The sequence below is a fragment of the Papaver somniferum genome, chromosome 8 (assembly GCF_003573695.1).
Source record: "Papaver somniferum cultivar HN1 chromosome 8, ASM357369v1, whole genome shotgun sequence".
In the NCBI taxonomy this organism is placed as follows: domain Eukaryota; kingdom Viridiplantae; phylum Streptophyta; class Magnoliopsida; order Ranunculales; family Papaveraceae; genus Papaver; species Papaver somniferum.
The window spans coordinates 50,993,315-51,065,403 of record NC_039365.1 but is presented as its reverse complement, the minus strand read 5'-3'; the positions used below and the strand labels follow the sequence as shown (position 1 = coordinate 51,065,403).

General features: G+C 34.8%; 2 protein-coding genes, 1 long non-coding RNA gene and 1 pseudogene across 5 annotated transcripts; 3 read left to right on the top strand and 1 right to left on the bottom strand.

Moving 5' to 3' along the window:
• The first annotated feature begins 15,611 nt into the window (after positions 1 to 15,611).
• Positions 15,612 to 17,097, top strand: LOC113306654. Its single transcript, XR_003338764.1, has 3 exons — positions 15,612 to 15,894; positions 16,446 to 16,654; positions 16,776 to 17,097. It is a non-coding gene; the product is annotated as an uncharacterized LOC113306654 (long non-coding RNA).
• A 15,411-nt stretch (positions 17,098 to 32,508) lies between these two features.
• Positions 32,509 to 41,730, bottom strand: LOC113306973 (transcription initiation factor TFIID subunit 5-like). The gene is made up of 19 exons (XM_026555894.1): positions 41,458 to 41,730; positions 40,392 to 40,473; positions 40,098 to 40,176; positions 39,908 to 40,005; positions 39,759 to 39,815; positions 39,103 to 39,190; positions 38,874 to 38,983; positions 37,736 to 37,843; positions 37,284 to 37,435; positions 35,937 to 36,047; positions 35,776 to 35,845; positions 35,644 to 35,683; positions 35,072 to 35,236; positions 34,878 to 34,954; positions 34,255 to 34,371; positions 33,604 to 33,869; positions 33,094 to 33,189; positions 32,926 to 33,001; positions 32,509 to 32,780 (listed from the first exon to the last, which is right to left on the bottom strand). Exons 1-19 carry the CDS (start codon positions 41,616 to 41,618, stop codon positions 32,724 to 32,726), a joined length of 2,010 nt encoding a protein of 669 aa, XP_026411679.1. The 5' UTR covers positions 41,619 to 41,730; the 3' UTR covers positions 32,509 to 32,723.
• A 3,392-nt stretch (positions 41,731 to 45,122) lies between these two features.
• Positions 45,123 to 48,345, top strand: LOC113301128 (annotated as a pseudogene).
• Positions 48,346 to 58,714: 10,369 nt separating this feature from the next.
• Positions 58,715 to 63,404, top strand: LOC113301380 (RNA polymerase II C-terminal domain phosphatase-like 4). 3 transcript variants are annotated; one of them, XM_026550154.1, is made up of 9 exons: positions 58,715 to 58,991; positions 59,106 to 59,324; positions 59,849 to 59,934; positions 60,503 to 60,618; positions 60,734 to 60,914; positions 61,758 to 62,047; positions 62,252 to 62,440; positions 62,542 to 62,580; positions 62,964 to 63,404. In XM_026550154.1, the coding sequence occupies exons 2-9, from the start codon at positions 59,122 to 59,124 to the stop codon at positions 63,276 to 63,278; spliced, it is 1,419 nt and encodes a 472-aa protein (XP_026405939.1). In that variant the 5' UTR covers positions 58,715 to 58,991; positions 59,106 to 59,121; the 3' UTR covers positions 63,279 to 63,404. The 3 variants fall into 3 exon arrangements, with proteins under 3 accessions (XP_026405939.1, XP_026405938.1, XP_026405937.1); XM_026550153.1 differs by having other exon boundaries at positions 58,715 to 58,995; XM_026550152.1 differs by having other exon boundaries at positions 58,715 to 59,019.
• Positions 63,405 to 72,089: the final 8,685 nt, after the last annotated feature.

Here is a 72,089-nt window from a genome sequence, read left to right as displayed (position 1 = left end):
CTAGGCCGAGTGATGAATGACCATCACATGAAGACATTTCTCTTGATCTTTGTAGTAAGAAGGTTTCTTGGAATCAAGGGAAGTTTCCTACTAATGTTCTTAGTGTTGATTTTGATAGCTTTCAGAAAACTTGGTATCTCTAATCTTTGTCCCTCCACAATTGAGAATTCTCGGTGGAGTCGCGAGTTTGCGGAATTGGTCTATTTCCTTGAATTGGGTGTTCCGAGTCTCGATATTTGTGGTTTCATCATTTTTCAAATGACTTCGATGACTTCATCCATCAAGAATTTAGGTTACCCTTGCTTGATTAGTCAAATTTTCCGTGATCGTGGTTTTGATTCAATTGGAAACTCTCTCGGGGTTCCCAAACATGTTCGTCCATGTACTTTCAGGCGTATAAGGGAGAATGTGTGCAAAAGACAAAGAGATGATTCCCTTGACGATTGTGAGCCTACCATCTTGATTCTTCTTTAAAAAGTTCACAAGGGTGTGTGTAAGGTCAATGAAAGGGTAAACTGTGTGCAAGAACGATTGTCGTTAGTTGCAACTAAGTTTCCCGAGCTCAAGGAAGAATTGAACATGATTCAAGCATCTTGGAGTGTTTCCAATGACGAAGATGATAAGTGAATTATGATTTTATTTTGTCTAGTAAATCTTCTTATGAGAATTTTATTTTTTTGTTTTTAGGAAGAATAACTAGAGTTTGGAATAATCATTATTGTGATTACACATAGCTATGTCCAACGTTTTCATCTTCATGCTTTTAGGTTTATTTGATTAAATTCTAAAACGTTGTTTGGAAGATGATATTTGCAGTATTAATCTTTATGGTTTTATATATTGCAAACTTGTTATGAGACATGTGTGTTTGCGTCCGCGAACTATGATTGTCTCATACTTTGTCAAAAGTTAAGTCTTTCTTATGTCGATATGCATGTATTGATAAAAGAATGAATGAGCTTTTGACATTACAAAAGTTGGAAGCCTATTATGTCATCATTGATGGAAGATAGGATGAACTTTGGTTACGAGGATTATGTCCATTATATGTCATTGTGCAAATAGTGATGGAAAATAGAATGAGTCCTTGTCTATTCCGCAGTATTGATCTTCCCTGATCCATATTTTATGTATATACTGTGAGGCTCCATAAGTTCTCTTATGTTGAGCATGACCAATTGAATTGATCACACTCTTGTGGTAATTTAGTTGTGTATTCCGATTGAATTAATCATGGGTTTTCTTGTGGTTAATTTAATTGAGTATTATTTGGATTCAAATTCATATTCGTATGTGATTTGTTATGTCCAAAGAAATCCTTCTTTTCCCTTGAAATTAAGGTCGCTCTTGTTGTTCTTTCGGGAATGACATTTTATGGGGGAGAGTTCTTAATTGAACTTGTGCTTAATTGCCAAATCTTTGTGGGGAGTGCGGCTGTGGAATATTATAGGGGTTATCTTGCATCTTTATAAACTCTTTGATGAAAGAATTTAGCTTCGGCATTATGATTGCATCTAAATAAGTTATATGTGCTCACTTTTGGTCATGAAATGTCTCTATGGAAATTTTCATTAGGATCCCGTTTTCGTACCTTTCCAATTTTATTGACAAAAAGGAGGAGAATTAATGTGTAGTTCATACTACAAATACATATGGTTTTCAGATCATTATGTAAGGGGGAGTGGTTTCCATGTGATATGGAGTATTGACTAAGGGGGAGTGACACATATCACCATAGTATTGTTGTCGAAGTTGTGATACAATTGAACTTTGATGTTGTATAATAATACTATGACACTGTGTATCAATGATTGAGAATTCTTGTTTTCTCATTGTTATAGCTACGGATTTTCAACAACGATGATGCTAAAGGTACAACCTTTGGAATCATTGGAGTACCTGGAAGTGACGAAGATGTCGAGTAATGTTGAAGATTAGGCATGTGGAATAGGAGCTACAAAAGTTTATTTATCTATTTTTTGTATTCCATATGTATTGATAGTTTTTTCACTAAAATTGACAAAGGGGGAGATTGTTAGAACACTGATCGGTCGAACTCGCATGCGTTGCTATCCCAAGCATGTTTGTCATTGTTGGTGATCAAAACTATAAGTCTTGATTTCTAGTCTACTATAGCTAAGTCTCAGACTAGGATAGAAAGTGTAGTTGAGCTCAAGAACTTCATGGCGATCATCATACAAGACGAAGAACTACTCAAGGAACTGGTGGAACTTCATCGACTAAAAGGTATGTGGAGACTTGAACTTATCTATCACTCAAAAGTCTATCTACTTTATCTCTTATCTTGAGACAAAAGTCGTTTTACTATATATACTTTGATTACACAAATTTGCTATTTCGAGCCGAGTTTATCTCGCTTATATATTTCTCGAAATATGTGTTGGTAAGCTTTCGCTTTGGCCAAGTTCATCTTTACCTAGTGACGAAAGTCATATTATGTTTCAATTACTTGAAAATGGCTTTGACGAAAAATAGTTTGTGAACAACAACTATATAACGCCCTCTAAGAATGTTTCAATGATTGAAATGAGAGTTTAGATTATATAACCATTGTTGGATATAAGCATTGTGTGGTAACACATATATGTATAAGTCCTTATTCCTTGAACCAAAGTATGCGTACTTTGTTGATCAGGAAAACCGGAAAAGAGTCCGTGAACTGTCGGAGGTTCTCGCCCCGAGAAAATCTGATGGAGTTTGTAAACCATTTACAAACTTATTATGGGTACTTAAGTCCGCATACCTAGTCCGCGTACTTAGGTTGGTTATTTTCTAAAAACGATTATACGTGAACTTATACTTATATAAACTAAGGAATGCAAGTTTTTAAACCGTGGCTATAAAGTTCATGAATCGAATTGAGTGAATCGAATCGTTTTTTCTTCGATTGTGGCTTGTATGCTTCTATAAGATCTAAGCAATTGAACAACTCTCTAACTAGTTTATTTGAGTCATTTGAACTAGTTATGGTAAAGAAGAATATGGTTGATATGAAAGTGCTCATATGGCTAACCATTTGGTTAACTACTGTTGAACCAACGAATATACATGTTTGGGTACGGTTACACAAACCTAAAATCGTGCATTTCATTTATGTGTAACAATCTAAGTTTTTGATCTAACAGTTGAAAGATATTAGCTTGAATCTAATCAGGTTTTCATCTAACGGTGAATATTGAATGCTTTGTTACTAAGCTAATATTGATTGCAAACCCTGATTTGAAAGACTATATAAAGGAGAACTCTAGCAACTGGGAAACCTGATCCCCACACCTCCTGTGTGATACTAGTTGTATAATCTAGAGTCGATTCTCCTTTAACCTTAGGTTTCTACCGAGACCCAGTAGGTTAACGACTTGAAGACTTCATTGGGATTGTGAAGCCAGACCGATACTACTTTCTCGTAGTTGTGTGATCTGATCTTGCTGATTTTATCGTATTGAGTACAATCGTAACGATTGGCTTGAGATTGATATCTCCGATAGGCAAGATATAAAAGTAATCACAAACATCTTCGTCTCATCGTTTGTGATTCCACGATAACTCATTTCGTTGCGTGATTAAGATTATTGTGAGGTGATTGATAATACTGAGTTGTTCTTCGGGAATATAAGTCTGGTTTATCAATTGGTTCCCGTTCACCTTGATTTATCAAAATATGGAACAAAACTCGTAGGTATTTCTGTGGGAGACATATTTATATATTATCGTATACTTTTCTGTGTGATACAGATTTGTTTATTAAAGTCTTCGACTTTGGGTGGTACCAACTCTTAGTTGTGGGTGAGATCAGCTAAGGGAATCAAGTGCGTAGTATCCTGCTGGGATCAGAGACGTATGAACGCAACTGTACCTTGGATCAATGTGAGATTGATTGGGGTTCAACTACAGTACAGACCGAATTTAGTTTGTGGTAGGATAGTGTCTGTAGCGGCTTAATACAGTGTGTGTCCAATCTAGACTAGGTCCCAGGGTTTTTATGCATTTGCGGTTTCCTCGTTAACGAAACTTCTGGTGTCGATGTTATTTCTTTTCCGCATTATATTTTGTTATATAATTGAAATATCATAGGTTGTGCATTTGAATCAATCAATTAAAATATCCAACCTTTGGTTGTTGATTTACATTGAGTGATACTTGAACATTGGTCTTTGGTACTGTTCAAGTGATTTCTTTTGTATTAAATTAGACTCGCAGATTTCTATTTGCTTGAGTAAGAATTGAATCGAGAAAGAGGGATATAACTCTTTGATATACTTTATTAAGATTGAGTCTAGTTGATTCTCTTGAAAGTATATTGGAGTTAGTCCATACAGATTGCTAATCGAAATATTGGTTGTGGTTGTTGTATCCCCGCTTTTTCAGTCTCACCTATACGAAGTTGGTTTAGATTTTGTATAGCGGTTTAATCCTGAGAGTATTAAATTTTGGACAAGGTCCCCACGTTTTTTCTGCATTTGCGGATTCCTCGTTAACAAAATCTTGCTGTGTCTTTTACTTTTCTATTTCCGCAATTATAATTGTTTTATTATAATTAGAAGTAAAATACACAAACGTTAATTTTTATTTACTTGATAGTAATCCTATTGTGTTTGGTTAAGTCCGAATATTTTATCAAGTAAATATACTTCGATGTTGTATTATCTCGATCTTGTATCCATAGTCAATCACACAAGTTATCTTGTTGTCGTATTGTCTCGATCTCGTATCCATAGACGATCACACGAAGTGTGAACCGATTAGTTGTATTGTCTCGACTCAGTCCATAGACAATCACTTTCGGAGAAAATACTTATAGGTGGAAAAGTTTTAGATTGAGGTATATTTGGGTACCCTCGTCTTTTCAATTGGTATCAGAGAAGGCAAACACGAAAATATCTAACAATATGTGTTCGATGCACTCCAACCTATAAGACATGAGTCAAAGTAGAGTTAAGCAAGAGTGAAAATTAAATAAAGACTCAGTTAAAGTGTCACAAGATATGTGCTCAAAAGGACATAGTTATTCAATTTCAGGTTGCTCAATTGATGATGTGTCTAACGAGATATCTTTGAGTTCCATACTTGAGATTTCTAATGAAAGATCAAGTGTAAAAACATCTGAACTAAAGGAATTGAGCAAAAAATTTCTTATTTGTTCTAATGATCTTCTTTCAGCATTTGAAAGAGAACGAGATTTAACTTTAAAGTTTGAAAATCTTGATGAAGAGCATAACTTGCTGAAACAAAAATTCTCACAACAAATACAGAGTCTTAAAGACAAAATATGTGCTAGTCTTTCTCAAGCTGAGAAAGATCGTAATGCGACTCTTAAAAATGTACATTTGTTGGAAGAGAAACTTGTTGAATATTATGCAAGGATTAACTCTCAACAAAAGAACTTTGAAGAGAAAGAAGGAGAATATATTACACAGGAAAGACGCCTTGAGGCTGATCTAGCTAGTGCTCTTGATAAAATCAAGACGTTGGAAGAAGAAAATTTGGACCTTAAGAAGTTCAATGTTAGCTCAAACAATTTAAACTCAATATTAGAAGCAAGTAAAATCATCGTGATACACGAGGATTGCGCTATAAGGGAATAGATGCTTCACGTATTATCAAAGAGGTAAAATTAGTTAAAGCTACAAATTCTTCTAAACCAGAGGCTTCCAAAAGATGCTCGTAAAGAAGGAAAACCAGTCAAGCCTAAGAATCTTGTTCAACCATACTCTTCAAGAACGACAATCAAAGAGAGCACTTCTGCTAATGTCAAGAAAGCAACAAAGTTGAAAAAAGATAAGAAGAAGAATAAGAAGAAAAATCGTCAAGCTCCAATGCAAGAGGATCCACAAAAAGGCAACATTAAAACTCGGACTTCGTAAATTACTAAGCATTGTTGTTATTGTGGTAATAAAGGGCATGTGGAATGGAGATTCAATATTCGTAAGATAAAAGATACACTTTATTTTGTATCAAACAAATTGGCTAAGATTGCTCCCCAAAGGAACTCGGATCGATATTGTCCAAAGTTTAGGAAAAAGAATTATTACAATGATAGTTCAAATTTTTCCTATCGCTCGACAAGGTCATCTTACAAAAGACCCGAATATAGAAAGAGGGATGACTTCATAAATATTAAGACAAGATCTGATGTTTCAAATTGGAGAAAAGTTGTTTCGTAAATTATTCAAAAGGACAATCATCCTAATGGTATGAAGGAGAAAGCTGCTCCTAAGAAACATAACTCTAAATGGGTCCTGAAATCCTCTATAGCCAAGAAGGGATCAAAATTTAGTTACAAGAATGACTCTCAACTGTTAATTGTTGGTGACAATAATTACAAGAGTTTCCTTGAAAGACTAAAGAAAGACATCATGTCTGAAATCTCTTGTACTAGTGAACGTTCGGATTATGACACTCTTTATCACAAGTCAAAGAAGAAAAACAAGAGATGGAACAAGAGAAAACAAACCAAGCAAGAGGTCAAGAATGATGATACGGTCTAAGTCACTCGTGACGAACAATACAAGGATCAACTCAACACAACCTAGTTGTGTTGGAATGTGCATGCTCACCTTTGTGCTCAATCTTATGAAAGGTGAGGAAGCATGTAAAACTGAGCACATGATCTCTCGGTTATTATATGACTAATTAACATCTTTAGGGAGATTTCTTTTCTTCTATTCTCATACCCTCTCTATCTATATTTTAACTTTTGATATAAACGGTAATTTTAACTTTATGATGTTGACATCTATTGATCATATATGTGTAGCTCTTGTTTATACGGTTAAAACGAGCCAAAAATCACTGAACTCGGACATCGTATGCAAAAGTTATGCCAAAAAACAGTTTAGTATTGTGATCCTTCACTAGTAACATATGGTAACAGATCCTAGTGAGAGGTGAAACATATGGTAACCGATCCTAGTGTGAGGTACAACAGATCCTAGTGATTTGTGTAACCGATCCTAATGGTTGGTCAATACGAAGGAGTGTAAAACTGTTTTGCCTATAACTTCTTCGTCCGAACTCGGAATTACCTCATTCTTTTTGCATTGGTTTCGTAATTCAGTTACCTACAAGACTGAGGTAATTGAAATACTTGATTATTTGTTTAATAATTATGGTATATTTCATTTGGATTTATAAGATGTCTGATTTCAGTTTTCATGACCTTAATATTCGATCTCATATGGTGTGAACCCTTATGGTTTGGGTGACTTTTTGGTTTAGCAGGATTAAGTTCTATCCCATGATGGTAGGCTTTATCGAAGGATCATAAGGGGTTCTGATTGAAACAATATCTGAAAAAGTCACAATATGTTGCATCATTTGGTTTAGCATAAAAGCATATGTGTTTCGGGGTTTCAACTTTTGCATTGCAATAGTTAAAACCATTTTTCAACCTTTCTCTGGTAAAGGTTGCTCTTTGTTGTTGTTCTTTTGTTTTGCGAGAGGATGACAAACATAACGGGGGAGAGTTCTATGTGAACTTGCGCTTAATGACATATTTTTCGGAGGAGAAGAGGATGCAGAGCTTGAGGTAACGAATTTGTTAGTTAATTGTTACTTTTTAACAAAAGACTGATTTTATTGCATATATTTATTGGTTTTGCTTAACAAAATTTGGGTACAATTGATGTTTAATTCCGTTGCTTGTGAATGTATGTGTGTGATTCGATTGTTCCTGGTTAAGAAAAACTATTTTTATCTTGCTTTATGGTTTGGTATCAATTGTTTAGGCTTGCGAAATTACGGTGCAATTGCAGTACTTTAATGTCCATGTTGTTTCAATTGCTTCTGGTTGAGGTAAATAATTATGCAAGTTGATTTATTTGGTTTGTATGAATTGTTTATGGCTTAACAAAAGAAAAAAAGTTTTTGGGATGAATTGTTTAGTCCAATTCGATTTCGGATAAGAGAAAAAAATTTAATTCTGATCTTAGTTAGACTTATCAAAGTGGAGGTTTCGGCTATTCAAGTCTATTTGAATTCCTTAACAAGAAATGCTAGTTAACTAACCTAGTACTTGTCTTGTTTAAAAGTGAAAGGTCTAAGTTATTTATGAGAATAACTAGAGCCTGATGAGAAAAATAGAGTTAATTCTAATCTTTATTTTGATCTTATCGAACAAGCGATTGTATTTGTACAATCGGTTTAGCAAAGGAACTAAGGTTCTTAGTCGATTTTTGGTTTGCTAAACTATTAGGGAAAATTCTTCGGGCAGTTGTTTCCTTGGTAACATATCAAAACAAAATTACTTTGTAGTTTCGGTTTTGATATTGGTTATAAAAAATGGTGTGTGGAACCCTCGTACTTAACTATTATAGGTTTTGTAAGTCTCTTTGTAAGATTTGTAAGATCCTTTCAGTTTGTCTTTTATTTGCTCGTACCTTTGTCGTTTTGTGACAAAAAGGGGGAGAAATATATGGAGTAAACAAGTGATATTGATATTGATTTGTATTGATTTGGTATCACTAAGGAAAGGACAATGGTGCTTAAACGTTATATCTAACGAAAAGAGTAAAGCATAGACTAAGGGGGAGTAACATATCATATGATGATGGAAATAACAAAGACGTACGAATTGAAAATCTACCTATCTTACCATTAAGGGGAGTATTAGTTTTGTTATTTTAATGTCAACAACGGAATTTATGAATTGAATATATACAGGTTATTGTGTTGTTGAATTTGGGAATCAAGCGTATGTGTAATGAATTCTTGTAATTTTTTTATCCATATGATGTAAGAGTTTTGTCACAAAAATTGGCAAAGGGGGAGATTGTTAGAGCATTGCTCGGTTGAACTCACCAAGCGTTGGTATGTCAAGTTTGGTTGTCATATTTTACTGAACCAAAACTAATTTAAAGAGTCGCTTGATTATTTACTAGAGTCAACTTCGTATAGGTTAGCTTGAAAGTATTAGGATATGAGACATTACAAGTATTACGTGAAGAATTGAAGAATGCGAAGAAGTAAGGAGCTACAACGACGACACCATCCTTCCACTTGAGGTTAGTAACATTTTACTTAAACTGTTTCATTCCCCAACGTATCTTTCAAGTCGTGCATATTGAAAACATAACTGCGAAGCTGTGAATGATTATACTCTAGTTACGTAGTATTAAGGAATACAATACGAAGTATAACGCTTATCTTTTGAACTTCGTATATAAGACAACGATATAGTCTTATGAACGCTATTGTGATTATGTAGGGGTATGGGTGAAGATTTCGTCCTAGGAAACAATGTTTTACATTCGTTTAAAGGAAGTAAATTCATAAACTGGTTTTGCAAATCGAAAGGGAAATCGCTAGGTTTATTGGTATTGTTATTCATTGCAAATCTTTTGAATTACCAATATGTTTGTTTAGTATACCGTTCATAACTTGTTTATGCATCTTGGTAAAACTATTCACAAGGATTGACTTTTGTATTGGTATTACTTTTATTAGTGAAACCGATCTTAAGTAATTACCTGAGATGGTAAGATCGATATCTTGAATTTGGTGTGACTAAATACTAGCCATTGGGTAACCGATCCTAGTAAGAGGTGTGACCGACCACAAGAGAGAGCGTAATCGATCCTTGTAAGAGGTTTAACAAGTTTTAGTAAGTTGGTGTAATCAATCATATAACTTGTTCAACCGATCACAAGTTTTACCATAAGAAGTGGTAACCTATCCTAGTACTTAGTTAGCCACTTTATGGTAACTTATGTAACTGATCATAGTATCCACTTGGAGGTAGAACCGGAACTTTATGTTGAGGTAGAACCGTGAAACCCATTAATGGTGATTTTATAGGATAATCAATCACATAGTTCTTGGAAGTCAGATGAACCAATTCTAAACTTGTTCGGAAGTGTGGAAAATCGGTTCCAAAATTGTAAATATGAAAAAGGATTTACAAAGTAAAGATGTCGATATACTTTGAACATGTGCAGTAACTCTTATCATTTATTGTTCAAAGATATTCCTTAATAGATAAAAGAGAATCCCGGATCGAAATAAATTGAGAATCTTTTAATTAAGGTTTTTAGTTTTTATATGCTTTTAATTTCCAGCAATTAAAATGCATATATTTAGAAAATAAAAATTAGTGATGTGCATTTACTAATTGGAGATTTTCTACTGAGATTTCGTTCATTAATTGGACAGAGCATTTCCAGGAACTATGAAAACCGATTTTGTGTTTATTGCATATCTTTGAGAATATTCGGTTTTGGAAATTCCTTGGTGTCCAAACTTCCTTGGTCTATAAACATTGAAGTTTGCATTTCAAGCAAACTAATCCTCAGAGCCAGCAAAACTACCTAGTTGTGTTGTTACTGGTAGATCCGCCTATTCGGAGAGGAAAGTAACCTAATTAGGAGAAATCTCTTACGGCCGCTCAGTTTAATGACTTCTTTGGAATTGAGAAGCTTTATTAGTACCGTTGGTGGGAAACTAGATAATTGCAGTTTATTATTAGCTTTCGATTGATTTGATTGACTAACGGTGGTTGAAATTTGATTGCACCTAGTTTGTTTATGCTTGAGAATCTTCTCTTCTGATATAAGATTCACTCAAACTAGATCAAAGTTTCGATGGGGATCTTTAGACTGTTTGTAGTTTTAAAGATGTCTTGTGATAATCCATTGTTAACAGACTCCGTTCTGTGTGTGATTTATCACAAGAGATTCAAGTTGATTGTGTGCTGGTGTTTATTGAAGATCAAAGAACATTTGAATACAAAGAAGATATTTGGGTTCATAATCTTTGGTGTGCACAATACTTGTTCCGTCTGGAAAAGGATCCAACTATAATCGGTTTATCTTTATGATAGATTTGATTGATTAGTTGAGTAGATCGCCATCAATAAAATTCTTTGTGATTCAAAGTATTGATTGCAAAATCTTAACAATTAATTTGGTAATTGTTATTGGATAGATCTAAGGACCTGAAAAAGGATTTTCTTGGGATAAACGAAATAGTCTTTTGTCGAACTCATATCATTTGGTTGAAAAGAGTTGTTACCGAACAGATTTGTTGTTCCTTTACTGTTTGGAATACGAACCAAAGGAATTGTTCCAAGTGTGTGATTTATTGCAAGTTGGAGGCGCAGGGATACATACGGAACTAGGTGAACTATAGGTTTAGTTGCTTGGTCTCAACTATACGAAGTTGGTTTATATTTTGTATAGCGGCTTAATCCCGAGAGTATTCAATTTTGTACAAGATCCCGGGGTTTTTTCTGCATTTGCGGTTTCCTCGTTAACAAAATCTTGTTGCATCTTTTACTTTTCTATTTCCGCAATTATAATTTTTTTATTATAATTAGAAGCAAAATACACAAACGTTAATTCCTATTTACTTGATAGCAATCCTATTGTGTTTGGTTAAGTCCGAACCTTTTATCAAGTAAACATTCTTCGTTGTTGTATTGTCTCGATCTTGTATCCATAGTCAATCACACAATTTATCTTGTTGTCATATTGTCTCGATCTCGTCTCCATAGACAATCACATGAAGTGTGAACCGATTAGTTTTATTGTCTCGACTCAGTCCATAGACAATCACTTTCGGAGAAAGGACTTATAAGTGGAAAAGTTTTAGATTGAGGTATATTTGGGTACCCTCTTCTTTTCAAAGAGATCTTAATTGAACTTGTGCTTAATTGCCATATCTTTGTGGGGAGTGCGGCTATGGAATATTGTAGGAGTTATCTTGTATCTTTATAAACTCCTTGACGAATACACTAAGTTTCGACTATGTGAAATCATCGAAACAAAGTTGATATGTTCTCTTTTAGTCATGAAGTATCTTTTTAAAAATTTCATTATGATCCCGTAGTTTTCGTATCTTTTCCAATTTATATTGACAAAATGGGGGAGAATTATTTGGTAGTTCACACTACATACATATGGTTTACAGGTCATTATGTATGGTTTACGGATCATTATGTAAGGGGGGAGTGGTTTTCATTGTAATATGGAAGTATTGACTAAGGGGGAGTGATACATATCACCATAGTATTATTGCAAAGTTGTGATACAATTGAACTTTGATTATCTATAATGATACCATGAAACTGTATAACAATGATCGAGAACATATGTTTTCTTATTGTTATGGCTATGGATCTTCAACAATCATACTGAGTTGAACACGTTCAAAATCGCTGGAGTACTTGGAGTAACGAAGAATTCAAGGAATGTTGAAGAGCCAAGGAAATCAAGTATGATGAGTGAGAAGCTACAAAGTTTATTTATTTTGTAATCCATATGTATTGATAGTTCTGTAACTGAAATTGACAAAGGGGGAGTTGTTAGAGCACTGCTCGGTCGAACTCTCAAGCGTTGCTATCTCAAGCTTGTTTGTCAAGTTTAGTTGATCAAAACTATATACTTGATTTCTAGTCTACTTATAGATATGTCTTGGATTAGGATAGAATGTGTAGTTGAGCTTTAGACTTCACGGCGTTCACCAATTGGAGAAGAAGATCTGCTGAGGACCTTGGAGGAACTTCATCAACAAAAGGTATGTGGAGACTAAAACTTATCTATCACTCAGAAGTATTACTACAACATTTTTCGGGATTAGCAACGGCTGCATGCAATTGCAAAATGAACTTGCAACAACATCCAGCCGTTGCGTAACGTGGCGTTGCATTTTTTTTTGCAACAGCTCTTAAGCCATAGCGAAAAATTTTCCGCAACGGTTTTCGGTTCAGCCAACTGTTTTTTCCTTGACTTTGCAACGGTTTATCCCGTTGTGAACAGGTTTAGCAACATTGTTTTGCTGATATATGCAAGAAAGAAGAAAGATAATGCAAAAAATCATCATCCTTGTCACTTTGATATATCCCTGTGTTGGACCAAATAGGGTAACAAAAAATCAAGCCAACGCGTGTACTGTATTTTATGTGATTATCACTAGACAAGTAAACTCCTATCTTGGCCATAGTGTATCAGTAAAAAAGTTAAACTTCTCATAAAGTGTGTTCATACCACCTAAGAAATGTAGGCACTTCCAATGCTTAGACACTACTCACAGAATTTGATTGAACCCTTAATCTATCAGAATCCACCTAACTATTTATTCCAAACTACCTGATACTGCAAGAATTTCTGCCATGTAATTTCTGTCGATGCCTAAGACAATTACCTTGCGCCTCCAATGTAACTGCAGTCTGCTCCTCTAGCCACATTACTAGCACCAACGAAGCTGGGTTCCTTCTTACATTACAACTGGCCATCTTCAGGTTGCCTCTAGTCATAGGAAATAGGTATATCATATGTTGGACTCTTCTCATTGCAATATGAAGGTATTTTCACAAGAATTACGCGTACTTAATCACATGATTAAGTGAGCAGGAAGATAAATGTCATAATTTTTAACAACAGAGACAAACGATCAGTAAATAAAGACTTACCGGAATGTGTTTCTTCTGAACGACATCACTTGATGCATTTCCTGTAAACAGAATTAGCCAGCATTAAGCACACCAATTAATCTTCCAAAACTAGGGGAAAACGCATGACGTTAATGTAATGAAGTAAGATAAATGGATAAGGCATCTTACCAAATAGGAATGCTTTCGCAAAGGATGAATGTTGATTGAGTGTACAATCCCATATGTACATCTCAAACACTAGTCGCCAAGCACACAAATCAGCCCTTGAGCTATCCTTGCAGCATTCTTCATCGAGTTCTCCATAATCCCTGGATTTAAGTTCATAATTCACAACCCAGATTATGCGAAACAAACCAAATCATCTATAAGAATACCAACCTATGTAAGGCTACCAAATTTATGAAATTTACAAGCAGACAAAACTGAACTGAACATACATGATAAGCTTGAGAGGTTTTTCGAGCAGGACTGCATGATAAGCTTGAACATGAGTGTTTAGTGACTACAAATCAGTAATACTACATGCACTGCACCCCAACCTGGAATATTAAACACCAAAGTGTGTTGTTATAACGAAATAAAGACTACATAAAGAAATATATGTTTCCAGATCTCACCCTTGGTAGGCAAAGTCGCTGAGAAGTGCCACAATGGGAGCAAGAAGAACCGACAGATAGAAATACACAATACTCATTAGTATATAGATTACAAAAATAAATTTTCCTGCAAACAGCATAGCAACAGGTTTAATTCCTATATTTAGTAACTTTTCACAAAAAACAAACACATCCAATGATAATAAGCAACATATTTAGTAACCTTTCACAAAAAACAAACACATCCAATGAAAATAAGCAACTTACTTGTCTATCGTGTGGGGTCATAATTCCAGAATATATAAAGATGAATACGAACCATGCTAAAATACTTCCTCCGACACTTACTCGATGCCACCTTGTGATCAAATTACATGCTAAAAGAAGACGCAAGTTGACAGTTATCACAATGCACGTAAAGGCCATTGAGCTGACATCCCAAAGTCCAAAAAAATTTCAAGACAAATTCCAATTGGTCCTGCAACAAACCAAAGTCCATAAGCCGCTTCTGCAACAAACCAAAGTCCATGACAACACGAGCTTATAACTAACAAAAATTCACATCTAGGTAAGATATTACAAGGAAAACCAAAGTCAGAAATTACCACAATACCAAGCTGTGTGGAAGATTGATTGAGTCATGTTGTCCCACTAAGCCTTGGTGACTACATAGTGGTTAAATACCAAACTCAAGGTTCCATATATGTAGTGAACGACAGACCGTTCTTGTAATAATGAATTAAATGTACTTCGTGAAGCAAGTGAACAATCAGTTACGCTAGAGAAGAGCGGTAACAACATAAGTCAACCACTACAAGTAGAATAAGCATCTTGTGAAAAAATCATTTAATAGATTTTAAGCTACCAAGTTAGTCAGGGCATATTTGAGATGGAATATTGTATCGAAATACCGCCATATATTTAGTGAATAAATAAATCAGTTAAAAACAACTCAACGATATTCCTTTACGAACTGAGCATGAAAGTATCACTCATGAAAATATCAATCCTGACAAAAAAAGTATCGAGCCACAAAGTGTCACTCCTGAAAAACAACAACAGTCTTAATAGACATGCACAAGCAGATATTTCCCCACAAAAATAAAATGAAAGATTCACAAAAAATATTTCCGAACTGAGCTTATATATTGAAAAATTGCATTGAGTTGTTAAAAATTATTCTGCAACCACTCACCTTCATACCTGCAACCACAAAAGATACTTGACAAGCCCTTCTTGAACAACATACACTCCTTTTCCACGAGCTAAAATCATCCCAAACTGTTCCTTCATACCTACACAACAATAGACGGTCAAGAACATTAGTCAATTAACACAAACAAGAGAGAGTTAAGAAATTGAGGGATGGATACTGAAGCCCCTGACACATGAATCAAAATTTGAACTACCAAACTAACACAACCTAAAGTCTAATAAAATCTCCCCCCTCTTTAAGGAAAGCAAGCCTAAGCTGAAAACGCTTAAAAATTGGGTTCCCGCACGTATTTTTTGTGTACCGCAGTATTTTTCGTACACCATCCATATTTTTCAGTAAATACGGTTGTTATAACCGCCCATGGATGGTCTTCATATCCATCCACATCCGTCAAACTACGAAAGCAGAAACAGTTTGTTTCTTTCGTTTCTCTTCCATCCTATTTTCTTTTTTACATACGAAAGTATTAATGATTAATTCAACTTGATTTTAATTTCAGCTTTTCCCCTAAATCGAGTTTCGAACAACCTAAGTGGTATAATTTTGATTGGGGTTCATTTATTTCATTTTCTCCCCCAAACTTATACTAGGGATGCACCAAATCAATTGATGATTTTGATGACCACCCAAATCGAGCTCCAATTCCAGTTCAGTTTTTTTATCACCATTATTATCAGGTTAGTGTTGGATTTTGAAAAGTTAAATGCTTCATTTTTTGTATTTTGACATAGTTTTCTCATGCCACCCCCAAAAGTGTGACACCTAATATGTGGAGAATGGCTGTGACAATTTTGTGCACAAACCATGTTTGATGAAATTTCTCTCGAAGTCTTCTTTGTTTTAATGCTTACCTTAGTATACTTCGGAAATAACTTTCTTAATTTATGTAAATTGATGTAATCATGTAAAGTGATTTTGTTAGAAGAACTCACATTTACTTATTCTCTCATAAATTATAATCAAATGAAGATGATAGTGCAATCATCAGTTTAGCAAAACAAGAGATTTTTTTAATTATGTATATAAAATTCTGATGATCGGGATTGACACTTTACTTCCCATTTGCATGATATTATTTTTGGAGAAACATTTGATTCTAAGAAAAAACCCATATTATTGAAGAACAGTGGTCAAAAGACAGTGGTTTTAATTGAGCGATTCTGTCTTGTCATTATTATTTTAATATTTGCATTCGGATTAATTTGGTTTCATACGCGTTGTTATATAGGGTGAACCAGAAACAAAGACGGATACATCCCAAAGTCTTTTTGCCACTCGAAGAACAACAAGCTACTAAAAGAGAAAGGTGTAGTGTTGGAAAAATAAGGTGTCAGATGAGGTGAAGTTGCCACAAAAGAGCGTAGGCGAAATTAGTAGAGATCTAGGCAGGCTAGGCAGCAAAATGTGGAAAACCGAAATCCTAAAAGACCAAGATGAGTAAGTTCCAGCTTCATTATACCTATCTGGGTTTTGGTTGCCTTCATACATTATATCACTTCTCTTTCTTGGGTAGTGATTTTTAGGCACGGGCACTAACTTATAAGGTACTGATTTGTAGGTCTTGGCACTAACTCTGCCATGGAAGTGTTCGATTATTATACAATCATAATTTATTAATTATGTAGACACGGAGAAAGTATAAAATGTGTACACCAACGCACTGCACTCTCATAAATCAACAACTCTCTTAGTGTCATACTACCAAGAATATCTATAATACAAAACATAATGGTTCTTTTGAGTTATCAACGGCTAGATAATATTTTGAGAGACAAACGGATGATCTAACCATCCCAGTCTCATCCAAGCAATATACATCTGATGGTCGTGGTGTTTGTAACTTCTTTCATTATGAACTAAATTTATTAATCTTTAATTAATGGATCATCTCATAATCAATATATTAATTGAAATATTAAATGTTAAAATAAACAAAAAATGGGTGTGCCACATCTATTAGGTTACAAACAAAAAAAGATCTTTTAAGATTGGATCAAACATAAATCGCCGGTTAAAATGCCTAACCATACACTTACTGTTCCGCCAATGGTTCAAAGTATAAAATATTATAATGAAATTATATGTGCATTAATTATATTTAGTGGTGGCAAAGTAAATCTAATAAAAGGAGATATACATTTATACACTATTAATAAATAATTTGATTGTAGATTTTTGGTGATGTATATGACTAATTTTATTATGTATGCATGAACATTATTTTAGCTTCAAACATAACATGTAACTCTCTTAGAATTGGACGACTGAAACGTCGAAGAAAAAACTTACATCATCATTAGGTCAGATTGAAGCAGTATCGTTATGCCAACGGTTATATAATATAAAACAGAAGAATTTTTTGAGCCTTGGACGGTCAAGTAACATTTTCAAAGACAAACGTTAATTGCACCTGATCATCTCAGTCTCATCCCAGCATACACATCCGATGGATGTAAGATTTGTAACCTCTTTCCATTATGGATGTACTAGAACTTGGCCCGTGCCGTAACGGCACGGCCACGAAAATAAGTGAAAAAAAATATTTTGACCGGGGTTATTTATTTGTTGTTACTATTTAAAGTGACAATTGTTCTTCATACATTTTGATTATTATTTTTTCTTTTGTATTTGACCGAGCTTATTTTAACACCTAAAAAATCAAGCACAACTTGTAAAATATAATGTTATTTGTATCATAACGACATCGAATAAACATTGTACACTACTATATTGACTAATTGTGATACCACCACCAGAACCACCCAATACAACTACCTTTTTCACCAGCAACATTGCCTCCACGGTCTCCATGCACCGCAACTCACAAACATCACCCTGATTACCTATAATATCTATTGATGTAATTATTAACATAGTTGTTATCCATTGAGTGGGAGTATATATATTCATTTAGATAATTAATAAGACATTTATCATGAGAGATTAATAAAATATTTATTATGAGAAATTAATGAGATAATAATGATGTGCGCAGATTAAGACTGTTAGATATGAATTTCTAACTTTCAATCATAGACGTCACTTATAAACACTTACTTAAACGACCATTGATTTATCTTCTCCCTAAACAAATCTTGAGGATGATACTAAAAACAATTGATAAATTAAGGCACTAAAGATTTCGAGGATGATACCAAATCATCAAGGAAATAAGGTTGAGCGAAAGCATGTTCTTGGATTTAATTTCTTTTGTCTCTTTAGTCTATCTCTAATTCCAAAATTTATTTCTGATTTAGGTTTGCTCAAAAGTGGGGAACTAAACTTTAAGTCCACTCCTCCTTATGGATGTGAGTGATAGAATCAATTATTTAGTTTTATGGGAATGTAGGTTTTTATTTTTAGTCTATCAAATTTCTCCATTTTGCTTTTGATTTTTGGGATGGGAAAAAGAGAATATGTAATGCATTATTTTCCAATTAAAGCGTGTACTCATGGGATCGACCACAAACGTGAATTTATCAATCGGGAGGGAAAATCAAGATCTCTCTTTATGTTAACTAACTTAGTTAAACTTTGTTTATAATACAGAACAAAGAAACATGAAAAAAAAAATCACCTAGCTATGATATAACTCGTGTCATAACCGTGCGACTTAGTAATAAGTTAATTTATTGTGTACTGATTTTGATTCGTACCGTTTGTCTGCAGTTATTATTTTAATTGCCATGTATTTTTACCGAGTTTATGTTATCATTAAGAAGATCAACCACATTTTATATTCTTTATAAGGTTAACCAATTTGTGGCGAAACATTATTAACAAAATATATTACTTTCACCAACACCCACCGAATCCAAAATATCACTTGATACCACTTCTTCCCCACATCATCGTTGCTTCCACCCCCAACCACTGGACGTGCTTTTTAATTTTTAATCACAGACGTCATAGGAAAATTTTATAGTGAACAAAACTTAAGTCGTCAATTAATTTATTCCACTATTTTTTTTATTCCATTGGTTTTGTTTTTATTATTTTCTCTTTTATATTGTAATCAATTTTATATAACTCTAAAAGTCATGTTTTGTCTGATCGGGTATTATTTGGGTGATCCAACGGTATATGATGATATTTTCTTATAAGATCTGGTCATCCACGAAATATTTGGTTTTTTCCTTACCAATCATGCGAAAAATATCTAATTGTATCTTTCACAATATAATGTTGTGCGTTTGTAAAGACACAAAAATATTATTGTTCACTATTATTCACCAACGCCCACCACCATTAAAAACAACCATCAGCACTGTTTCTTCCACCACCAGGGAAAGACCAAACCCACCATAATATTTTTGTGTCTTTAATATCTCTACCACCCACTACTTCATCCAATACCACCATTAATATTTATTAATATAAATTTTAATAAAATTATTATTTACTAATAAAAATATGTATTTATTAGATCAATTAAGGGGACATTTATGATGAAAAATTAATTAATAATTTATTATGAGAAACTAATGTGATACTAATTAATAAAATATTTATAATAGTTTGGTTGAACAAACCAAGACCGTGGATTTATCTTCTTCCTAGATAAATTTTGGCCATTACTTACATAGGCTTTAGTTCAGCGTAGATTTATCTAGCGCTTAACCCGTGCTGAAACGGCATGGGCATAATTTTTATATGGATATTAAATTTAATATTTGTTAATTATCGAGTTTACTCTCCTTATCATTACAAAAATGAAGATAAAACCTATATATATTTTTACTCTTCAGTCCACAAATATTTTATCATGTACTCATATATGATTCCGTTCTAGTATGCTTGATATTTTGACATTCTCCCAAATAATTATTCTTGCCCTCTTTCACAACAAAATCAACGATATTTGATTTGCTTTATAGTTTGCAAAAACAAAAACATATTATCGATCATTTGAAATGGTATTTCCCTTATACATCTCTCTTATTTTAGTGACCGCGCAAAACCAAAACATCGAACTATGTAGAATAAAACAAAATTACATCACTCAAACTCATTCTTCCTATAAATAATTGTGTCACATAAGCTCAGAATCCTTGTTTATTTTGTCCCATTATAAAATGGTCCAAAAAGATTAAAACTCTGAATGGAATCTACAGTACATGTTACATCGTATGTTCTTATATTTGAATAACACAAATAAATACTAATTCATTTATCTAAGCCACTATATCATAAAACGTTGAGACATTTCAGATGGAAACCCATTCGACTCAGAAAAGACTCCAATTCTTGAAAACTCTCAGACAGTCTACGACATTGATTTTCTAAATGTGAGTCATTTCAGATGCCAACCACCACCAAAACCACTAATTACCACTACCTTTTTCACCACCATCACTATCATCACCGGCTCCATGAATCTCCAATCTCAAACACCACCTGGGTCATCCCCAATTTCTATGTATATGATTATTAATAAATTTATTATTTATTTAATAGAAAATATATTTAGAAAAATGTAATGGGTTGAAAAGAATTTTAAAAGTTATTATGATTTTTTATTAAAAAATTTGTTATTTATCTAATGAAATTATATTTATTAAGATAATTATAAGACTATTTAATAAAAATATATTTAGAAAAGAGTAATGGGTTGAAAAGAATTTTAAAAGTTATTATGATTCTTTATTAACAAATGTATTATTTATCTAATGAAAGTATATTTATTAAGATAATTATAAAACATTTATGATAAGAGATTAATAAAGTATTTATTATAAGAAATTAATGATTCAATAATGATGTGAACAACCAGAGCCATGGATTTAGCTTTGTCAAGAATGAATCCTGGCCGCTCTTTATCTTGCCTAAGTTGTCCAAACTATGCTTTATAAGGGAGATGCATTGATTGGGTTCCCTCACAATTAGGATCATAATTTTGTTTAATGTAGCAAAAAAAAATAAAGCGAAAGTTAAATGTTACATCCATGAAAAACTCATACTTTTCCTTAAAATCAATTACCCATGAAATAAACTCATATATAACTCTTTATTTTAAAATTTAAAATTAAATTAATTAGTTTGAAAAAATTTCTTTTATTTTTAAAATTATAAAATAGATCAATTACTAATTAACTAATTCACTTTATATTTCATGAATTAAATTGTTTTCTAATTTTTTATATAATTAACTTACTTCCAATTTATTGGGTCCACAACGATTAATACACCTTAAAAAACAAGCGCCATAAGTAGAGTTGTTCATGGTCGGTTTTGGTTTCTAAAAATCTAAACCAAACCAATCCATTAACCATTGGTTCGGTTTCTAAATGGTTCCAGTTGATTTCGGTTTGTCCCAGTGGTTTTTGGTTAACCAACAATTATGTCAAACCAAAAAAAAAATTTACAAATAAAAAATTTACAAATAAAAAATTCGTAGTTGCCGATAGTATTGGTTTACACAAATTTACAGACAAAAAATAAAAATAAAAAATATATCAAGAATAGTTAAAGCTTACTCTAAATCTAGAGATCAAAAGAAGATATATAATATATCTTAATTTAGTTATTGACAAATAAAAAAGAAGGAAGACGGGAAGAAAAAAGTCGAGTACCAGTAGCTGTAGTTGGGGGTGGAGAAGGGAGGCGACTGAGAGAAAGAGGGAGAGTATCATAATGAAATATTAGATTTAGGGTTTCTATTTATCCTCTAAATCAATGGGTAGAATCTAATACTTGTAAATCAACGGTAGAAACTAAGTTTAAAAATTAATCGGTTATCCAATGGTTTTTGGTTCGGTTTTAGAAGTCAAACCAAACCAAAACCAACACTATCGGTTTTCCACTTTCTACACCGTAACCAATCCATTAGTAAATGATTCGGTTTGGTTTCTTCCTAATTGGTCTGGTTTGGTCCGGTTCCAGCGGAAAACCGAAACCATGTTCAGCCCTAGCCATTAGAACCTTTACCAATAAAGTAAATTAGTTTGACTATACTCATATATTCTTAACAAAAGAAAACAAATTTTTTTTGACTCATATATTTTTAAAATCGAATTAATCGACCTTCATCAACCTGCAAAGAACAAATGACTGCATAAAATTTGCGGTTACAACAAGCAAAGCTCATGTTTCTTCTTTAAAGTAAATTAGTTGTCCTTTTTAAACCCACAAAGAACAAAGAACATTTGACCTTTTTTTTTCAAAAAATAAAAAGAACTACATATAATTGAGATCTTTCAGAAAAATGAATCACCAAAAATTTTCAATTAAATCATAGGCCTAGTTTTAATTTTAGTTAATTTTTTTTTTTTTGCTATTTTAAAGCTTATAATTAAGCTAGCTAGGACATGAAGACTCGCAAGTTTTCGTTCTATGTATCTTTGCAAATTGGACAATAATCTAGCTTGGAATCGTATTCCTTTCTAAGACATAAATGCCTACAAGGCAACCCTAACACCAAAACCTCAATCTTTTCGTAAACCTTGAATGACATTTTGGTTGGTTCCCTTTTCCTTTGTAACTAATTTTATTTTTTTTATCTTCTTGGTTATGATTATCTTTTCCTTCGTAACAATACGATTGAGTATCGTCTTCTAAGCCTTCAGTTACCGACACATCATTACCACCAAATTCTTTGAAGGAGTGTAATTTTTCCACCTCACACCTCCTAATTCATTCATTCAATTCCAAAATATTCTCTAGGTTGGTAATAGAATCAACATGTCAAACATGATTAGCCGTAGTCCCACCAAATCCGTTGCATGACAGCGATGAAGACAAACCTGCAAGACTCAAAATATGTTTGCTTCCTTTCAAGAATGCATGACTGCGATGAAGACAAACTTGCAGTACTCAAAATATGTTTGCTTCCTTTCAAGAATGCATGACCGCGATGAAGACAAACCCGCAGTACTCAAGATTCGTGTTACAAGAAAAAGCGAAGTGATCGATTTCACGAGGACCAACAAAATCATTACTTTGGATTTACTAATGATTCATAAAACGTGATAATTCTTATTTTAATCCGAGTCAATCTAATATTATTTTTGTTTAAATATATTAGTCATGCACTCTTCCAAGTATAATCAGTGATGACATCCTGCATAGGGAGATACCATATACGACATCGTTCCTAAGAATTTGATATATATATATGGAAGTTCGGGTCGTTGATCCATGAGAGATAATACCGAAATGGAATCACAATAGCATATGGATAATGAACACCAGACGATAGTTCCAGCGACTGAAGAAGATTCTGGGAGCATATAATTACATTTATTTCTCATCCGATTAAGATTCAGCATATTGGTCTGAATACAACACAAATCAGTATTAAAGATTACCAATCTTTGGGATTAACTAAAAAATTATTATTATTTTAGGGTGCAATAAAGAAAATTACCTAGCATTTTAATTAGAAATTATTATTTTCCTCAAATGCAAGTGAAACCAAATTTATAATTAAATATATAAGATTTTCAAAGCTACAAGTTTTCATAGGTCAAAATAAGTCTTATACGCTTTGTAGTAATTATTAAAAATACTATAGCCAAAAATAATTCAGTCTCACGTTGTGTCGTTACGGCACGGGTTATTTCTAATAATTATGACAAGAATGGATACTAACCAACAGTTTTGTTGTGATCTTTGTAAGTCTGTCTCACTATAACTGACCTTATTCATTGGAGAGTCGAGACACTCAGGGTTGCTGAGCCTCTGTAGTTAAGCATGTGTGTCTCTACAATAAGTCTTAGTAATTCTTACTACATTATTCTACAAGAATGATAATCACTTAATCCAGGTATATGTATTGTAGGTCACGTGGAGAATAGTCAATCTAATCACAGATAGCAGAAGAAGAAGAAGGTGAACATGATGAACATCATTTCCTAACAGGAGATTTCATCAATCTGCAAGGAATTTTGTCGAGTTACAGAGTTAAAGTTTTGATGGTGTATTGTTGTGTGTCATACTTTTGTAAAAATAGAAGATACGTTCAAGAAAGCTAGCGTTATGTATACTTTTGTGAATAGTACGAAAAAGCTAGCGTTTGTCAACGTGCAACGCAAGTGCACTCCACTTGTTACCTTTAATTGCTGGAGACATAGTTAGCTACTGGTACAATCCGAAATTATAAAAAAAAAAATCAGAAACCTTAATTCAAATGAACATAAAGATATCTTGATTTGGAGAAACCCAAACCTAGGTTTTTTTTTTGTTGAGGAAGAACATCAAGTCTCTAAAATCCAAATCTAAGAAGCAAAAACACAAATTAAATAAAACCCACATGAAAAGTCTATCCATTATAGCAAACTAACCTCACGAGACAAAGAAATTTTTCCATGAACCCTAGATTAAGTGAACACGGTAATCCTTTTCATCAAAAACAAAGTGAACACAGTGACCTTGTTCATCGAAAACAAAATGGTTTAGTTAACTCAATCGAGATTTTGACTGAAGAGTGAGTTGTTAATCGAGTTTTTCAAACAGAGAGAATGAGAACTTCAGAGTTTTTTAGGAGAAACAAAAGTCGGCTAGATGAAGTGAAGAGGGAAGAGAAAGCGAGGTAATTGTATATGGGTTAGGGTTAATTGAATGGTGTAGATTTTATTTAACAACTATATCTACGGCGCAGATTTAGACACGAAAATACACATGTAAAATTTAGGTGTTACCAGGCACACAGCACATGTGAGTTCTAGTGTTACCTGACACACAAACAGGCAGCACATGTGGTTTTCTCAGTAGTTACGAAAATCAGTTGCGAATTCGCAACTGCGTAAGAGTTGTTGCAAAATTTAGTTGCTAATCGGGAAAAATGGTGTAGTGTATATTCTATTTTATCTTCTAATGAGACTAAGTCGTATAGCTATATAAACTTTTACATTATACACATTTGATATTTCGAGACGAGTTTATCTCTCTTATTTGTCGAAATATATGTTGGAAGCTTTTTGCTTTAGCTATGTTTGTCATATTCTTGACGAGTTTAGTTGGAAGCAATCTATTTGTTGGAAACTAAATATTAAGTCAAAAGATGATCATGTGAAAATTACCTTGAACATCTTATATGATTTGTGTGAGATGGTAGGTGTCTAAAACACCTTGATATTTATCTTTTGTTTATGCTATCTTTACTAAGTTTTCTTGCAAATTATGTATCTTATGTTTAATTTTGAGTTTTAGGTACTTTGGAGCAAAAGAAGAAGAAACGTCGCTTAAAAGAGCTAAAGTGTCATTTCATGTGCAACTGTTGTTGGATGCGAAATATTTCTCATTATTTACTTTTATTTCTTCATCTCTATCTGAAAAGCATGTCGGCTTTAGTGATGCAAGTTGTGTGAAAAGCATGGCATCTTTAGTGTTAGAGCATTGCTCAGTTGAACTCGCAGCGTTGCTATCTCAAGCATGTTTGTCAATGTTAGTGATGAAAACTGTAAGTCTTGATTTCTAGCCTATTTATAGATGTCTCGGACTAGGACATAGATTGTGTAGTTGAGCTTACTTTTCACGACGTTCATCATTTAAAGACGAAGAACTACTAAGGGGATCTTGTGGAAATTCATCGACAAAAGGTATGTGGAGACTTGAACTCATCTATCACTTGGAAAGTCTATTTCTACTTTATCTCCTATATTGAGACATAAGTCGTATTACGATATAGTTTTCTATATACACATTTGAGATTTCGAGCTGAGTTTAACTCGCTTACATGTTTCTCGAAATATGTTTTGGCAAGCTTCCGCTTCGACCAAGTTCATCTTATATCATGTGAAAATTTCCGAGTAACATCTTACATGGTTTGTGTGATACAATCATTTGGTGTTGTCTTGGAATGTTTCGTAATGATTATTTCAATAACTTGAAAATTTCTTTGATGCTAATAGTATGTGAAAAAAGACTATTGTCATCCTCTAAGAAAGTTTCAATGATTGAAATAAGAGTTTAGAACACTTAACATTATTGGATATGTCATGTTGTGCACTCTTGCACGTATGTAATCCATGTCCGGGAACCATACTATGCGTACCCGTTTGTGTACCTGTTGGTTTGAGAAATCCGGGAACCTAAGTATGTGTACCCGTTTGCATACTGGCGTACAGGTTCATGTCCGAGAATTTCTGACGGGATTCGAAGTTTGCGTACTGGCGTAACTCAATCTTAGTCCGGGTATTTCAAGTATACGTACCCGTTTGTATAATTGAAGGTTAAAAGTTCTAAAATCGGTTTTAAACATGAGCATAAACATTTATATAATAAGGAATGCAATATTTTCAACCCGTGGCTATTGTTCATGATTGATTCGAGTGAATCAAACATATTGTGCTTCAATTGTGTTCTTGTATAATTCTATGAGAATATATCAATTGAACAACTCTTTAACTAGTTTTATTTGAGTCACTTGAACTAGTTATGGTTAAGTTGAATAAGGTTGATATGAGAGTAATCATATGGCTAACCTCGGTTAACTATTTGTGAACCAACATGGTGTACACGTTTAGGTACGGTTACATAAACATAAATGAGGGTACATTTCATTTGTGTGTAACAAGCTAAGTTCGATCTAACGGTTGAAAGATATTAGCTTGGTTGAATCAGGTTTTTCATCTAACGGTGAATATTGAATGCTTTGTTACCAAGGTAACTTGGATTGCAAACCCTAATTTGAAAAACTATATAAAGGAGAACTCTAGCAATTGGGAAACCTAATCCCCACACCTCCTGTATATTACTAGTTGCATAAAGTAGAGTTGATTCTCCTTTAACCTTAGGTTTGTATCGGGACCTTGTAGGTTAACGACTTCAAAGACTTCATTGGGATTGTGAAGCCAGACCCAACTATTTTCTTTGTAGTTGCGTGTTCTGATCTTGCCCGATTATATCGTATTGAGTACAATTGAAAGAATTGACTCCATATTAATTTCTCCGATAGGCAAGATAAAAGTAATCACAAACATATTCGTCTCATCGTTTGTGATTCCACAATATCTTGTTTCGCTAGTCGATTAAGATTATTGTGAGGTGATTGATAATACTAGGCTGTTCTTCGGGAATATAAGTCCAGTTTATCAATTGGTTCCTCTTCACCTTGATTTATCAAAAGACGGAACAAAAACTCTTGGGTATTTCTTTGGGAGACAGATTTATTCAATCTATATACTTTTCTGTGTGAGACAGATTTGTTTATCAAGTCTTTGACTTTGGGTCTTAGCAACTCTTGGTTGTGGGTGAGATCAACTAAGGGAATCAAGTGCATAGAATCCTGCTGGGATCAGAGACGTAAAGAACACAAATGTACCTTGAATCAGTGTGAGATTGATTAGGGTTCAACTACGGTCCAGTCATGAGTTAATTGGTAGTAGGATAGAGACTGTAGTGGCTTAATACAGTGTGTTGTTCAATCTGGACTAGGTCTCGGGGTTTTTCTGCATTTGCGGTTTCCTCGTTAACAAAATTCTGGTGTTTGTTTTATTTCTTTCCGCATTATATTTTGTTATATAATTGAAATATCACAGGTTGTGCGTTAAGATCAATCAATTAGAATATCTAATCTTTGGTTGATGATTTACATTGATTGACACTTGAACATTGGTCTTTGGTACCGTTCAACTAACTCCTCTTATATTCAATCGGGCTCCCAGATTTCTATTTGCTGATTGTGGATTGAATTAAGAGTTAGAGATATTAAACTCTTTGATATACTTTACTCTAGATTGACTCTAACTGTCTAGTTTATTCTCTAGAAAGTATATTGGAGTAAGTCCTCTCAGATTGCCAAACGAATTATTGGTTGTGGTTGTTAGACCCCCGAATTTTCAATTGGTATCAGAGCAGGCAAACACATTAAAGACCTCATAAGTCTGTGTTTGTAGCGAACTGAGGATGAACGATATTGTCTCTAATCACCCACCACCAGCTCATGGGAAGTCCAACTTGGTCAATTGTCCTGGTTCCACTGAGAATTATATTTCGACGTCTTCTTCTAAATTCACACTTAACTGGGAAGCCCATCTCGATGAACAGTTAAATGAACTTTCTGATGAAAGTGATTCAGAAGAAGGATTTTTAAATGTCGAAGAAGAAGTCTCTCAGTATATCATTCTCTTTGATCATCTCCTAAAGAAAAATAGGTCAACATCCTGCTTGGCTGAATTTTTAACTCCTCTCTGCGTTGAAAACAGAAAATTTAGGAAACTCTTTAAGGGGTATGATTCTGGGTATAGCTTATTACAAGCTACTCTTAAAGATCGTAACGAAGATCTATGTTCAAAGAATTCTGAATGTGATGATCTTCTTTAAAATCTCCTTGTGTTGAAGGAAAGACTTGCAGAAACCAAAGAAAGATATGTCTCTCAACATGAATGTTTTAATTTCAGAGAAAAGACATTTCTCACCCGAGAAAAACAATTGGAGGCTGATCTTAGTACGTCTCTTGAAAAGGTCAAAGGTTTAGAAGAGAATTTGAAAAAAATTCGATTCTAGCTCTACAAAACTATCTTCTATGATTGGAGCATGTAAAGAACATCGTGATACACGTGGTCAGGGCTATAAAGGTATAAAAGCTCCAAGTACTGGTAAGATGAATTATGTTAAGGAAAAAGACCTTCCTCAATGTACAGATGTAGATGTATCTGAAAATAAAGAACGTGAGCCTACAAGGATGACTCAGTTGAGAATGGATAAAAACCTTCCTATCAATTGCTATTATTGCGAAAAGAAAGGTCACATTGAAAGAAGATGTCATCTTCATCTACGGAATGAAAAACTTAACAACATTCTCATGTGGATGTCTAAAGAAGTAATCAAACCTGTTCATCAGTGTTCAGTTAGAAATTCATTCCACAATTAAGAAAAGTGCTCCAATGGGCCATTTCCTGATTATGAACATAACACTTACTCCGCTTACAATGGTAAAAGGAACAATGTTATATGGATGACTGATAACTCCGAAAGACCTGTAAGGAGAAAAAGATATCGAAAAAGTAAAATTCTTCAAAATCCTCTCTTTCCCTCAACGATGATCTTGCTTCTAAAATAAATGTTCCTGATTACATCCATATCAATAATCGTGTTTCGGAACTCAAGACTAGTATCAACGATCTCAAGCGCAAGATCAAGAAGGCGAGGAAGGCAGCTGATTCAGGTAACCCTTGTCTTTCTCCTGATAACTCTTTTGAAAATATGTACAAGAGTCCAGTTATAGGCCAGGGGAGTAAAAAGGAGTGTGTAAATGCCACTGATGAACTTCATGTTCATCAACATACAACTTGACTATTTTCTTATGTGTATCCTGTCTATGGACCAGTGAGAAGATACACATAACCCTCGAGGAGATATCTTCTTGACAAATGGTATGTGTTGTTTGTATTTTTGCTCCAATTTTTTTTTTTGTCTTAAAAATACCTTCTTAGTATACACTAGCTTTTATTCCTAGAATGACAGTCGAGTCACTTTGTATCAATGATTTCTGTCATTATCTCAAAACTTGTTTACTCATTCAGTTAACCGACCTCGCCTTGGGTCTTAACCATTAATCTGTGCATCTGGTCTGTTACCAAACGTATACACTAGCTTTTATTCCTAGAATGACAGTCGAGTCACTTTGTATCAATGATTTCTGTCATTATCTCAAAACTTGTTTACTCATTCAGTTAACCGACCTCGCCTTGGGTCTTAACCATTAATATGTGCATCCGGTCTGTTACCAAACGTATACAAGAAACCCTAGGTTACTCTTGTGGAATTTTTTTCCCCTTTAAATATGTATTAGGTTTTTGATATACATATATATATACTGGTATGGTATGGTAACACTAAGAGCTCTTCTGGGTTTGATTGAGCAAGTGCACAATATAAGGAAGCAAAAAGGAAGACAACTTTGGTGATATAACCTTTGAACTTGATGATCATCCCATCCCTGTTATTTTCTTTAAAACAATTTATCATGAAAAAGATCTTCTAATCCAGATGTCTGTTCAATTGGTTGGAAATCTTCTTCAAGATTTTGAGGTCACGTGAACATCTAGAGATTGCATCAAAGAACCTAGTCTTTTTGAAGGAAGAGCTAAAGAAAGCAACTGATGAACTCTCCCTTGTTCGTTCCATGGTTGCTGATCTCGTCCGAGTTGTTTTGATTTATTCTGTCTAGTAAAACTTCTTATGAGAATTTATTCTTATTGTTTAAGAAGGATAACTAGGGTTTGGAATAACAATTATTGTGAGCACACATAGCTATTTCCAACGATTTTCATCTTGCGATGTTTTTAGATTTATTGGGCCGACCGAGCGAAGCGAGGGAGGACCTTTATATGGCCACCTTTTTGTAAATAGTAAGTGATCAATTGACACAAAAAGATAAGATTTGGTGTCCAAAATAGATTTCAATCAACAATGAAAAGACTAAAGAGCCCCTCCATGTTTCAATTTCTCAATAAAAACTAGCGTAAATACAAAACAAAATAAATGGTAATCGCGTAAATTTCGTGGGATGAAAAAAAGGACACGGAGGTTGAAAATGTTTTAATTGGTTAGGGGCAGTTTAGGAAAACCCAAGGTAAAGTGACCTAAAGGTTGCAGGATCGAATCCCGACCACCTCCTTCTTTTCTTTTCCTTTTTTATTCTTTTCCCTTCTTCTTTCTTCTTCAGCCATGATTTGGATAGAGGAGATCGAGATGAAGAAAGAAATTGAGCAGAGAAGTTAGGGTTTGTGTCGAAATTGAAGAATCAGAATATGGGTTTCGAAATCATGAATCCTAATCTAAATTTCCGATTCTAGCTCAGAGAAAGAAAGGTGTTGGCTATGAACCCTTGAGTTGGTAAATTCTAGTTGGGATTTGAGAATAATCGAAAGGGGATTTTGGGTGTTCTTGTTTGAGATTGAAGGTACGATTTCAATCTTATTTCTTCCTGCTCCAATCTATTAAAAGTTCATCATATCTTCTTCAATGATTCAATCACTCAATTGCTATCAATTTTATTGTCGAATTAAGTACGAAGAACCTAGGGTTTCCTTAGGTTTTGATTTCAACACTGCTTGAAACTGAAACATGATAGGGAAAAAAAAAAGGATCTGATTTCAACATTGCGTAAAATTGAAACATGATAGGGGTAGAATTTTTATTTGGAATGAGATTAGGTATACTGTAATCTTACAAACCACCATGAATTTTAGATTCCATAAGCAAATTTGTTGGATTGGAATAAGCAACATCATTTCAGAAAATTTCATTTATTGTTTGTTGACACTTGGGTGTGATTATAGCCATTTTTTTATCGAACTAAGCTAGGATGGCTTCTTGAGGATTATATCTCTATGAACAACAATTCCAGCATATTATACAATGTCCCTGTTAGATTTTTGCGATTTGAGATACGTCCGACTTGTGTAACAGTTTGTAATGTTTTGTATAGGTCGGTTTCAGTTGAATCGTTCTGTTTTTCTGACTTAACTTCTATATGCATAAGGTGTCTTTGGCAGTTAGCAAAGATTCAGATGCAGTGGTTGTTGGTGATTCTGGGTTCAGAAAATGGAAGTGCAGTGGCAATGTGGGTGTGTGTCACTGCTACAGAAAATGTTGTTGGTGATTCTGGGTTCCATTTGGTATGGAGATCAGAAGGTTTACGCAGTGATGTGAATGGTTGTGTGTTGGCTCAATGAGCTGTGCAAGGATGGTGCTCTGTAAATGGTTTCAGTTGTAGATGAGATGGACTTGGCTGCTATGTGATGAGCTATGATCTGGTACTCATTTATGCCACAGGAGATAAAGGGAAAAAAATAGCTTTTCGTGCAAAAATGGAGGCCCTTAGGAAACATCGTGATTCAGACAAGAATGAAAATTTTCTCACCAAGGAGGAGCTAGATGAAGCAAACAATATTAAGAATGATGAGATTCGTGCTAATTTCATTAGAAATCCAGCCTCTAGAAAAGATTATTTTAAAGAAAAAAATGAGCTAATGGATAGAGCTTCAACTAAGAAAAAAGTTCAATCTCCTATTGAACTTGTTCCTGATAATTACGCTTCGGATGAAGATGAGTACGATGATATTTATGAAGAGTATGAAGACTCGGAGCTTTTGAAAAAAATTCTTTCGAGTTTACCATCTAAGAGGAGAAACTTTAGAATTGGAAATAAGGGACGCTCGAGAGAAGTAGAATATAGACGTTATTAATTTCCTTGAATTTTCTCTTAATATTATTTAATTTGTGTCAGCTTTTTTTTGGAGCTTTTTGAGTTACCTTTGATTTTTTTTTAACCCCTTTGGTTTATTGGGTGGGGTTGGGTGGGGATATCTACACAATTACAAATGGTACGTTAACACGAGGAGGAAGAAGAAGAAAACGAGGGCAGCTTTCAATATCTAAAGCTCATGTGCAGTTAAACACACAAAGAACGAATATTCAAGGACTGCAAGACAAATCAATACTACTCAGACGAACAAATCACTCAAAAAGTAGCTAGTTAATACTAGTTGACTAACAAAATTCTCCATGATACGTGATTAATGTTTCATGCTCTGACCCGTGATAACCGCAGAAAGTACTATCGTGCGCCTTTTGAGAGAACCCCAGACGCGAATAAAAGATTTCTCCGAGAGAACTGCAAACAATAGCATTAAAATTGTATCATTTAAAAAATATGTAAAATAAAAACCCAAATTACAGAATGAACAGAATATAAGATACTATACTTCAAAAGAAAAAAAAAAGAGTATAAGATACTAGGTCAGACCAGATGTACTTACCCGTAATGAATAAACTGAAGTAGATTTGGTTGGTAGGGTTTTTAACGATCTTAATCTGTTTGTACTTCCTGCTTTGCTGTAGATGACAATGGAAGCTATAAATATATCCATGGACTAAAGTTTGTGAATTTACATAATATATTCAGTTCAAGTCATTTTCTAACTTACTTCTCCTCTGCCCTTGGTATCTTTGTGCTTGCTGTTACATCCCATAACTTTACGGTACAATCGGCAGACCCGGAAGCCAGAAGTGAACCTTCACCACTGAATTTCCAAAGCAGATGGATATCCCAAAGTAATGTTAGAATGTGTTATGCACCTTGTTTGGCATCAAAGATAAGTTCTTAAATAATAAACCTAAAACCAAATATGATGCAATATGCCCCTGCATCAAAATATCATGTAGCCCATTATCCAGTAACACGTCTGGTATTAAAACGAATCTCCAATTGAAGTAGCCGATAGTCGAACAATTAATAAAACACTGATTCCACTTTTTGGACTATTATCAGCACTGCACCTTAACTCCAGCAAACATGTTACCTAGACACCTATGTTTTTCAGTAGTTATTTAACACCTTAGTGGTTGAAACAATGAATTCAAACACAGCTCTAGGATTCTTTTAAAAATACTATGCAAAAGAGATAAGCTGACCACTGAATATTAGAGCCACTCACCTGAAGTCAAGTGCCCACACACATGAGGTATGACCAGTCAGAGGGGTAACACACCGACCGCTTGAAAGATCCCACATCATGATGGTACCGTCTTCGTCACCTGATGCCATATATCTCCCATCAGGCGACATTGCCAAAGATAATATCATACTCCTATGGCCTATAAATATGCGAACACATTCCCCACTTTGCACATCCCACAGTCTAACAGTCTTGTCACTAGAACCAGTTGCTATGTAATTACAATTTGCATGCCACTGCACACACTGATTATAAGATTGATGAAATAATTAGAGAAAATACCTAAAGATTCTTAGAAAGCTATAAAAGAGATGGTGCCAGGAACAAACATTGGCCAACTTGCATAACATGAGACCCATTGCTACGGCATTTGAACCTTTTCAGCTACTATTCTTTTTCCTAATTGTTCTTGTTCAGTAAGTTTTTGCAGATTGTTCCAAAGTGTACCAAGTCCTACTTTTACAAGCTTCAGCTTCTGATTCTACCAAATTACTCCTTACCGAGGATCGCTAAAGGATGTTTTGGGATTATTTTAGAGGAGTTCTTGTAACTAATAATGGTATTAATATAAAATGAGGAAAATTGAATTGTCACTGGCCACTATCATACATCAGAAAATAATCAACTCACATCAACATCAGATAAATGTCCTGCCATTATTCTTAGAGGCTGTATTCTGTCCATAGACCATATCCTAGCCGTCCGATCATGCGAAGAGCTTGCAAAATAATGGCCCACAGGACTAAACTGCAACAAATAACCATGTCATTGGAATTTGAAAGAGATAAACATTGCCAGTTGACACGTCTTGCCTTGAATACAAACAGCAAATTTTGGATAATGTTTCATGCAAGATCTGGAACCAAAAGAGGAAGCATCTAAGAGATAGAGAACTTCTAAGAAGAAAAATAAACCATTTACGCAGCATTTCACACTGAGCCAGTATTTGATATAGAATACAATGGTCCAAATTTCACTAGTTCACTATAGTAGACTTCCAAGTAAGCAAATAAACAAGTTGATGTTTAAGGTCCCTTGCCCACTCAGCCACATGTCAACTTCACATAATCACCCTTTAAACAACTGAAGTAAGCCTTAGGTACAAGGCCAGAATCAGTAGCAATACAATCACTGAACAACAGTGTAGTGGGATTATCCCAGTTACAGAGGTTAGTTTGTGATAGAGCTATTACAAACTAACAGTTTTCAAAACATATTATATTAGGATAAACTGCAGTGAACTGAAATAATACCTGGACATCCCAGACAGGGTAATTATGACCTTTATAGCAAACAAGATTCGCATTCAGCTTCGTGCTCCATAATCGAACTGCAGCACAGCAATGTATTCTAGTTCTTTAGTGCTGTAGGCTTGAGTCTACGAAACTATATGGAACCAATCATGGATGTCAAAATAATTAAAATGGCTTAGAGAAAGAAAACATACTGGTAGAGTCTGAAGATGATGATAAAATAAAATCACCAAGTGGACTAAATGTGGCAGAATATACGGGTCCAGCATGACCTTGAAACAATGTATAAGATCTTTTCCCGTCATCTGTTCCCACCAACTGTTCGGTAGGAGTTGTCCCATTTCCCCTCTGCATAGTAGCTGACACAGGCATTATTTAATATAAGAATTGTGACTACCTTTCTGGAGTTATGCTTGATGTGTGCGACTAGGAAAACGTGAAAAACGACAGTGATCTCATGAGAGGAATGCGCTGTAGTGTCAACCTCCCCAAAGATTTTACTGCATAAGTATTCTAATAAAAATATTTTCCAGAATTAAATGCTCCTTAATAGAATATCTATCAAGGCTACATATATTTGCGGAGATGAATAACAGAAAACCGCTCAACACAAAGGGAAAAAGATTGATAATCTGCGGTAGTTATCTGTATTTTGAACCGCCTGTCAAACAACATCTAATGCAATCATATTTCTAACAGAGTTGATGCCTACTGGACCTACTATAAAGAAAAGCCTAAAATGGTAACTTTGCAGATAACTATTTACCAGCTCCACCTTGTTGCCCAATTTTAGCCATATCCCACACCTGTAAGACAACAAGTGAAGCATAAATGAAACAAATTCATCGGTGGCCGGCGAGTATGAAATAAGCGTGAGTAGGAAGATAAGAAATCGAACCTTCAGTGAGGAGTCTGAGAATCCCCCAGCAACTAATGATCCATCATGAGATATTGATGAACAGTTCAGCCTAATCAGCATTTTGACAGAAATGTCAACAGAGTAACTGATAAGAAGTGCAGTAGATGAGAGCACAATTTATCAAAAAGTTTTCCCATTACCCATTATGTGTGTTTATAAATGTATAAAAGCAAACTGATGGTAGTGCCATGCTACCCAACTGAACACGGTTTCTCAGGTCCTCTAGAATGGAATGTTCTACTTCTATGGGCCTGCAGAAAAAAGTTACACAGATTTCAGATTTTACATAAGGAAACCATTATACCTGGCAGCAGGTTCAAATCCACATATTATGATCACTGGTGATATGAGAATAACTATAGGCAATGAATGAAACAAGAGGACCGAGATCTAGAAGAAGAAAAAAAGTGAAAAGATGAGATAAAGAAAAAGCTGAAGGTATCAGATAATGATGACACCCAAACACCATCCAAACCGCAAAACCTCAATATCTAAAATACAACCAGCACCAATGCTAAATTTGTTGATAAAGTATGATACTGAAGCTAAGTTTCTGACGATACCAAAGTTAATAGACTTTAAGATTGAACGTATTACATGTATAATAGCAAGATAAGAACACAATACTCTTAACTCTCTTTCTTGCATCTTGCAGGAGCTAAATGTAGAAAAATACGAAAAAGAAAGAAGGGATCCTCTGAAACAACACTAAGAGCTGTTTCATTCTCTATACATGTCCATCTCAGATCAGTAAAACATATAGCACAAAATGTTGAGTACTCCACTCAATTTACCAGCTACAGATTTAAGCTTCAAACAGAAGCCTCTACTCATTAAAACATTGCGGTAGGTCCCCCTGATAAATGACTAAGGGCTTTAGAGAACACCTTAGCACCTCAAACACACATAAAAAATATAAGAGTCCACGTAAAAACCATTAGTAAGTATCTTCTTTTATGTTTTTTGAGTTTGAACCTGCTTCATCACACCACAATATTTGTAATCTAGGCATAATTGAACTAAATCTCATGTGCATGGGTGCTTGGTGGCGGACCTCAAAGGACCAGAGATGCAACTATTATTTGCAATCGTGCTGCTTGTACCTTTCTAGTAATCACGGATCCGACAAGCCTAAATTTTTTAATCTCTAGCAAATATAAAAGTGCAGTTCACGCAACTCATATACAAAATAGTCAATGTGCACGGAAACTTGATGCGTCCTAAGTGATGAGAAGGTATTCATGTCAAAACAACAAACCTATTTCATGGTTACCATGAACGTAACAACACTAGCTCAACACATAGCAACTACATTAGATACAATACAAGGAAACTGCACTCGGCGACATACATGATTTATCCAGACTTGATTGACTCAATGATGCCCAGTTCCCAGGAGGAATTTCATGTGAGGTATGCTCTAAATCCAAAAAAGGAAAAAAAAAATACAAACTGAAAAACAATAAAATACGGGTTCTGATAATTACACTACTGGCAAAGTCAGCTCTGCCTTGACTCGCGGTGCTACGGATACAGCATTTGTCTCAGCGCGAGCGCTTTTTCCCGTTGCGCTAACAACCTTGTCCTTTTTCAGTTTCTTAGCCGAAGGACCTTGCTTTCCGCCATCTGTTGATCTCTTCTGCACAGATAATGGTGAAAACATGTTTATGCAGTTGAGCTGCATTGGTTTATATGAAATATGACTCTCTTTTAATAACATAACGAAGGAACCCTTAAGTAACAAATGGCAAATGTTTAAGCTCTTTTTGTATTTAAATGAAAATCATGTAATTAGTTCGTTCAATATCAAAATTAATTAAATTAACAGAAGTACCAAGACACTCGGAAAGCAATTTGGATGCACAACATTCCTATATAATTGACCAAAATGTGCTAAGAAAAAATTAGAAGCTTTAAGTCTTAGAGCAGTTTACATTACCTTGCATTCTTCCAAGTCACCTTCTTTGGTTTCTCCCTCACCTTTTTCAGATTCTGGCATCATCCCCCCTGCTTTTTCCAGATGCTCTTCCAAAGAATCTTCAAGCAACTATGAAATGGAAACACAGGAGCAGATGTGGTCAGTATGACAGTATCTCTTAATTTAACATGCTCAAAGACAAGGAAAAAAGAGAGGAAGATAAGATCAGAGACACCAAAGGCCAATCAGATTGTAATGTAGCGGAAGCAATTTAAAATTTGGATCAAAGATCCTCATCCAAGAAGCTAATAATGGCTTGTGAGATCAACAGATTCACAAAAGCAATTGCATAGCTAAGAAACTAATATGTATAAATCAAATAATGATAGAATGTATTCTCTACAATACCAGGACTTCTTATATATACGCTTCAATAATTCCTAAAGTACTAGGACTAGGGAAAAGAAAATCATCTAAACCAAAGAACAAATCAAAATTAGAAAAAGGAAATCCTAAATTAAGAGACTAACTAGAACTAGGAAAAACATCCTAGCAAGAAACAAAATAGAAAATAGAAAACTTATACTAGTAGAGCTAGGCCAAGTCAGTTGAATGTCCAACATCAGATTGTGTGGTTCTTTATCAACAACAGCCCCTAGACAAGAACAATAAATGTGATATACAAGGAAAAAAGCAGAAGGTTTTAGAGTAATAGAGAACCAGTTAAAGAAAGAAGACCAAAAATTGCTCCAATAACATTTTTTATATTCTTGATTACTTTTTTGAACTAGCAAGAGATAACTTCCCAGTGAGCATTAAGCCACCTTTTATAACTCTGTGGTACCCGTCTTACAGGCGCACTGAATTGTAACCATACATCAAAGTCTAACATAAGGACAATAAGGTCAGAAAAAATCGATCATCACTCCTAGATCATATATAATTTCCATTTCTTTACATGTTGTCTTTCTTCATTTCAAAAATATAGAAACAGTCCTAGATTGTCATTAGCCTCATCCAGCTGCTACAAATGTAACATTTATTTGCATGAACTACATAAAAGAAAGTATTTAGTTCGACAAATACAAGGTCAATTTACAAAGCTGCACCCAAGTTCATAATGAAAAGCAAAATCATTTTTGTAGGTTAAGTGTCTCACTCCCCAATGTATTTCTTTCTCATTTATCTGTTTGGCTGTATCCTGGCTGATTCCAATTAGAGTTACTACCTCCGTTTCATCAGATATCGAGCTTGGCTGTCCAGGAGAAACTGCCAAATGACCATGAATTAAGTATTGGCATGAAAGTGAAGCATCTCCAAATTGACCAAGGATATGTCAAAATTAACACATTACAAAATCAATTCAATAGCAGTAAGAAGAGTGGTACCTTCGAAAGTTATATGCTCATTGACTATTCCAAACATTTTTGAGGACTGGGGTTTCTGCAGATATTGCACCAGCAGCTCATGCGAGTACTATTCAGAAGAAATAAACTGTCAGGAGTGACCATTATTTAGTGACACAAAGATCAGCTACTCGAATAATAAAGATGGAAGGATTGATCAGACTTCAGCACTATGTCATAATAATATAATACTTTTTCTCGACACTTCAATTAGCAAAAATAGCTTAAGGGTGTTATAACCTAATATTTACCTAAAATTACCACAAATGGATTAGGTAAGATGTTTGTTTTAGAGATGGGCAGTCATTGTGTGCTTGATTTACAGGCTTATGCACAACATATTCGACTCTAGGCAATGTGGATATCCACAATGCTGATATCTTAATCACATTTCACTTCAGCACAAATCCAGGAACTCATTGCGTGCAAAGATGACTTATTGCTCGGCAACTAGATGCAACATACATTATTTGTTGACTAGCAATTGGTTGTATCTGACTACAAGTAAAATGATTTTTAGTAAATGAAGGGATTACAAGCACCGATTATATAGTTTTACAATTTATTGCATCAGAAAGAAATTGGACAGATATCTTTGGCTGTAAAAGAAGAAAATCAGAAGAGCCGTAAGGAACAACCTGACATAACTTAATCTTCACTTTGCTCTGCCTAAGAGAATGAGCAAATTCCATTTCCTGCATGAATATGTAAATAGATTTGATAAAGATTTAATTGCTCACTACATGCAGAAACAGGTACAATATTATGAAGAGCAATAGTGATAGACCTCCAGATGTGAGGGAGAAAGAACGCCTTCCAGCTTTTGAAGATCCCTCAAGTGCATCATCTCATGGTCTTCGCGGTAGCTGCTAAAAAAAGTTCTAGCTGATCCAGATACATCAAAAATGAACATTAAACACAGCTAATTAGTGAAAGTTGTTTGGTACACTCAAGAAAGCCAACCAATTCAAGCATACCTTCCTGTGTATGTCCTTTTGCCACAAGATCCATAAAACAATGGATAAATACTGGATAAAGCACTCGCAGCAATTCATGCTGCAGGATTCAACAGTTAGCATAAGTTGATTTGTGAGAGCATTTAATTACAGCTAAATTTTGGACCAGAGGCAATAGTCATAAGCAGGACACCATCACGGCAAGGTCTTTCAACTTTCTCAAAATCAACCATGGAATTGTGGTGCCTATAATTTTTCACCGTAAAAATTTGAAATTGTCTACCAAACATCAAAATAACTAACCTAAGTCATTACCTTGTAAAGATCTAATGAACCGTATGTCCATGACCTTAACTTGCTGTAGCCGTCCTGGTACCTTGCAGGATCGTTCTCCGACCTGATAAACAGGAATGACGAAAGGAAAGTTAAGGAAGCATTACGATTATGACAATGACAAATTACTTCAACAAATTAGAGTGATTAACGTAACTCTGACTTGACACCATTAGGAATCAACCATATAATATTAATCTTATTTGTCAGGCTGTGAGGATGTTACAGCACAGCATACATAAGTCAAAAGCAAAAAAAGCACGAGAAGAAACACTATTAGAGACGTACATTAAAATCCAGGGTACTACATCTGGCTGAAGCAATGATTTAGTTTCTATCTTGTAGAGAAGTTACTTCTGCTCAACTTTCAGAACAGTTACTTCTATTGTCCCCTCACTACCTTAACACCACTAACTACACTCCACTCAATCTCATGGCCTCCTCGCCATCACAAAAATTACCCATAACACCACCACTTGAATGTTGAACCTTTCGATTGCCACCACATTAGTCACTACCATAGAAGCCAGTACCTCACCCTAGTGATATTTGTTTTGATCACATTGCACTGCCATCCACGTTTATACCCTGATAAGCTATATATGAATAAAAAAACATTGACTTCTCCTCACTACTTCCTGTTGCCATATACTTGAGAAGCTACACTGGATTCCATAATGTTTTCAAAACCAATATACTTACTATATTACCGAACAAAGTTTATCACTTAGTTCACTGTCTAGATGCATAATACATTTTCCTCTGCCATACTCAGAAGACACGAAATAGAGAAAAATGTAGGTCAATGTAATACTCGTAGATTCTTAATTTTTACAACCCATCTAACTTATCTAAGACTAAGATGTCAGCTTTTTGGCATTGTGCTCGTCATAAATTTGAAACAGAAAAGAAAAACCCTTAACATCAATTTATCGACGCAATAACTAGAACCCTAGTCAATCATTCATGAGCTACAAAACTACTAGATATTGTTAAAAAAAATAAAAAAAATATGTGTAATTAAGGAGCGAGAGAGAAGATTACTTACTCAGAGAAGGAGAGAAGTTGTTTGGAAACATCAGGATCAGTATGTGAAACATTAGAAGAAGAACTCTTGCTTTGTTCTTCTTTCAATGCTAGTGCCGTCTGTTTAAAACCCTTTTTTTTCAAATATGCCATTACCGCTTTCTCTATATCTTCGTCTTCCATTGTCTCTCACACAGTAACCTAATTGAAGAGTTCAGACCTAACTTGAGTTCAAACACAAACACACTGAGAAAGATCTCTACAAGTTTCTACTTCGTTCCCAGGTAGGGATGGCAATTTGCCCCACCCAAACCCATCCCCGTGGGTACCCGCCTTTATTGGGTAGGGTTTTACCCGTACAAACGGGGTTGGGGTTGGATATGGGTAATACCCGAAATTAGTGAAGCGGGGATGGGGCGGGATGGGATTCTAGGTCCCCGCCCCGTACGTTCGCATTTTAGGATTTTATATTTTTATTAATTATTTATATTATATTTAAATTAAGATATTATATTATATTATATTATAAAAGAAAAAGATAAAAGTATAAGAGATCATTAATTATTTATATTGTATTTAAACTAAGAAATTATATTATAAAAAAAAAGGTAAAAATATAAGATATCATTAATTATTTATATTATATTTAAACTAAAAAATTATATTATATTATATTATAAAAGAAAACGTAAAAGTATAAGATATCATTAATTATTTATATTATATTTAAACTAAGAAATTATATTATATTATATTATTTAATTATTGTATTGATTATATTATATTATTTAAGCTTTCTTTATTATATATATATTATATTATTTTATGTGTATATTACACAGTGATCCCAAAATGACAATTATATCCACACCAGGTGAATCCGAATAGTCTGAACACCATGTCGAGAAAATTCCAAGTTCTCCAATGGATGATGACCATGGTGAAACTGCCGAGGCAAACATTACAGATGATTGTGATAATGTCGAAGGTGAAATTGCTATAGTTTCAGGGAAGAAAAGATCCATAGTGTGGAACCACTTTGAAAAAGAAAAAGATAAAATGGGAAGACAAAGCAGTTTGCAAATATTGTCATAAACCATTAGGAGGAAAAAGCACAAATGAGACTAAGCATCTACACGCACACATGAAAAGATGTCCTCGACGTAAACAGCAAGACATAAGACAATCAATAATCACTCCGAGTAAAAAAAGTGACGGAAGAAGTCATCTTAACACGTACAGTTTTGATCAATCGTTCGCTAGGAAGGAACTTGCTTATATGATAATCATACACGAGTATCCGCTTTCCATCGTTGAACATGCCGGATTTAGATGATATTCAAACGCGCTTCAACCGTTGTTTAAGGTGGTATCTCGGAGCACAATTAAAAGGGATATCCTTAAAATCTATGATGAAGAAAAAACTAAAACAATGGAGGTGCTACAAAAACATCAAGGTAAAATTGCGTTGATTACTGATATGTGGACTAGTAAGCAAAAGAAAGGATACATGGTTATTACGGCTCATTTCATCGATGAATCGTGGATCTTGCAAATCTGAATTATCAGGTACGCGTATTCATTTAATGATTTCAGGCATTGGATATGCACGTCATAAATGAAAAATCACTACCATTAATTTTGTTACTGATTAATTACTAGTTGCTACGTAGTACGGTCTAATCAACCATCTGAATTTTATTTTGTATTAGGTTTATGTATGTGCCATGTCCGCACACGGCTGAAGTCCTGTCAGCCGCATTGATGGAGTGTCTGCTAGACTGGAATATCGATGGTAAAGTATCCACTCTTACTGTAGATAATTGTTCCACTAATGATCTTATGATCCAACTTCTCCTAGAAAAATTATCAAGTAACTTACTGTCGGGTGGAGATATTTTTCATATGCGTTGTTGTGCACACATATTAGCTCTTATAGTCAAGAAAGGATTAGAGGGGATCAAAGGAGCAATCGAATTGATTCGTAATAGTGTTGCTTACTGGAAAGCAACACCAAAACGAGTTGAGAAATTTGAAAAGGCCGCCCGTCAACTACATATTTAGAGTATAAATAAGTTAGTTCTTGATTGTGAGACAAGATGGAACTCAACATACCTGATGCTTAATACTGCTATTAAGTATCAGAAGGTTTTTTCTCGACTAAAGCAACGTGAGCCACAGTATGATTGTTTGCCAGATGATGAAGATTGGTTGTTGGCAGAGGAAATGTGCGACAAACTTAAGATATTTTATACCTTCACATAGAAGTTTTCCGGAGTAAAATATCCTACCACCAACCTTTTCTTTCCAAGTTTTTGTGATATTAGATTGTCATTAAATGAGTGGAAAAATTCTAAAGTTGGTGTGATTAAGGAAATGGCATATGAAATGATAGAGAAGTTTGAAGAGTATTGGTTTGTGATCAATGGAGTAATGGCCGTAGCAATTATGTTAGATCCAAGGTTTAAGATGAAATTTATTGAGTTTTATTTTCCACAAATTTATGGTCAAGCTTTTTCAAAAATCGAAATTGATCGAGTACGCGATTTATGCGTTGATTTGGCGACGGAGTATGAACTGAAAGTAAAATTTGCTGAAACATCTGTTAGCCAAAATGATTTGTCTTTCACTTCAGAGATGCATAGTTTTAACGATGAAGTAGATCCTTTGGAAAAGTTTGATATGTTTGTCTCTAATACTGCTCCTACTAGTACTGTTAAGTCAGAATTAATCAATTACTTAGAAGAAGATCTTTTACCTAGGATTGGTAATTTTGACATACTAGCATGGTGGAAGACAAATGGGATTAAATATCCAGTCTTGCAGTGTATGGTTAGAGATAATTTAGCGATTCCAGTTTCAACGGTAGCTTCCGAATCAGCTTTTAGTACCGTAGGTAGATTTGTGAGTGTCCAACGTAATAGACTTCATCCAAAAACGTTGGAAGCTTTGATGTGCGCTCAAGACTGGCTATGGGATATGCTGAATGGTAATGAAATTCTCTTTTTATTGAAATGTTTTTTTTTACGTTTAATACATCATTATGGTTATATGATACACTTTCTTATTTTGGCTAGGTGGATCAAAATTCGATGGTGAAACATTTTGGGAAGAAACTGAAGCAGACGATGAGGTGATCAACATGGAGGAAGATACTTGATAAGAAATAATTAAGAACTAAAATGAGTGATGCTCGTTTATAGACATTTGTTTTTCTTTGCTTGTTTTACGATGAATTTATGAGTTTGAAATTTTAAATTATTATTATTATTGGTTGAACTTAGATATTGATTATTAAATTAACTCATCATATTTGAGCTTAATGTTATGGGTAATCCGTAAAAAACCCGTTCTGTACGGGTATTTTCCATACCCGCCCCGTCCCAGATCAAGCAGATAATGGGAAGGATGTGGGTTTCTTTTTTTTTTGAACGGGGCAGTGACTGGGATACAAGGTCCCCGCCCCATGACCATCCCTATTCCCAGGAGAGTCTTGAGGAGAACAAAGAAGCAAAGAAATTTACCTCTTCTTATAATGATGATGACCGACTGACATAGGACGGTGAGAGTCGTATAAATAGAAAAAGACCTTACTTACCCCTGAAAAATACAATATTTTCTGATATTGTCCAAAATATAACCTTACCTTCTTCCCCTTTCTCTCTATCATTTATTTCTTTACTTACTTCTTCAGTTCTCCACTCAATTGCGTGCTCACCTCTACTCGATCTGGTTGCTGCTTCCGGGCGTTAAAAGAAAAGGTCTGACCTCTCTCTCTCTTACCATACCCCAGGGATTTTGTTGCTTGCTTTAATTTTCTTTCTTTGGCTTCAACTTAATGAGATAGCTAATGTGCATAATCTTTATGTTGGTTTTAAAATTTAATTTCCTTGAGATTAATGATAATGTTGATATCCAATCATAATTGATGGAATATTACAAATCTTTGTAGACTACACAAACCTTTTTAAACAATTTGGATCTTGTGGTAAGACTTTCTATAATGAATGTTTGAATCTTTGATCACATTCTCCAAATACACCTTTTAAGTTCGAGCTTGGGATGTAGAAGAGGATATCAGAAGCAACTTGGTTATTAAGGGACAGCTCTGATGATGTTCATGTCTATCTATTCTGTGCATCTTCATCTAGCATTGGTTTGGTCCATATGATAATGTCTACTTTACTGTCTTTTTTTCCTTTTTTTTCGTTTCTTGAAGAACTACTACTAGCCTTATTATTTCCCGTCCTACTCCCAAAATCTCAATTCTTAATCTGCTTAGTATAAATTCTTGGTCTATGTATGCTTATTGATGGATGGTTATGAATTTGGGGTAGAGTAGAGTCAGTCATCAAACCAAAGAATGTTTATAATATTGGAATCCTTAGATTTTGGTTCAGCTGCATTTTAAATTTGCCATACTGGAAGTGTTTGTGGATGGTAAATGCTTGGGTTTTGGCTTAGAACACTTCCATTTATTATTATGTGTCTTTTTCTATACGAAATTTGATAAGTACGTGATAGCAGCAGTCTACTATTTTCTCTACCTTTCTATATAGTTTTATTCGTATAGTTTCTGTTACATTCTAATTCTTGATTTGTTTCCTATTTATATCCTATATGGATACATCCTGATTCGTTTTATTTATATATACGTAGTTCTTGTTTTTCTTTATTTCGGAGTTTTTGGTGTTGATATTTGCCTAATTGTGTTGTAGGTTGTTGATGCCAGTTAGATAGTAGTTTAGGCAGATTCGAGAATGAATACCAAGGTTGCCATGTTGTCATATGCTATTCTATATTTCTGCTGTTACTGTCTTTGGAAAATGTTTTCCGGGAAGTGCAAAGTAAAATGCTAAGCTGTTCACATTTTTCATTTGTAGGACTTCTGCTAGTATTAGGTATTTCCGCATAAGGATTTTATAGTTGCTGTTTGTTACTGTTATGCATCACTACTGATGTATACATAAACATAACACAGATACACAAAAGCACACACAAACACAGGAGGAATAGGAGATGTGTGAAGTGTGAACCTAGGATACCTTATCTTATGTATATCCTAAAGGTTACCATGTCATAAAACTCCCAAGTCCATCAAATCATTTGATTCTACTCTCTGAAGGGTTGATTGGAGCCAGCTCTGCCTCTGGTCATTGACCAATTTTTAACACCACCAGAAAGCAGAATATATATTTTCATGAATGAAAGTAGAAGACTTATTTGCAAATATTTAGTTTGAAAACTATGTAGCCAAGGTTGGTGGCCCAGCAACCATAGGAACTACTGCCATGCTATCTCTGCTACTGGTTATCGACCAGTTTTTGATACGGTAGAAAACAAAAAATATATTTTCCACGGGAGGAAGTACGATGGAAATCTGAAGACAACAGATTTGCTGGCCAGCTAGGTCTACAACGAGGAGATAATACTTGCGCAGTTGGATCTTAGGTCATTCTTATAGGGTGCTGGTCACTTTAGGATCACCCCTTTAGTATATATGATCATTTGATCCAATCATATATATTTTATTTTCTAGTGCAGTAGAATTCTCGTGGCTAGTGGTGCATTTAAGAAATAGTTTCATGAGCTCTTATACTCATACATAGATATGTGACCCCAAGAGAGTCGGTAGGGGTATACTTACATGATAATTGATACTCTATTAGAGGATTAGGACCCAACAGTAGCTATTCATACTCTATATCTTAGTTTCTTTTTGATCTTTTGTCTTCCATTATTTATTTTGCACTCTAGCATCATGATTCATGAATAGTCAATAGTATTTGCTAACTAGTGCTAAATTCTTATGGTGATGCCTTATGTTAATCGTACAGCGGTGTGCTTGTTTCAACTTTATCTGTATAAATTGCGTTTCCTAGCAACTTATGCCAAAAGTATCGGATCACAATTGGCAGGGAGGGGTAGAGTATCCTGCATCATTGATTTTCACTTGAGATTATAAATTTTAATATGAATATATGCATGACTGAAAGATAACTGTCTGTCTCTCTCCCTACAGGCCCTACAGGGTTATGCCAATATTGGCCTCCCTACCAAAAACTTTCTTCTTTTCGCTTCAATCTGGGCCATCAATGGCGCACTTTAACACCTGTATTAGCTCCACAATCACGGCGCAAAAGAAGGCAAGGCTGCGCGGAGTGGTGTTTGACATGGATGGTACACTCACAGTTCCTGTCATAGATTTTGCTGCAATGTACAAAGCAGTTTTGGGTGAAGAAGAATACAAAATTATCAGATCAAAGAATCCTTCTGGGATAGATATCTTACACCACATCGAGACATTGAGCCCTAATAAACAGACTAAAGCCTATCAAATCATCGCAGATTTCGAACGTCAGGGTCTTGATCGGCTCCAGATTATGCCTGGTGCAAAAGAACTTTGTAGCCATCTTGATTCGAAGCAAGTCAGGAGGGGTTTAATAACATGAAATGTCAAAGAGGCTGTTGACTTGTTTCATTTGCGGTTTGGGGTTACGTTCTTTCCTGCACTAAGTCGGGAATTCCGGCCATATAAACCAGATCCGCCCCACTGCTACATATCTGCTCAACTTGGGATATTCATCCTAATGAAGTAATTATGGTTGGCGATAGCCTTAAGGATGACATTGCTTGTGGAAGCCGAGCAGGAGCGTTTACATGCTTGCTTGATGAAACGGGTAGATATACGCCTGCTGATTTTGCGGCTGTTGATCACAAGCCAGATTTCAAGGTATCCTCTTTGGATGAAGTTTATACGCTGTTAGATACCAACTTTGAACTGAGTCCATAATCCCACCAATCGATGCTTCAAGGATGAAAAGGTAGGTGGGATATGATATGGTTTGGATACTTTAGTAATATTCTATGACTGTATAGATATCTCAGCTTTAAGGGTTCCTTTTCTTTTCTCTTTTTTTTTTTTTTTTTGCCTTTATTTGCCTCGTTTAATTGGGGGGCCTAAAAACGATTAGGAGCCCTGCACTACAGGACAAAAAGATCATGAAATAGTAAATATGGGTTATCCATTATCCCATTTTTTTTGAAATGGCTAAACTACCCCTAAATGATTAGTGTTAGTGATTGGATAAGTTAAGTTAATTAGTTTGTTTAAGTCAAAATCAGATTTAAGAGTTAAAATTTAGGGGGGGGGGGGGAAGAAGAGGAGTTTTTGTGGGAAAAATTAGGGTTTTTAGAAATGAGTGATTGTAGTGGAGGAAATGATGTTGGTGAAGCTTCAAATAACAACCATGATTGTGTTGAAGGTGAGATTGTCTCAACTAATCCTATGGATTGGATGTTTGATGAAGAGATGTTAATAGAGGAAGCCATGAATATTGGTGCAAATGAAGATCTCATTGCTCAAAATGAAGGAACCAACCCTCAAAATGAGGAATCCCAAGCTCAAAATAATCAGGTAAACATCTTATACCCTTCGATTTGTGTGTTTGTTGCTCCAAGTGGTCAAATAATCCCCACTATGGAATAACTCAGTGTAAGGGTCGTCAGAGTCGGGGGGTGTATACCCAAACGACTCTGTGAGGTCGTCAATATATTGACACTACTAATAACGACTCAAACCTGCAACTTTTCCAGGTTATGAAAAATCGTTAGGGTAGTGTGATACAGATTGATGACCCTTTTTAGCTAGATCACCCAGAGTCGTTATGTTTTTTGGTTAACACAGGAACGACCCTAAAACAAAAACTCCCTGTAAAATGTAACACTTAGGGTCGTCATATTTGTAGTCATACGAAATGAAGATCTTAGCTAGCCATCGCAAATGTTATGAAGGGTCGTTAGGTGTCGTAGTAATATGGTGTAACGACTCTTCCACTGGATTTTCATTATTTTTGATTTCATAGAATCATTTTATTGAATCGTAAAAGGCATACATCTTGCATAGCGTTGCGTTTAAGGAAATGAAATACAATAGATAATAACGGTGCACTTATACATTTAACCATAAATGGCGTAATTATACATAGTGCCTTCCAAGATAAAGTAGCAATGGTCGAACTCAAACTTTTTCCCACGAAGCACCTCATATCGCGCATACGCCTTCCCCAATGACGAATCCGACGAATCATTATCGGGGTCTCTTGGTTCGTCGATGGACAAGGGTACCTCGTTCGGCTTTTTCCCTCGGAATGGACTGGTATTCAGGTATCTGGTGTGTCAGGGAGGTTTGGAAGGAGGAGTGGGCATGTGTTTCTTGTCTTTCTTTTTACTACAATGGTAACACACACAAAAAAGAACAAATCAGTTGACTATTTCATGCTATCAGAACAAGGGTCGTCACCTTATTCTTTAAAACAGAAACGACTCTAATAGAAAGCATGACGACACTAACAAATAATGTGACGACCCTATCAATATTTTGGACAGTGAGTATTTCTGTTTTGCAACTAGGGTCGTCAACTAAGAGTAACGACTCTAATCCAAACCATAAGAGTTCAATGACGACTCGAATATATATATTGACGACACTTCCAGTTTTTAAGACAGGGAGATTGTTCTTAGCAGAATTAGGGTCGTCAATAGATTCGATTACAGAGGTAACGACTCAAATCTAGGGCAAAAAATTATAGTAGCAGAATTAGGGTCGTTAACTTAAACATCATATAGCTTAACGATTTTTCATAGAGTTAACATGCATATGAAGAATCGTTAGGGTTTAAGAAAATACAGAGTAACGACCCACTCGCTGTAACTGAAAAAAATCGGTTCTAACCTCAATTTCACAATCAAGACTCAAGAAAAAATTAAAACAAAGGAGGGTGTTAGTTCACTTACTTTCTAATCGGCGCCATTTCTTCTTCTAATTCTTCCCGGCTTGTTACTGCGGTCTTAAAGTTTTTTGTATCGACGATTACGACGATGAATCGACGAAGATTTTTTTTTTATTTTTTATCGTTAATGGAGGAGAGGGGGAGAACTCAGGTGGGAGAGGAAGGGAGAGGAGGAGAGTAAACTGATTTTGATTTTAGAGTTAATAGGTTTTTAAGTACTAAGGATAAAATAGTATTTTCACCACCTTTTGAAATACCCCTAAAAATTTTGGTGTGGGTATAAATTGGTCAGGGCCCAATTAAACGAGGATTATTTGGACTACGATCGGATCGGCTTTAAGGTTGAGTTATTTGTTTCATATCATATAAGACCATACATAGTACAAACACCAAGGGCTGTAGACATGACCCAACCCTTTTCAGTTCACTGATGAAGTATAAAGCAAAACTATTGTGATGAATATATGCAATGCTTTCTGATCTAATCAGTTGCTTTCAGGTCTAAATGATGATGTGCGACACACATGCCTCTTATCCATACCATTGATCACCATGAAGCGATTGCAAACCCAGTTCTGGATGGTATTGCCTGTACAGGCTAACCCATTGCTAAACGGGTGTGTGATTATAACTCTTCTAATACCCTCCCCACAATATTTGGTATCAAATACTCAGTTGGAAGGGCAGTCATGAATGTGATTTCATTTACACAAACTATGCATGCTCATAGTACAAGATATAAAAAATGTGACAATGGAAATAGTGAAGATGTGAATCAAGAAGTATGGGAATATCGAAAATTACAAATATCGATGGTATTGTGACTTGATACTTCCAAACTGATTCAAACGAATCCTTAATTGGACCTGGCGATGGTTTGTGAACTTTGTTAGCGACTGTTAGATCAAGGGTCACTGACTGTTAGATCATGGGTCACTAATAACACTGATGCTTGATCAAGAAACAGATGGAAGCCAGCCAAGTTTAGCAATGCAAATTAAACCAACTAGTTTTCACCCGTGCGATGCACGGGTATATTTCTCGCTTATGAAATATAAGATCCATGTTAGGAGATTTCTTCTTTTAGGTCTTCCTTTAAGGTTATTGCAGATATTGCAGCTCATAATTTAGAGTAATCATACAAAAAAAAAACGAAATTACTTTCACGTCATATTGATATTGAAAGTAGAATGTATAGGAGGTAAATTGATATGTTGCCAAAGCCAAAACTCAAAATTCTTAAAAGGTTAACCAATTTTTCATAAAGACTTCATGCAAAACTGGAATTAGGGTAATACTGATACATGAAGCCAAGTAGGAGGGCTTACGTCAACCGTGAGTGGAGGAACCAAAACACAAACCTTCAACAAATTTTGTTTTTATTCCCGTGGATGTATTATTACGCTGATGCCTACATCACATTGATTTGGTACAACTAAATTGGGTTAGGATATATGTATCTAAGCGCATAAGCCTATGGGGACAACAAAAACATATAAATACTGAATAAATTCAGCTGGTTTATCAAGCTTCCTATTAATAAACTTGCAATACCATGATGGAAATTTGCGAAATAAATCTGTAATATCTAGAATAAGACTTTGGTTCTCCGATTTGACTCTATGAAGAGCTCCATTAGTTATCGCTGCTATATTATGCGCATCTAACTCAATGCAAGCTTGTTGTAAAGCTAGCCTCTCTGCCCATCCCATAGCCTGCAACAAGCCATCTACTTCGGCATGCTCCACATCTAAGTATCCATGCGCGTAGATACATCATCTTGTTCAAACTCATCGTTCCAGTCGTGTGATATCCTTTTTACGGTGTAGTTACAGTAAGAGGTGTATCATCACTGTATCGGGTTATTTTTTGTTGGTGATGCTTAATGATAATTGCATTATATTTACATACCCACAAATTAACACTACTTACATAGCCAAAAGTGATACGGGACCATTAATACATATTACATCGTGGTCCCCTCCAACAGTACCCATTTATGAGCTTATTAAATTGGCTTGTGTTCTACCAAGTTGCCTGCGAATGTTTTAATAGGGTTCAACTCTACGGTAACATATAACTGATTAGGTTAAATAAAATCCACTTGGATGTAATCGGGAATCCTTTGTGCGCCTTTAATTTTTTTTGTCAGTTTAATATGCTAAGTGTGTTGTATTTTCTAGTGTCAAGTTCTTTTTGCCAATATCATAAGTTCGGATGGAACTAGTGGAAGAGAACAAAACTTTATACCAGGTATTGTACGACATCCTCAAGGTGAGGTTGAATTGAGAAGATTTGACAGGAATTGCTTGTTTATAACTTTATGTATCTTTTTTATACACTACATTCTTCCAAGGTATTGTTGACTCTTCACATTTTTACAGCTTTTGTAATTTTCCAAGAGACTGTTAGTTGAAATACTTAGTATACAGTACCGGGTGAGTAAGCATTTTGTGTTCTTGAATCAGTATTTATAATTTTGTGATCTTTCAGTTACCATTCATTGAAATATTAATGTGCAAGTCATTTTGAAACACTAAACCAGGAATCCAGTGAATATTGTTGTTAACCTGAAAATTCACACATCAAATTCGGTCGGTTTTGTCTCTCTTTGTCAAATGCACACACACAGACACATCCGCAGAATGTTAAATTACATGTAGTTTGTAACTCAAGGGGATATTTGAACTTGTAAAAATTCAAATGCATTGCTAGATGGCATACTAACTTAAACATGTGCATTATGCCCACAACATCCTCTGTGCATGGAACACATCAAAGTATATGGATGATGGACCACAAAGCGAAAAATATTATTATTACATATCCAAACCACTACAAATGGCCAAAAATATTAACCATACGTGGCCTCGTGCTCCTCAAGGAAAATGCAACAAAACTATAAGAATGGGAAATACCAACCTATTCCATTATAACCAAGACATCTTGAAATTTAAAAAGTCATATCATCATCTTATACTAAAGCAGAGTATAATGAAACTAGTTAGTACAAATCAATTGGACACCACCTAATATTTTTTTGTTTTAATATTTTATGAACATTTACTTCTGAGTTACAGTTACCACAATCAGCAGAGTGTACATAAAGATCTTATTTTACGCCAAGAGCTTAGAACGAAGTAAAACACAAATCCAACTATAATATAATCTTAAACCTATAATCTAAATGGATTATACAATCATGGAAATTAATTTGCAACATCAAACTAAAACATCATTTGGAAAACATAGTTAATCGAATAGATAAAAATACCCCAAAAAAATCTTGGAAAGTGTTTATAGTTGTGCCAGGAGCGGGATTGTGAATTTGGCAATCGGAAATCCTGGAAATTAATATGAACCTTTAGATCTTGCTATTAAGCAAAATCACGTAACCTACGAACCGAGACTATAAAAAAAATGGAAAAAAAGTGAGAGATAGAGACTGCCAAGACATCAAATGAGGATCAAAACCACATATTGATTGTAAAAAAAATGATATTAAGAGTGGAGATCAAATGAAGATATTTTCCTTTTACCCCATGGGAAAGCTCAATCTAAAGGCATAACCAAACAACATTCAACCCGCTGGCTAATGCTATACGGATACAAATTAAAAATATATATAAGAAAGACTGGATTACCGTTAAGTGGCGGTGATAATCGAACTGCTTCTTTGACCTGATTACTTCTTTGGCCTCTCGTGAATCCTCGAACTGCAAACAAAACAACCAACCCAACAAACATAAGAGAACATATAATTAAAATGGGTAATTCGATTGTTATTTTTGTGGAACAATCTATTTGGATCTATGAGTTGTATGACTAAGTACAATACAAATAGGAAGGCCAAAATTTATTTTAAAATTTCTCCAGAAAATTGATTCCTAAATTATATAATTTGTTCAAACTTTGTCTAAGAAAAACTGAAAGTTGGGGGGGGAAAAGGAGGGACTACAGGACTACCACCTACTTTCTTCTCCGCTACATATATCAACTACATGAACTTGATGACTGTTGCTTCAACAACTACTTGTGAGATTGACTTCCCTGTATCATACAAAAAAAAATATAAATAGAGAAAATAAAAATCAAATAACAAAATCGAGATGATGTTGATATCATTCTCTTACCACCGATAAAAAAAAGGGTATCATTCTCTTACCGAAGCTGCAACTACATAAAAATCAATTGTACAAAGAAAATATAATAAAAATATAAAAACCAAAAACAATGATAATTATCATCTGCATTACTAAGAAAATTAATAGAAAAATATTTTAAATCAAAATTGTGATATTACGTTGTTGATATGATTATCATGATTAAACATAAAAAATTCACTACTTGATTATATCTATATTCGCAGAATGAGTTTAGGGGTACCTTGATATTGTTTGAACGAAAACAGGTACATGATTGAAAGGATCGATCGTACCTGCACAACGAAGAACAATGAAAATAGATCAGAGGGAACCCTATGCAAGAATGGAAAATCTTAAAAGAAACGAGGAAAACAGGATTTCACATTTTCTTAAATGCTTTTTATATATAAGGAGACACCCAACCCACAAATTCCATAAATAATTCTTTTTTTAGTAATAATATTAGTCAAAGAAATTTTGGTAATTTTTTAATTTTGTTTGACGAAAAAAATATCGAGCAGTCTACTGAATGTCTAAGAATAGAAATACTCTTTATATTTATTTTTACTTACTCTATAGAAAATGCTTTATATAGAGACACCATAACCACAACTTCCATAAAATAAAGACTTGCTATAAAAATAATATTAATCCATGTCTAAAATATCAAAAGTTTTTATATAATAAAAATATTTATTCCAAAATTCACATGAAAATAATAATAAAAATATATACTATTTATTCTTTTTGTATATTATTGTCAAAAATAAATAATAAGTACTAAATATATAGTGCATGTTTAGGGACAATAATTACTTTTGTTTTTTTTTTCCTTTTTTTGGAATGAACAATACTAACAAAATTATTGAAACTCGTCTTTCTATTCTTCTCACGATTCGTTTTGCTAATCTTCCCACGATTTTTATATTCTTCTATATTTTCTTGTTTTTCATTGATCATGATTGATTTTTATGGTTTTGCTTTTTCTTTTAATAATTTTGTTCTTCAACTATTTGACAGGATTTGCCAATTTTTCTGCTGAGGAAGTACACTTTGATCATCAACAGGTATTTTTATTTTAAGTTCTAATCACTGATTATCTAAATTTGATGGATAATTTCCTATTTTCATCCCATATTAAAATTTGTTTAATTATTAGCAGCAACTTCGAATTGTAATTAGGAATTAATTTAGTTTTAAGAAATGTAATTGGACATTGTTGTGGGACATTAAACTTTTTTTTTTTTAATTTTCCGATTAATTTAATTCTGTGATGATAATCATGATGCATAATTTAATGTTTATTGTTTAATCATAATGAATGGTATAAACGTGATTTTATTTAATTATTTATTGGTATGTTTTGATGTTAGGATTTAATTGTGATTTTCAAATGATTTCTTTTGAATTTATTTGGTAATTTATAGGATTTCTTAAGATTTAGCTAATTTAGGAAATATTTTTCTTGAATATGACTGTCCAGAAAATATATTATAGCCCAAAAGATATTTTCATGAATTTTCTTACTCGAATTTTTATAAAATTACCAAAATAAATTAAAATGGTGGGTCCAGAATTAACCAGAAGCTCTGGTTAACCACATCGCTCGAAAAAACTATATTTTTATATAGAGAATGGCAAGTACTACTATTATGAACTTTGGTGTTTGGGCTATATGATGTGAATCTAGTTTTCTTAGAATGATTTTTTAGGGACCATGGGCTTTTTGAGGGGACCATGGTTTTATTAGGTCACCTTCCCTATAATTATATGGGGTGTCCTAAAATGTTGAAATGACTAACCTACCCTTAACCTAATTTAATTTAAAACCAACCTAATAACCACCTGTGTATATATATATATATATATATATATATATATATATATATATATATAATCACCACCTCCTCCCACCACCACCGCCGATTACCACCACCACCTCCTCCCACCACCACCGCCGATTACCACCACCACCTCCGATTATCACCACCATCAACCACCGATTACCACCACCACCTCTGATTATCACCACCACCAACCACCACTGTCGATTACCACCACCGCCACCTCCAATTATCACCACCACCAACCACCGATTACCACCACCACCACCACCAACCACCACCACCTCTATATATATAGCTTAATTTAAAACATTAACAAAGATATTCTCACAAAAACATTACTTGTCATTCGTTTTTGGTGGAATAAATGAGAAGTAATCATCAAAATGAGTTGAAAATGAAAATGCATAGAGGATTAATGGAGGTTTTTTTTTCCAGAGAAAAGTTCGGTTACGTCGCAAAAAAACAAGTCTCAGCCAAACTTTTAATTCGGTTTAGTCGCAAAAAGTTCGTTTATCACGAATTAATTTTTTCTTAACCAAACTCGGAGTTCGGTTGATTCGCAAAAAATACTTTTAACCGAACTCCTTATATTAGAACAACACAAGTCCATAAGTTCGGTTCCTTCGCAAAATAAGGATATCACGAACTTTAAGTTCGGTTGGTAGAGCAATTTGATATGTAACCGAACACACAAGATGTACCCATATAAATTGTTAAGTTCAAAGTTCGGTTACCTACCATTTTATACTAGGTAACCGAATATAGCACTGTAACTTTGGGGTTTATTTTTTATCGGTGAGTTCGGTTAGATACGCTTTTGGATAAAAATTTGCGATCCAACCGAACTTCTTACACTTGGAATAATTTTTTTTAACGTAAAGTTCGGTTGGATAGTTGGTTGGTATGAACTTTGCGTACCAACCGGACTATGTACAGTTGGTAAAATTTTATTTTCACGTAAAGTTCGGTTAGTTATTGTTTGCAAAGCAACCGAACTTCTAGACCCTAAAGTTCGGTTACATTGCGGGCAAACCGAACATTACACTGTACGACCAAAACCTCCATTAACGAGCGAGTTCGGTAACCTGCGTGTTTGGAAAACGTAACCGAACTACACTTTCAGGTATGTTCGGTTACATGTTCTTGACATATGGTAACCGAACTGGCACAAATCTACATAAAAATTTTCATTTTTTTTGAAAGTATGGAGCAATTAAACCAACATTATCTAAGTTTGAAGCATACCTGATAATCCAAATGCTTTTCCACCGGTTGTGGTTGAACTAAAAAAATAAATTATTTTCCATGTTTTTCTTCTTCATCTTCTCTAACTTTACTCTCTCAATAATTCTACTTAATCATTTCACTAATCATTACCCAAAATTAATCAGGAGGATAGTTTAGAGATTAATATAAATATCTAGATAAGGAGTGACCTAGATTTACTTTTAAATGTTTTACTAAAAATAGAACCATGGTCCCAAAAAAAAAAACCATGGTCCCAAAAAAATCATTATCTGAAGGCTGATGCATAAGTAAAAGAAGCTAATAAGTAACACTACACGAGGCTTGAGAAAACAAAACAAAAGGATCACTGCCGGTCCCGTAGAACTTCCATATAGGAATTGTGACTTTTCGAACTAGTCCTACTCCTACTCCTAGTTGGTGAATTTGCAAGAGGTGGGCCGGTATTAGGGGTGTAAATTCGGGCAGGTCGGGCCGCCCGACCCAAAAACTAAGACGGGGCGGGCATGCCAGGCTTAATATTTGTGAGCCCGTAAACAAATTCAGGCCGGACAGGCCGGGCACAAGTAGATAATTTGCTACCCAAAGACCGCCCAAAGCCCGCTTTTTATACGTGCAGGCCAAATCGGGCCGGACATGCCACTATTTTGATTTTTTTTTTTAAGTTTAAATTTTCAAATGAACGGTATTAAATACAATATCCTTTCCTTTCCAACATCGCATATCGTAAGTGATAGTATTATTTTATATTTAAATTACACTGACAAATTTTTAATTTTAGCCTATAATAAATAATTAATTAGAGTACAATAAACTTTCTAATAAGAAAATATATTATCACTAATGTTTTGAAAAGGTTAATTATAAGTAAAAAAACAATTATATATTTTATTTTTCTTGACACAAAATTGACAATTATAAAATTGTAACTTTTAAGTCTTTTTAAGAGGATATTAAATGATTAATGGCACATAGAAGGCTTTCAGGCCGGGTATCAGGCCGGGCATCATAATTAATCGCAAAGCCCGAAACCGTCCAATAAATTAATCCAGGCCAGGCCGGGTGGTCCATGACGGGCCATAACAGACTTTGGGCTACTTCGGGTACAGGCGGGCTCGGACGGATACATGCAGGCTGAGTATTTTCGGGTATTATTTACACCCCTAGCCGGTATACTTCCCATACTATATCGAGTCGACGAGTCTAGTGTTTTCAAATTTCAATTTCCTCAAACCCAAAAAAAAAAAAAAGAAAAAAAAAAGAGAGATAAATAAGATTTCTCTGTCTTAAGACTCTAAACTCGGCTCAACTCTCAGCGTTCCCGCCTCTATTAAGTAGCAAATCAAAAGCCGTCCTTCTTCACCATCCCCTCTTCTTCATCTGTTAACGCACTTCTGTCGCCTTCTTTCCTGAGCTCTCTCTATTATTTTCTTCCTCCGACCCTGAAGATCTCTTTCGGTGAAACTCGCACTAATCTGATTTTCAATTTTCAAACCACTTACGAAACCCTAATTTCTCAGTAACAAGGCAGGTTGTTGTTTTGGTGAATTAGTTTGTATGTTTTCTTCTCATCTTAACCTTGTAGATTTGCTACTTGTTATGGTGAGGGTTTTCATCTGACCTGATATTTTGATTTTGCAGTAGCGAGGGTCTGACCATGAGTGTGGATGGTGATTCTTCTCCGTTGAGTTCTTCTGGTAGTGATGATTTTGCTGCATTGCTTAATGAAGAACTAGCGGGGATTTCTTCTGATGAATCATTGGAGGAGGAGGCAGATGAAACAGACCAAGACCATGATGGAGAAGAAGAAGAAGTTTATGAAGAACTAAATGTAGAAGATGCTGATTTTGCACCAAAGAGGTAAACCAGGTCTAAGCCAAACGATTAATGTATCTCTTTCGTTCAAATTGGATGATTATGTCATCAGTGTTTAGACTTAAATACATTCACATACAACATTACAACACTACAACATAAAGAGAGGGGTATTTTTACTTCCTTAACAAATTCACAAGTAAGGGTTTATAATGTAACTTTTTGACTTTATACGGGAGATTTTCCAAAAGATATCCTGATATTATATGGTTTCATTGTTTTCTGCAGAATTTCCAAACTCTTTGCTGTAAAAACCTTCTAAACAGTCAAGTCAATGGTTTCTGTCATAGTTTATGTATTCTATGGTGATATATGCTGCATTCTGTGTTTAAAAGACTTTTATTCGATGCGTTATTGACTTAGACTAAAAGAGGCTTAGTTTGACCAACATGAATGTATCGAGTTGGTAATGATTATGCCCAGTTTTTGATCTTTAATGTGAGTGAACTACTGAATACTAGCTCACAACCACCAAAATTTGTCACTTCATATTTTACATGACATTGCAGGAGTAAAAGGCAAAGGTTGGATATGTTGGACGATGACGAGGGGCTGCATTGCTCAACTTCTCTAGAACCAGTTTCACAAAGCTCAGGTACTGTTTTTAAGGTTCGGTGATTTGTGATTTTTGTCAATGCTGTAGAGATATATTTTGTGTACCCCCCATTTTTGTTTCATATTATGTTTGACTTAAATTCTTATGAGCATCAGAGTTTTGTTTAAGTTGGTGTCTCTCGTAGTAAGATAAACATCTATTATGATTTTTTTGAAATGCTCTCCCATCCCTCCCAAACATCAGTGACTGCTTTCAGAGGCTCTGTGAGTCACTCTTTCCAAGCAAAGATTCATAGAAGAACCGGATGGTTTTGAGTTCTATATTTTTCAGCAAAAAGCTTGACCTCCTTTAATTGCAGCATCTTGTGTTTTGATATTTCATAGTTTAGGCGGACAAAGTTAGACATGTAAATTCATAAGTTCAATTCATTCGAACACTATGTTCACATCTGTTTTCTTGTATCGACTGTGAATGTTGAGCATTTTAGTAAAACTTGTGTTTTATGATAGAGATTGGCGGTATTGTCCAGCTTATTCTCGTGAGATAGCTATTCTTATCTTTTCGTGTTAGTATTCTTATCTCCACAATTTCATCTGCCTACATGTAGATGTATCTGTCCAGTTGGAAATATGTGCACATCCATCACTTATTAAAGGAATGTGTGTAAAATGTGGGCGGATGGTGGATGATGTTTCTGCCGTAGCACTTGGGTACATACATAAAGTAAGATTTTTTTTCTTGCTACTGGGAATTCTTTACTGTCATCAATTGCCTGCACAAAATTTTAAGGATGCTTTAAAAACGACAGTGTGTTGACTGAACAAGTTTACACCTTCAGGATTTAAAAGTCGGCAGTGATGAACTTGCCAGATTACGTAATAAGGATCTCAAGTCCTTGTTCCGCAAGAAAAAACTATACTTGGTCCTTGACTTAGATCATACTCTACTTAATTCAACACATTTTCAACATATCTCACCTGACGAGGAATATCTAAAGAGCCAAACAGATTCACTTCAAGGTATGACTCATCTATGTGATGTGCTTCATTGTTTATTTCTTGATAGGACAGAAAGCATTGTTTTTCTTTTTCAATCTTTTGGTTTGTTTTCTTTTTTGGATAATTGAAAATTTTATTAAGAATCTAATGAGTTTAATGATTTCTCCCCATGGGTAAACAATCTGTTATTGAGGCATTCTATGCCTGAACCTCATTTTAATCTGTTGGTTGTATCCAATTGTTGATTGTTAAACTTTCCAAAAACCGCTTATTCGGAATCTGGAAATAGAAGCTTCTCATGATACTTTTTCTTATTTGATCAAACTTGGTATATAAACTATTGCAATCGCATGATGATAAGTATCCTTGGTCATACAAATGCCTCATTAGGTGAAGCTTGAATTATTATGACATGTGAACCTGAGTTAGCTCAAGCTGACTGTTATTCCAATGATACCTAAAACAAAGAATTTTCTAGAGAAAAACCAAATACATTGTTCGTTTGAAATGACAGTTTACACTGATAAACACTCGAACTTACGTGCTGCACTCTGAAGTTACAAAATTAGGAAAAGCTAAGACAAAAATAAATCTAGAAGATAGGAAAACATAAACAACTCTAGTTTTGGAATGGTAAGACATAACAGGATTTCACAGTGTTATTAATCGCGCGAAGCTTAGGCTCCTGGTCCTAATATTTCAATTGCAACTATGGTTTCCCTCTTGGTTAAGAGGGCTTTGTCATCTCTGTATAATCCTGTTAGATCATAATTTTCCAATTCAAAACTTATATTAAGAAATGAAGAACCACGAGGGTCGACTGAATCAATTAGATGCAGTGTCTAACATTTTTAAATTGGCCAGATCTTCCAAATGGGAACCTTTTTCAATTGGACTCAATGCGCATGTTTACGAAGCTGAGGCCCTTTGTACGGACTTTTTTGAAAGAAGCCAGTAACATGTTTGAGATGTATGTATACACCATGGGAGAACGCCCTTATGCAATGGAAATGGCACGGCTACTTGATCCTGGAAAGATCTACTTCGACTCGAGAGTTATTTCACAAGCTGATTGCACCCAGAAACATCAGAAAGGTCTTGATGTGGTGCTGGGAGCAGAGAGTGCTGTAATTATCCTCGATGACACGGAGTATGTAAGTGTGCTGTGGCCTGTTATCGTTTTCTTTTCTTGTGCACTTCTACTTTTAAGCCAATTGGCTTTTTCCTGTTACTTACTAGTATCAATCCTTAGACTATGCCTACTTGGTAGCTAAATTTTATTGGTTTACTTTATTAAAATATATAGACTGGTTTCACTTCTTTATTCACTCCTTACTGGCATATGTCCATCACGCTAGGTCTGGCGGCAGCATAAAGAAAACCTTATCCTCATGGATAGGTATCATTACTTTTCTTCAAGCGGGCGGTCATTTAACTTGAACAACAGGTCCCTCGCAGAATTAAAGAGGGATGAGAGCGAGCCTGATGGTGCACTTGCAACCATTCTCGAAGTTCTTAAGCGTATACATCAGCTGTTTTTTGACTTGGTAGCTCACCTCGCCTTTGCTTAATTTTTCTGATCTTTTTTCCCCGACTTCATGACCTCTGCATACTCGATATTTGTTCTTATCAGCTTTGTTTTTATCAGGAGCAGGATGATGATCTCATGAGGAGAGACGTCAGACAGGTAAATAAGCAACTATGAGTCGCTTGGTTTAGTTTGTGTACATTGAAAGTCAATAAATCAGTGTGCTACATGTGCTTTATTTTTTACTGATTAGGGATTCAATTGTTCGACCTTCAATTGTTAGAGTTTTACCAGAATGAAACTACTTAAAAACTGGTATAAATAGTTCCATATAGCTCCATTCTGATGATCTGATTGAGCCAAATTATTTTCTGAATTGGGTTGTAGATTGTAAACTTGTACGTATAAGAACTCATGGTGCTTCTCAATGCACCCCTGTGACCAACCCAATTATTATTGAACCTCAAACCTTACAGCAAATGCTATATTGTCTAACATTTAATTCACTTTGGTGATGGATGTGGAAACATATTGGTATTTAGGTGCTGAAGACAGTTCGTAGTGAAGTTTTGAAGGGATGCAAGTTGGTTTTCAGCCGTGTTTGGAAGATCGGAGAGCAGGTTGAGAACCAGAGACTTTGGGAGGTTGCAGAGGAGTTGGGAGCCATCTGCTGTAAAGAGCTCGATGCATCTGTCACCCATGTTGTTTCAACTGATATGGGGACAGAAAAATCTCGTTGGGCTGTGAAGTATAAGAAATTTTTGGTTAACCCAAGTTGGATCGAGGCTGCCAATTTCTTATGGCAACGTCAACCTGAAGATAGTTTTGCTGTAAATGACAGTAAGAAAGAACACTAAACTTGGGCTTCATTTATATTTTGAGCAAATGCAGTATGCGATCATTGGTACATTCATATCAAATGAACACGACACAAGTAACTTTGGTTGCAGGCGTACATTAATCAATGTTTACTACTTGTCCTTGCTTTGAATGTTGCTTAATATGTTCAAACTGAACATTCCCTATTATGTTAATAGTACTTCTTTGTTCAGATGTGATCTTGATCATTGTTGGATAATGTAGTCGCAATGAGAGAAGGAACAAACCCCATAGTCAATGAGAGAAAGAACAACCCAATATAGACAAGAGTGATGAAGTTAAAGAGGAAACAACCCCCATAGTCAGTGAGAGAAAGAACAACCCATTGATGAAGTTAAAGAGAACACACACGGATTACCCGTTATAAAGAACAACCTAAAATCCTACAGTATTAAACTTTAACCAATCAGCCCTCATTCCATTCCAAAACATAAATCAGAAAAATCAAAAACACCCCTCTCCTCTCAAAAATCTAAGGACTCTCTCAATTTATTCAAAATCAATTGATCATTGTAATTGTTGATTCGAAAACTTTAACCGGCGATTAACTTCTTCTACAAATATGACTCGTTGTAATTGCCGATTTGAAAACGTTAATCGACGATTAATTTCTTCTACAAACATGACTCGTACGAAGTTGTGAACCCTAAACTCGTAGATAAACTCAAAGAAAAGCACTATTCGAAAAGGAAGGAAAAATCAAATCGTAAAGAAGTGGAAGAAGCTATGGCCCCAATTAGAAAGAGAGTCGTCACCTTCGAAATCATATACCTCAAGGACTTTTCATATGCATGTTGAAACTATGGTAAATCGTCATGGTATATGGTTGGTTAGATTTCCTTTCGAAATGTACTTCTTTCATTCGATAAATTGTGTGCCAAACTCCGCGTATTCAATTTTTTTTAAGAAAAATCTCACATCCAAAATTCAAAACCTAAACAAATAATAAGAAAAGCAAGCCACCACTAGAAAATATGTCTCTCAGGATCACTCAAAAGAAGGCAATTATTCTAAAAGAGCTTATCCATTAAGGGTTTCCGTCCTTTAAGAAAAATCCCTTTCTTCTTGCGTAATTCATCTGCTTTAGCCTCTGTGTCTCAAGTTGCTTGTCCTGCACGTTACAATTCCTCCCTTACGAGATCTTCCTCTCGAACCAAAGCCTATGATGAAAAACGAGGACCTCCATTGATTTCGCCCAGCCATGTTTAGCGGAATTAAGCCACTCTCTTAGCCATCCGATATTGAACCCAATATTTTCACAAGTGATCACCAGCTTCTCCAATTCTGAAAGAAGATTAAAACAACCCTGTTATAGGGGCGGCATGTTCCATTAGAGGGGCGGCAAGTGTGATAGCAATGTCCCTCTTATTGGTTAAAGGGTGTAAATTGACTAGATTCCCCTCTCCAATTTTTAAACTAATGGAATCAGAAAAATCAAAAAACTTTTTTTATTTTTTCATTTTCTCTTCTCCTCCTCCATTAAAATTGAAATTTCATCGTCCTCGATCAATCAGCGATTTGAAAAATTGATAATCGTTGATTGAAAACTATATTTCGAAAAGACCCATTTAGGGTTTAGTTTATTGTGTTTGATTTAAGTTAGCTTTGTATCAAAAATTAGGATTTTGGATCAAAACTGAAATTGAAATTTCTGTGTTGCATGTGAGTTACGGTTGGTAGTAACTCCAATTGGAACCGTAACTATAGATTTGGTTGATGTTACGGTTCATTTAACTCAAATACCAACCGTAAGTTCTTGATTTTGAGATAAAATGTTCAGTTACGAATTTTTTTTGTAACCGTAAATTACTTACGGTTGGTCTCGTTACTTAAGTTACGAACCGTAAGTTGTCCTGGATGTTTCATTTTCTTTTTACGGTTTGTAATTGCATCACTGTTATCAACGGTAAATTACTTATGACTTGTAACTCAAATAACCTTACCAACCATAGGTTAGTTACGGTTGATCTCGATTCATTAGTTACCATCCGTAATTTGTTACGGTTGCTATATGTTGTCATTCTACCAACCGTAACTGGTATTACGATTGGGTTTTCCCCAAATTGTACCAGTTACGGTTGGTAACGAGCTAAATTCTAGCCGTAAGTTCTTCTGAAATTTTAAAATTTTCGATTTTTTTACGTACTTTAGATAATTTTGAGCGACAAAAAGCTAATGGGAACTAATTTAGAGATTCACCCATCTCAAATTTTTCACTGGAATCACTCATTTTGGTTGAGTGAATCAAAATCTAGGGTTTCACAAATATCACAAAAGTTTTTCTTTTCTTCTCCTCTAAACTTTTTTTTTTAAACTCTAAAAATCTGATTTTGATTTGGTTTAGAGTTAATATAAGTGAATTTGATTATCAACACTAAACTATGTAAGGGTTAATTAGTCATTTTCAATTTTTTTATAAGGGGCACTTCGAATTACCATGTAATGACCCTTTTTGTCCTATTCACTGCCGCCCTTCCAATGGAATCCGCCGCCCCTTTAACAGGATTTGATTAAAAGGTGTGCTGTCAAGAGTCATGCCTCTCGCATCTCCAAGAACTGATAAGAGATCATTAACTACACCAACGGAAGGATAAACGACATAATTTATCACCTTCATTGTAGCGACATGGCCATACCTTAGCCATATCGCCTTATACCGCTCTGCAAATTTGGCCTTAACACCGAATCCCCCTACGGGTATTTCATTTGAATCCAGAATTGCCTTAGGACCGACAAAATCAAGACCTGCAGTAGGGTATTCAACAATATTCCGTGGTCGTGCTCCACGTCTTCGGGTTTCTTCGACATGAGAATTACTGAAAACCAAGGACTGATGGGTGCCTGAATCATCATCAAAAGAAGATCTTTCTATCGTATTTCCAGCAAGTGTATCTCGAGTTATTCCCACATCTAGAGTCTACAAAAAAAAAGATGGAATCAAACAAGGTATGTCGAGGTATGAAGGTGAAAAAAAAGGGGGCAAGTTAGGATTTTACGAATGAATGAAAGTGTATATTCCTTCCATAGGCAGGACTACGACTTACAGAGACCAAATCCACGTCTTATATTAATATAAGGAAGGGTAATGAAGTCATAATTCTATACGAGTCGTACTTGAGGCATCGGAACACGGAGGGGTTGAAGGAATACATGAATCCCCTTACAATTAGGATTGTTGTACGCCGTCGTGTGAAAACATATGCTAACTGCCGAATCTTTCAACCGCTCATACATCCATCCAAGGAATCGACTTTTGAAGATAATTCGCAAGGAATTTTTGGGTACTCCCTTGAGAAAATATGTTACCCTATATCTCTGCTACAACATATCCAAAGGGCTCACCAAACGGGCTAGCGAGTTAAAAAATGTGGTCACAAATATGAGATAGGTGCAATCTGAAACGCTCCTGAAATTCTATACGGAATTCTTGATGACAAAAGTACATGACTGGTTGACTGACCTAAATAACTCGGAATTAGGTCATTCTTTTTGCGTTGAACAGATAATTCTTTTTTCTTTCAAATTGGGGTCGGGATCTCAAATCCGACATGGTATGAAGATTCTACATCCCATTCTATGCAAGGCTATCGGATCTGAAAGTTTCTGACGAGTACTCAAATAAAAGGACGTCTCTAAGGTATGACCACTTTTGTACAAACAATGAATCAAAGAACTTATACGTTTGAAAAGAGAATGGTTCTTACCGGTGGCATTCCAAAAGGAGGCAAGGAATGGTTTTCTGTCACGCCAAGCTCAAGACGATCCATACTTCTATTTTCTCCCATGTCGTCCACCTGGGAATTAATTTCGCTTCGAGCACGAATGGAACGACCAGACTAAAAAGAAAACCATTCAGTTAAGTTCCAAAAAGACATGATTAAGTCATGAAAATCATTAAAATAGAGGAATGCTTATTTGGTTTATGCAAGGAGATGAATGTTTAGGGCTTGGCTCACATGACGTGATAATTACATCCTCTTCTGGAATATCTTGTATGAAATTACTGATACTCACAAGTTGTTCTAGCAGTAAGTTCGAGATCTAGGAGATACGCGGATGATCCTTTGAGTATGAAAGAAAGGAAAGTTTCTTGAAAAACAGTTTACAATACCAAGATTTCGCTGGATTCTACAGAATGTAGAAGGTCCTTTACGGAAAGGGATATCCTGGTCGAACCCCATCTGACGAGCAGTTTTGTCAACATTATAAGATTATATACAATGAAGTCACCACAAATGTCTAAACTCAAAACAAGACATGGTGAACTGCTAAATATATACGTAGCTTCCGCCTCGGATAAATAGTCACGACCTTCGAGAAGAAGTACAACATCATTCGTTTATGAAAAGGAGTGAAACTTAGCCACACCTTCGGGAATTCGTTTCTAGGGACGAAAAGTGATGGGTTTTTCGTCATCCATCAATGCAGATAGAGGTTGCTGAATCGGATATCCAGTGCACCAACGTCAAATCCGAGCTACTAGAGGATCACTAGCTTTTAGTGAACAACGAACGGTGGCATATTTCTCAAAGTGTTCTCATAGCCACGCCTTTACATTTTGTGAAGATATAATTTTTAATAATGAGACCTTCAATTAAAGTCATAATTAGATAAATGATGGATTGTTACAAAGCTTACACGCAATGGAACAATATCTTATAAAATGATCCAAAAAATATTTTGCCTTATTTTTGCGGATACAAAGCGTGACCGCCGCCTTTGCATCTTTGTAGAAACTCACTTTTGAAAATGAAATCTTCAATTCAGGTCAGAACTAAAAAAATTATGGCTAATCACAAAGCTTACAGTCAAAGGAACAATATCTTATAAAATGATCCAAAAGATATTTTGCCTCATTTTTACAAATACAAAGCTTGTACCACCACTTTTGCATTTAGTGAAAAACTAGATTTAGATAAAGAAACCTTCAAATCAAGTCATAACTACAGAAATGTTGGCTTGTTACAAAGCAGCTTACGGTCAATAGAACAATATCTTACAAAATGATCCAAAAAATATTTTGCTTCATTTTTGCGGATACAAGCGTGCACCGCAAAAATCAAGCATGCTCAAGATTATTTACTTGCTATTCCTGCTGATGGGCTTGGACAGAAAATGGGACCGCGTCAATTTTTTGCAGTTCTTTGTTATAGATTGGGCATTCCCCTCTTTGCAGGAATTAATAAATGTTTGTATTGTAACAGGGACATGGATATATATGGTGATCATGCTTTACATTGTGCACATGAAGTTGGAATCAAGTTCAAACATGATTTTGTTCGTGATATATACGCGGATATTTGTTATAGGGCAGGTGTACACATTAAAGTTGAAGCGGATTTGGGTTTCTTATCTCGCGACGGTAGCGATTCCAGACTTGCAGACCTCCTTGTATACAATTGGGAGGAGGGGAGAGATACTTGTTTGGACGTGACGGGAGTTTCTCCGTTTGCTAGGGGTGGTGTAGATGCTTTTACACCTGGTCTTGCCTTGTCTAGAGCCATTGAGCGTAAACGTTGTAAATACCTTGATGTTTGTATATCCAATGGATATAGTTTTGGTACCTTAGCCTTTACTACCTTAAGTGAGCTTGGTTCTGAAACCATAGAGTTTTTGTTAAGTCTTAAAAATTATATAGCTAGACATGATGCTAACATTAAATTTCGTAATTTTCTTTTCATTAGAGTAGGTTTAGCTATCCAAAAAGGGGTTGGAGCGCAACTTGTTACTCGGTTACCAACTATTTTATTGTAAAAAAAAAAAAATCTAATTAAGGATGATCCAAAAAATATTTTGCCTCATTTTTGCGGATACAAGCGTGTACCACCGCCTTTGCATCTAGTGAAAACTAGTTTTAATAATGAGACCTTCAATTCAAGTCAAAACTAGAGGAATGACGGTTGTTACAAAGCTTACATTCAATGAACAATAACTTACAAAATGATCCAAAAAATATTTTGCCTCATTTTTGCGGATACCAGCGTGTGTGACCTTTGTATTTTTTGAAAACTAGTTTTTAATATTGAGACCTTCAATTCAAGTCAGAACTAGATAAATGATGGTTGTTACAAAGCTTACAATCAATGTAAAAATATCTTACAAAATGATCCATAAAATATTTTGCCTTATTTTTGCAGATACAAGCGTGAACCACTGCCTTTGCAATTTGTGAAAACTATTTTTTAACAATGAGACCTTCAATTCAAGTCAGAACTAGATAAATGATGGGTTGTTACAAAGCTTACAGTAAATGGACCAATATCTTATAAAATGATCAAAAAATATTTGCCTTATTTTTGCAGATAAAAAGCATGTACCGCGGCTTTTGCATTGTTGTAGAGACTCACTTTTGCGAATGAGATCTTCAATTCTGATCAGAACTAGAGAAATTATGGCTAAATAAAAAAGCTTACAGTCAAAGGAAGGTATCTTATAAAATGATCCAAAAGATATTTTGCCTCATTTTTGCAAATACAAAGCTTTACCACCACTTTTGAATTTTGTGAAAAACTAGATTTAGATAATGAGACCTTCAAACAAGTCAGAACTAGAGAAATGATGGCTTGTCACAAATCTTAGAGTCAATGGAATAATATCTTACAAAATTATCCAAAAAATATTATGGCTAATATTATGGCTAATTATTTTTGCGGATACAAAGCGTGTACCGCCTCCTTTGCATTTTTGTAGAAACTCACTTTTGCTAATGAGATCTTCAATTCAGGTCAGAACTAGAGAAATTATGGCTAATTACAAAGCTTACAATCAAAGGAACAATATTTTATAAAATGATCCAAAAAATATTTTGCCTCATTTTCGCAAATACAAAGCTTGTACCACTAGTTCTGCATTTTGTGAAAAACTAGCTTTAGATAATGAGACCTTCAAATGAAGTCATAGTTAGAGAAATGATGGCTTGTTACAAAGCTTACAATCAATAGAACAATATCTTACAAAATGATCCAAATTTTTTTTTGCCTCATTTTTGCGGATACAAGCGTGTAACGCCGCCTTTGGATTTTGTGAAAACTATCTTTTAATAATGAGACCTTCAATTCAAGTTAGAACTAGTGAAATGATGGGTTCTTACAAAGCTTACAGTCGAGTCAATGGAACAATATCTTACAAAATAATCCAAAAAATATTTTGCCTTATTTTTGCGGATACCAGCGTGTACCGCCACCTTTGCATTCTGTGAAAACTAGTTTTTAATAATAAGACCTTCAACTCAAGTCAGAACTAGATAAATGATGGTTGTTACAAAGATTACAGTCAATGGAACAATATCTTACAAAATGATCCAAAAAATATTTTGCCTTATTTTTGCGGATACAAGCGTGAAGTGGCCTTTGCAATTTGTGAAAACTGGTTTTTAATAATGAGACCTTCAATTTAAGTCAACTAGATAAATGATGGGTTGTTACAAAGCTTACGGTCAATGGACCAATATCTTATAAAATGATCAATAAAATATTTTGCCTTATTTTTGCGGATAAAAAGCGTGTACCGTCGCCTTTGCATTTTTGTAGAAACGCACTTTTGCGAATGAGATCTTCAATTCGGGTCAGAACTAGAGAAATTATGGCTAAATACAAAGCTTACAGTAAAAGGAACAATATTTATAAACTGATCCAAAAAATATTTTGCCTCATTTTTACAAATACAAAGCTTGTACCACCAGTTCTGCATTTTGTGAAAAACTACCTTTAGATAATGAGACCTTCAAATCAAGTCATAGTTAGAGAAATGATGGCTTGTTACAAAGCTTACAGTCAATGGAAAAATATCTTACAATATGATCCAAAAATATTGTTCCTCATTTTTGCTGATGCAAGCGTGTACCGTCGCCTTTGCATTTTGTGAAAACTAGGTTTTAATAATGAGACTTTTAATTCAAGTCAGAACTAGATATATGATGGGTTGTTACAAGGCTTACAGTAAATGCAAGAATATCTTATAAAATGATCCAAAAAAATATTTTGCATTATTTTTACGGATACATAGCGTGTACCGCTTCCTTTGCATTTTTATAGAAACTCACTTTTGCGAATGAGATCTTCAATTTGGGTCAGAACTAGAGAAATTATGGATAATTACATAGTTTACAGTCAAAGGAACAATATTTTATAAAATGATCCAAAAAATATTTTGCCTCATTTTTACAAATACAAAGCTTGTACCACCAGTTCTGCATTTTGTGAAAAACTACCTTTAGATAATGAGACCTTCAAATCAAGTCATAGTTAGAGAAATGATGGCTTGTTACAAAGCTTACAGTCAATGGAACAATATCTTACAAAATGATCCAAAAAATATTTTGCCTCATTTTCGCGGATACAAGCGTGTACCGCCGCCTTTGTATTTTGTGAAAACTAGCTTTTAATAATGAGACCGTCAGTTCAAGTTCGAACTAGAGAAATGATGGGTTCTTACAAAGCTTACAGTCAATGGAACAATATCTTACAAAATATTCAAAACAATATTTTTCCTCATTTTTGCGGATACCAACGTGTACCGTCGCCTTTGCATTTTGTGAAAACTAGTTTTTAATAATGAGACCTTCAATTCAAGTCAGAACTAGATAAATGATGGTTTTTACAAAGCTTACAGTCAATGGAACAATATCTTACAAAATGATCCAAAAAATATTGTTCCTCATTTTTGCTGATACAAGCGTGTACCGCTGCCTTTGCATTTTGTGAAAACTTGCTTTTAATAATGAGACCTTCAATTCAAGTCAGAACTAGATATATGGTAGGTTGTTACAAAGCTTACAGTCAATGGAACAA

Excerpts from the sequence above, each read along its gene's own strand:
- LOC113306973 (XM_026555894.1), bottom strand. The coding sequence starts at position 41,618 with ATGGAAGACGAAGATATAGAGAAAGCGGTAATGGCATATTTGAAAAAA. Across the intron at positions 35,846-35,936 it reads TTTATAAACACACATAATGG|GCTGAACTGTTCATCAATAT; the intron begins GTAATGGGAAAA and ends AATGCTGATTAG. Across the intron at positions 35,684-35,775 it reads TCTCAGACTCCTCACTGAAG|GTGTGGGATATGGCTAAAAT; the intron begins GTTCGATTTCTT and ends GTTGTCTTACAG.
- LOC113301380 (XM_026550154.1), top strand. The coding sequence starts at position 59,122 with ATGAGTGTGGATGGTGATTCTTCTCCGTTGAGTTCTTCTGGTAGTGAT. Across the intron at positions 60,619-60,733 it reads CACTTGGGTACATACATAAA|GATTTAAAAGTCGGCAGTGA; the intron begins GTAAGATTTTTT and ends TTACACCTTCAG. Across the intron at positions 62,441-62,541 it reads ATCAGCTGTTTTTTGACTTG|GAGCAGGATGATGATCTCAT; the intron begins GTAGCTCACCTC and ends TGTTTTTATCAG.